The sequence below is a fragment of the Aegilops tauschii genome, chromosome 1 (genome assembly GCF_002575655.3).
Source record: "Aegilops tauschii subsp. strangulata cultivar AL8/78 chromosome 1, Aet v6.0, whole genome shotgun sequence".
NCBI lineage: Eukaryota > Viridiplantae > Streptophyta > Magnoliopsida > Poales > Poaceae > Aegilops > Aegilops tauschii.
In genome coordinates, this window is record NC_053035.3 from 350024263 (window position 1) to 350096351 (window position 72089).

The 72089-nt window shown below is 46.1% G+C and overlaps 2 protein-coding genes and 1 long non-coding RNA gene across 4 annotated transcripts; 2 read left to right on the forward strand and 1 right to left on the reverse strand.

The window, feature by feature from the left end:
- Positions 1-29784: 29784 nt before the first annotated feature.
- Positions 29785-34236, forward strand: LOC109767854 (protein PALE CRESS, chloroplastic). 2 transcript variants are annotated; one of them, XM_020326577.4, is made up of 7 exons: positions 29787-30075; positions 30153-30232; positions 31145-31339; positions 31953-32039; positions 32838-32888; positions 33048-33227; positions 33755-34236. In XM_020326577.4, exons 1-7 carry the CDS (start codon positions 29919-29921, stop codon positions 33986-33988), a joined length of 984 nt encoding a protein of 327 aa, XP_020182166.1. In that variant the 5' UTR covers positions 29787-29918; the 3' UTR covers positions 33989-34236. The 2 variants fall into 2 exon arrangements, with proteins under 2 accessions (XP_040242414.1, XP_020182166.1); XM_040386480.2 differs by lacking the exon at positions 33048-33227 and having other exon boundaries at positions 29785-30075.
- A 2383-nt stretch (positions 34237-36619) lies between these two features.
- On the reverse strand, positions 36620-39118 carry LOC120962708 (uncharacterized). Its single transcript, XR_005753471.3, has 2 exons — positions 38910-39118; positions 36620-37725 (listed from the first exon to the last, which is right to left on the reverse strand). It is a non-coding gene; the product is annotated as an uncharacterized lncRNA (long non-coding RNA).
- Positions 39119-44355: 5237 nt separating this feature from the next.
- On the forward strand, positions 44356-49956 carry LOC141032042 (protein PALE CRESS, chloroplastic-like). The gene is made up of 3 exons (XM_073506231.1): positions 44356-44394; positions 49191-49277; positions 49735-49956. Exons 1-3 carry the CDS (start codon positions 44356-44358, stop codon positions 49954-49956), a joined length of 348 nt encoding a protein of 115 aa, XP_073362332.1.
- Positions 49957-72089: the final 22133 nt, after the last annotated feature.

Below are 72089 nucleotides of genomic sequence, written 5' to 3' on the forward strand. Positions count from 1 at the left end.
CGCTTCGGGGAACTCGTCTTGGATGGCGCCGACTGCCGGCCGGGCCGCCGGCTGCTGGGGAGCTGGAGGCGGCGGGCCGGGAGGCGGAGGCGGCACCATCCCTTCGCCCTTGGTGATGCGGGTGAGCCAGTGGCATTTCCGTGTCGTATGATTGGACGGCTTCGCGCCGCTGTGGAACTTGCAGGGAGCATCGAGTGCTTGTTCGTAGGAGAAAGACGGCTGCCAGGGCGGCCGGCCACCCTTCTTCTTGGGAGCGGGCCGCTCTTCGGGCTGCTCGTCTTCAATGGTGGCCACCTGCCGACTGGAGGAAGTCGGCATGGGGCCCTTGCGCTTGTGGTCGTTCTGGTAGGGGCGCCGGTTAGGGTCGCCAACCGGCGTCTTGGGAGCCAGAGCAACTACTTTCCCCGAGGCGTCCACTCGGAGCTCGGTCTTCATGGAGGAGTCGGCAGTGGCATACTTGTCGAAGGTGATTAGCAACTCATCGAGGGTAGCCGGCTCGTCGCAGAGGAGTCGGTGCTTGAGGAGGGTGCCCTCTCGGCACCCGGCAGTGAAGTACTCGATGGCCTGGACCTCGTGCACTCCCTCGCAGGAGTTGCGGAGCTTGGCCCATCGCGTGAGGTAGTCGCGGGTCGACTCGTTGGGCCCTTGGACGCAGAGGGAGAGCTGGCGAGGCTTGGGAGGCCGCTTGTAGGTGCTGGTGAAGTTGCGGACGAAAACTTCGGTGAAGTCCAGCCAGCTGTTGATGCTGTAGGGCTTGAGGCTGTTGAGCCATGTGCGCGCCGTGCCTTGCAGCATCAAGGGGACGTACTTCACGGCGACGCGCCGATTGCCGCTGGCGATGCTGACGGCTGTGGAGTAGTCGATGAGCCAATCTTCCGGCTTCACTGAGCCGTTGTACTTGGGTGTGTCTCTGGGGAGCGAGAACCCTTTGGGAAAGGGCTCGTCGCGGATGCGGGGGCCAAAGCATGGCGGGCCGACATCGTCTTCTTCTTCTAACGCCAAGGATCGAGCCAGGCGGTCGATCCTGTGGCGGGCGTCGTTCTCGCCGACTCCTTCTCGGCGGCCGAGTCGGTCGCCAAGAGTCGGATGGGTGACAGGCGGTGGAGTGAGGCGTCTTTCTCTTCGAGGCGGGGGAGGAGGCAGGTTTCCCTGGTGCTCTACAGCTCGAGGGCGGCCATCCGCGTCGCGCTCGATAGTAATGCGAGTCCGGCTGCGGCTGGCAGCCGGCTCCTTGTCTTTCTTCTGGCGCGCACCGCTCGCAGTCGGCGAGCGGGACGTCGCAGCGTGCTCCCGGCGCAGGGGATGGCTATCAGCTCGGGCGCCGGCTTCGTGCCGTTCTGCAGCCGCGTCGATCAGCTGCTGGATCCGTCTTGTCATGTAGGGGAGCTCATCGGCTCCCAGCCCATTGAGCTCCTCTGCAGCCGCCTGAGCGGCTCGCAGATTCTCGAGCGGGGTGGCGTAGACGGGGCGATCTGCGCCCAGCATGCTGGCAACGGCTGCGCCGCGCTTCTGGACGAAGCCGGCTCGGCTCGGGCCGCTAGGCGGCGGCGTCCCGAAGGCGGCGCGGTCGACTTCGCGCTGGTGGGCCTCGGTGAGGCGTCTCATCAAGGCTATCTTCTTGCCCTCCGCGATGAGGGCAAGGCGACGTGCCTCCAGGGTCTCGGCGTCGGCGTCGGCCGGGATGGGGACGGAGAGGTCGTGCATCGCCGCTTGCTGAGCGTCGCGGGCATTCTCGCCCGAGTTGGAGACGTGGCTGACGACCAGCACTTCGGTGACAGCGCTGCTGCCGCTGTCAGCTCGAGGGAGGGGGTCGTCGAAGACCACCACGTCGGAGGGGTAGGCGTCGAGCGACGCGGTGTCGGAGTCGATGAGCATCGGGTCGGTGGAGCCAACCGACTCCATGTCCGCAGCAGGCTCGCTGGAGACGTGAAGTTGGTCGAGGAGGCTGACGAGGCGGCTCTCGTGGTAGTCGGTGCCTGCGTCGGACGCAGGCTCGTCGGAGATGCGAGTCTCGCCGAGCAGATCGGCGAGGCGGCTCGCTGCGCAGGCGTCGTCGACGCCTTGCAGCGCGTCGGGGCGAACGCCATCGGGCGCAGCAGGCTGGCTGCGCTCGTGGGGAAGGAAGAGGGTTCCCGTCCAGAACAGGTCTCCGGACGACGGTGCACCTGGCCCCATGGTGGGCGCCAAATGTCGGGTGGTTGGTGCGACATATGCCAAGGGATGGCTTATCATTGTGGGAGCCAATAAAACGTCGCCGGTGCCTGGAAACGGGATGAGGCGAAGACATGCACGCCGGCGAATCTTACCCAGGTTCGGGGCTCTCCGAGGAGATAACACCCCTAGTCCTGCTCTGCGGGGTCTCCGCATGATCACTAGATCGATAAGGGGTAGCTATAATCGCTCCTAGAGCTGTTGGGATCAAGGGAGAAGAAGAACAAGGCTAGCTCTTGCTTCTCTCTATCTATGGTGTGTGTGTGTTTATGCGTGGGTGTTAACCTGGAAGCCAACTATGCTCCAAGGCCAATCCAGAAGCGAACTATGCTTGGATGCGAACCCTTTGCATGGGTGCTCCGGGGGGTTTATATAGGCCTACCCCCCGGGGGTACAATGGTAATCCGACTGGGAACGGGTCCCAGCCGTCAGTGTCTACGCTCGCCGGCTTCTCCGCCGGCTGGTGGGTCCCGCCGGCTGCCGGCTACTTGGTCGACAGGCCGGTCCCACCGCCTAGGGTCTTGTCGGCGGCTGCTTACTGTAGCCGCGCCTCTGATGATGAGGGCTTTGTCGAGGTGAGCGTGGCTACAGTGGGCCGCCTCGGGGGCCATCACTGTAGCCTCACCTCGTCTTGTCTCCTTAATGGGGCTCCTGCTTCGAGGAAGGGAGTGGCCGGCTTCTGGAGGCCGGCTATACTCCTGGCCGACTAGGAAAGGCCGGGCCGCCTTCACGCCTCTCTCTGGCTGAAGGGGCCCGCAACCCTTGGGCCGTACAGGAGTGGGTCGTGGATGACGTCGAGGCTAGCGTGGCTACAGTGCCGAGCCGCACGGGAGACGTCCCTCCCGTACGGCCTCCTATAGCCATGCCCGCATCGGGCTTCGGGGGTCGTGGGCCGCACGGTGGCCACACCCCGTCATGTCGCCGTTATGTAGGAGTGGTTGTGGTCTTGGCCGGCTTCTAGGAGTAGGCGTCCTTCTTGGCCGACTTCTTGGAGTCGGTGAGGCTGGGTCGCCTTCCGGGAGTCGGCTTTAGTGGTGGCCGGCCGGGGAAGGCGGCCCAAATGCTTGGAGTGCTTGAAGGCCCAAAGGCCTGATAAATTTTCTGAAGAGCCAGGGGTAGTCGGTTAGGCTACCCGTGGCCATTTACTCCGACAACCACGTGGCAGAGGACAGTGAGGCGGAACAACAATGGCCATCCAATTTTGTGCAGTTCCACTAAAATTGAGGAAGACATGCCCGCGTGTGGAGACACGCATCGCTGTTTCCAAAAATATAAAAAGGGTTAGCAACGACATCTCAATTGTCAATAAGAATTAATGAAAAGTACACCAACAAACAAAAGCATCATAATTATCTTGATGGGAACTAAACCAGGATACCCGAGAAAAAAAGCATTTCTTCATTTAACCAGTGATAGTACTACCACCATATGGACAATGACCGCACAACCACCATGTACTTTTTGTCGAAACAACATGTATACCTCCACCGAGGCATAAATCAGGACAACTTTTCGAGTGGCATTTCCTCTATAATAGTACTAGTAGGTGATGTTGGACCAGCCGACGAACCCTAGCTACTATGCATGGGGAGCTGGGGAGTAGTCGCATAGAAGAAAACCCGCACGCAGCGACCTGGGGAGCTGGACCAGTACAAGAAGTTATACCTCAGGTGGGCGAGATGTCGTTTAGGCGGGCGGGCGGGATCTGCCCACACGACGGCAGCGAACAAGGGCGCGGAGGATCTTCGTCCGTGCCAGCGCCGGCTCCGAGAGGACGGTGCGCATCGGCTTCCTCCGTCGCCGACGGCGACAACGTCAATGCTGCACCTCCTCACCTCCCGCAGCGGACGGGATTCGGCCGGATCTGTGACCACCGGTGAGGAGAGAGATAGAGTGGACATTGTCATCTTGTTTTGATATGGAGAGGGTGAGAGAGCGAGACGCGAGAAACTCTATCAAACAAGAGGCTATAATGGAGTAAAAAAATCCCTCCATAGCAGTGGTTTTAAATAGAATACGCGCGTTCCCGGAAAAAAGAAACGAAAACTGGCGGACAATTTTTCTAACGTACCAAGAAAGAAAACTCGATCAAAAACACGCCCCCGCTTCCAGGTCGCGAGAGTCGTCGCGCACACACACATAGACATAGACATGCATATCCGTGTTTACGTAAAATTCCATTTCCATCTCAATCTCCAATCATATTTGTCCAACTGGCACATTATTTACGTTGTTAATTATATACGCAGCAATATTAACGTACAGCATCTCTTGTTTGCGACGGTCCGGACCGCTGCCACGGCCGGTCCTGACCAACCCGAACCCTCTTCATCACCCGCGTGTGCTTCCCGCCCTAAACGGTCAGTGCCGCATTCATGCCCGGCCAGAGCGGACGCAACCTCTCACTGGCGCCGGCATTGAAGCGGCGCGCCGGCCGAGAGAGCGTCGCCCGCGCCGCTTTTGGGTGCACGCGGCTGCTCCGCATTCAAAGGTCGCAATAGCCGGCTACAACATGCATGTAAAAAGTTCTTGGGAGTCCGTGCTACAGCTAGCTGTCCTTCCCCAACTCGTCAATCTCTTCCAGTAGTGCTAGTACTCCATGGCGCGATCCATCGACAAGCAGGCGGGAAAGTTATCATATACTCGGTTTGCGGTGAGTGGCATGCCGAGCGACCGTGTGGGGTCGAGCCGTGGAGGAGGGTGAGACATGAACACGACAGACGTGATTTAAACGTTGGTTTTGCTCGATGGCGCGATCCAACGAAACGAAATGTTGGTTTCTCTCCGTTTCCATTTTTTCCCCGGAAAAACGAAAACTTTCCACTCCATTTTCATTCCTATTCCAAGGTTGCCCCGTTACAACATTCCATCAAATACAAAGGAAAACTAACACGCATGCTGATGCATCTCAATGATTCACAGATCATAGCCAATATTTACTTCACAACTAAATAAAAAAGTTGTGAGAGCGTGTACGAAAGAAAAACTACTGATGGGGTCACTACGACTTAAACCCTAAACATGATTTAATTCCTGGCCAGGTAGAACCTATCGAAGGAAAGACGGCTGGCACCCTCGGATCATACGATGCTTTTGTGCAGTTCCACTAAAATCGACCTGAGCATCCCTGATGGCAAAGATATTGAAGAAGTGTGATTAGAATAATAGTACTGGCACTAGTTCATGAGACATAAACTCATCACAAGTAGAAGCCGGTAGAAGTAGAGAAAGATCGACATGGAGATGGAGCTACGGCAGTGGAGCAAGCCGGCTCCAAAAGGAAGATGGACTACCTGGGACGTCGGGCTGTAGCTAGAAGGGCGGTTGGGACGCGGCATCGGCCCATACCGCGGTGACCCCCGATTGGGACGCACCGACTGTGGGTTTTCTCCCTCGCCGATGTCGACCGCGTCTACGCAGAACATTGTTCCCTTTCCCCAGCTGCGGGATCAGGCCTGTCGTTCTATGCTTGTGAAGAGAGCAACCTAAGAAAGCAGGCTTGTAGCTTAGGCTCCTGCTAGTGTATATATAGTGGTTTTCTTTTTCTCTCCATATCAACCATTTTATATTGCGTACGTGTCATTCAAGAGTGAAATGATGGTTGCTTCTTCCGACTAACTTACTGTGTGATTTGACTGCTCCTTATTGGCCCCTACACGTACTCCCCCTACGTGTATGCAACAGTCACACGTACACATGGACACAAAAACGTGCGCGACGCCCTAATGCATGCATGTCCGAGCACACGACGGAACACACACGGTCACGCTCAAGTGCTCGACCTATACGTGCATGCACACACATACTCAGTCATGGTGAGCTAGTGACCGTATAAACACCGGAAAATATATATATTGAGCGCAATGAGCGTATTATGAAGTCCACTGTCTGTATTTTTACAAATATACAGTGACAGACAGTGTATTTATCTCGTTTGAAATTAAGCCATATTAACCGGAGAGGAGGCAGTATGGACTAGCATTACTTTGCTGTGTCCCGTCAACTTGCCGAACGAGGAGAAGCTTGCGCGCGGTGGCTCGCAGGACAAGGAGAAACTTTTGACTAATGCAAGCTCTCCCTCGCTCAGGCGGTGGACATGCAACAGTTAATTCGGTGTCAGATTGCCAGAAGCATACACTATACTACTAGTGCTATTATTGTTCGACTTCCCGAATAGGCGAACAACCAAGCGCAAAGTTTACTAGTACTACTACTATAGTCTATAAAGGTACGTACTATACTAGTACTAGGAACCGGATGGAGGAGCGTCTGCACTCTTATTATAATTTTAAAATGTGATAAAGCAATCTTCAACACATTTGGTTCTCTTAGAGGGTTCTCGCATGTGATAATGGAAGTTGATTGCATGGAACACTCGCCACAATTCTCGCTTAATTCTGGCTCATATCCTGTTACAAATAGTAGCGCTCGGTAATATTTCCTTTTTTTTGTTATTCAGCATGTAAACAGGTCAGCAAACCTTGCGGCGCATCTTCGTGCGAACTGTGCTTGCTGCACTTTGAATGTGGCCGAGAGCTGGCTTGATGAAACACCTTGCTTCCTACTTCTTTTTTTGCGGGGTACCTCGCTTCCTAGTGACCAGTGTCTTGGTTGATCGTCCTAAGAATGCTTATATATGAATAAAGCTCTCTCATTTACCCGCAAAAAAGATTAAGCCATATTAACCGGAAAGGAGGGAGTATGGACTAGCACTACTTTTTGGTGTGTCCCGTCAACTCGCAGAACAAGGAGAAGCTTGCAGGACAAGGTGAAGCTCGCTTACGCCTTTTGACTAATGCAACCTACCCTCGGTGGACATGCATCAGTCCATTCGATGTCAGATTGTCAGAGGCATACACTGTAGTACCCAACATGCGGAGTACCATCATTGTTTGACTTCACGAAGAGGCGAAGAGCCAAGCGCAGTAGTACGAGTAGTACTACTACTAGAACCGCATGGTGAAGCGTCTGTACTCTTATTTTTTTTATCTCTGATAAAGTACACGTTTATTCCGGAGAAGGGCGGAAAACGGCAGCCCAACATGTAATGAATGATATCGATCAACCAACCATGCTCGAATATATCTTGGCCTCCGTGCGAGCCCGTCTGTGTGTTCTCGCTCCTCGTCTCTCTCAAGGAACGGCGGGTTGGCTCTTTGCCGTCAATTGAGATCGGTTTGCTCACACTCCTGTCCCACATGTCAGTGATATGCCAAGAGGAGGTGCGTTGACCGACTGGCCATACGTGTACTTGGTTTTGCACCTTCATACTACTCCTCCCTCCGTCACAGTTTACAGGGCGCGCTTCATTATGATGCATTTCTCTCAATGCATTTCCATCACCAAAGAGACTTTAGACGCGTTTGGTTTAATGCTCAATTAATTAGGGCGTGGTAACCGCAATCAAGTCCACAATTTTCTCTCCATGTACTGTACTACTACGGAGTGGAGTAAGTGCATGCATGTGTGTACCCGGGGTGGAAGCACTGCATGCATGTGTGTACGCATTATTCCCTCTAGTAATAGACGCCGTGCTATAACTACCAATATTATTTTTCAGGCCGATCGCTAGTCGCCTTGGTCCCATAGATTTTTTTTTCTTTTTTCTGAAGCGCGCTGTATAAACAGTGACGGATGGAGTAGTATGAGCGGATTCAAAGAAGAGCGTATTGATGGTTGCTTCTTCAGAGCAACTTACAGTGGGAAAGGTGGGGCTTATGATTTGACTGCTCATTACTCACTATTAATGCGGCGCAACGACCGGGCTGAGTCTCCCATGCGGTTGTGCACTTCCCCCTCGGTTCTTAAATATACTCCGGAGTATTTGTCTTTCTAGAGATTTCAACGAGTGACTACTCAAATATTTGTCTTTTTAGAGATTTCAAATGACTGGCACATATAGACATATTTTAGAGTGTAGATTCACTCATTTTGCTCAGTATGTAGTCACTTGTTGAAATCTCTAGAAAGACTAATAGAATATTTAGGAACGGAGGGAGTACACATACGAAGCAAAATGAGTGAATCTACACTCTAAAATATGCCCGTTTGAAATTTGTAAAAAGACAAATATTTAGGAACGAAGGGGTATATTTTTGTGCATGGCACATGGACCCAGATGATGAAGAGGCTTCTTGCAATGCTATCAAGCTTCCATCATTTGTTTACATAATTGACGTACTATACAAATAATTTTCCAGCGACATGAAATTGTACAATGGTGTGAGCTTTCAGCTTTTGTTTCACGTGTCTTGCCATTGATGCTCTTTCGGAAACAATAAAAAACTAACTTCCTTGCTAATGCATGTCAATTATTAGCAGATCAGAGCTAATAATTACATCACAACTTAAGACAGAGTTGTGAGAAGGTGTTAAATTAAAATTGATCCATGCTTTCATTGGCAGCAACGTCCCCCCAGCTCTGTCTAAATCAACAAGGCATGTTGGGAAAAAAAAGTAGCTGTCTGGAGCATGCAACATTCCGATCATTTTGTGCAGTTCCACTAAAATAGAGCTGAGCGTCCCTGTTCCAAAGATATTAAGTGTGATTACGATAATAGAGGACTGCTGATGAAACAATAAACACACAAGTAGAAGCCGGTCACCTTTGCAGTCTCTCTTAAGACTAACTAGTTGGAGAAGATTAGGTTCGGAGTTGGATGAGGAGGATAGAGCAAAACCAATCTCCCTTTGTGCAGTCACACTGAAATGTAGAGACGTTGCCCGTGTGACATTTTAGTACAACTGCACAAAACACTCTTAAGAAAAAAGTGATTTGTGCAGTTCACCAAAAGGTCGCAATAGCAACGAGTAGAAAGGAAACAATTACTGGCCAATAACAGTTGATGACACATGCGACGACAAAAAAGAAGCATATTCCTTGTCCTAAGGGAAGATAACAACATGGTTGTGTTTGTCTAAAACGGTGTGAGGACGAGAATGCAATATGGAAAGTACGCTGGACGAGCTACGTTTTGGGCAAAGAACTATGGAAGATCCACATGCAGCGACGTGGGAAGACAGGCAGTGGAGCAAGGCCGGAGGGGATACCTGGAGGTCGTCGGGATGTAACTAGGTGAGCGGCGGCGGGCGGAATCTGCGAGCAGGTGGCGTAGGACCTGCCGCGCTGGAGCTTGGTCAGAGAGAACGGCGTGTACCGCAGATCGGGACGTGCTGCCTCAGCGTCGTCAAACGGAGAAACGATGCACTTCCTCCCTTTCCCCCGGCGGACGGGATGCGTCCGGATCAGTGACCAACGGTGAGAGAGAGAGAGGCCACCGCACTCCCTTTCCCCCGGCGGACGGGATGCGGCCGGATCAGTGACCAACGGTGAGAGAGAGAGGCCACCGCACTCCCTTTCCCCCGGCGGACGGGATGCGGCCGGATCAGTGACCAACGATGAGAGAGAGAGAGAGGCCACCGCAGCCTTGTGTGAGATACTGTGAAGAGCGACAAACCAGGCAGGCAGGCTCCATTGTATATAGTGAGCGGACTACCTTTTTCTCCATAAAAATCGTTTTATATTCTGTGTACGTGCCATTGAGCGCTATAACTTTATTTAAAAATAACGCGGCAACGCGTCAAGTCGAACTTTGTTTCGTGCACGCGTGGTACACGACCTCCCTAGGTAAACAACCACTACAGGCGTTCAAATTAGCACGTGGGCTGCCATTTCGTAAAGAAATGAGCTCCACCGTGTACCCGCGCGGGTGTGGCTGGGCACGAAGCGTGAGTACGTGCACGGTGCACCTATTCTCTTCTTGTATATGTACACCACCTATGTGGGGTTGTGTGAGAGAGATACAAACCTAGAGAGATATTGTGTGTGGGTTCTTGAGAGTTTTTTGGGGTGGGGGGGGTCAATCAAAAAATGTAACATATGCAATGTGTGTGAAATAGAGTCCTGGATATAACATATATATAGAGGGGCCGATCCACGAGAAGAGAGTGGAGGTATCATCGGCTTGAGGTGTCCATAGAATCGAAGAGAGGGATGATGTGTGTGTGTGTGTGCGCGCGATCGATAAAGAGTGCCATCGAATTTGTGTGTGCCCACGTCAAAGATATAGAGTGGCTGGCCTACTGGAACGTGAGATGGGACATGTGCAGTTTGTCTCTGTGGCATGGATACCTACCTGCAGCGCTCGACTATCGGTGTGTGGTGGGGGAAGAGGGAGGCCCAATTAACTATAGAGGTACAATGGCTGGTATATGTGTGGAGGAGGAGAGAGGCCTACCTCATGTATTAAGGAGATCGATCTGCCTCATGTATTAAGGGAGATCGATCGGCATCCATGCATATGTGCAGGAGAGGAATAAGGTTGGGAGAGAGACAGAGCTGGAGTGTTGGAGGGGGTGGTAGTGGAGTTGCTTCTAACAAATGGTGGGATAGGCTTGCTAGACAAACGGAGGGCACGCCCGCAATATCAATAAGAGAGGAGATGGCTGCTTGTTGTCTGTGCACGTGCATGTGAGAGACGGGTCAGGAGGCATGCACGAATGATGAGGGGGGACGATGTGGCTGTGGTAAGCAGACGTAACTAAGGAAGGTCAATCGCCCTTTGTTAGAGAAAGGAGAGACATAACTTGTGAGGTACGTCGATCGATGGGGGGGTAGTTAAAGTCGATCTAGGTATATGTTGGGAGATCGATCGGTATACATGCATGTGTGTGTTAGAAGCAAATGAGGCACGAGGAGAAGGATAGAGAGAGAGGGATGCATGTAGGAGGTGGTACGAGAGGCATACTATATCGAGGGGGAGGAGTGTGCGAGTACGAGAACGATGAAAAGAGTGGTGGGAGTGAGGCATGGACGGTGACAAGAGAAGAGGGGAAGCTTGTGTTTGTGCTAGGCACACCTAGCTAGAGAGGCATATCGATCGATGTGTGCCGTAAAGAAGGAGCTGGGGGGGCTACACACACCGTGGGTGAATGACCTAAAGTGAAAAGACGAATTTGCGCGATGGAGCTAGAGAATGCTGAGGGAGGGTGAGAGGGATGCGGGCGTGTGCTTGCACAAGAGAAAGTTAGCGCTAGCTACAAAGATAATAGGGTTGTGTGGGTGTAAAAGACGAATAGAGATCATATATACTTCATTATAAAAAGCGAATTTGGATATTTGAAGAATTTATCATAGTGTTTCAAACCGACGCATGTGTGAATATATATAACGGTGATACACATGGTGTGGTTATGAGCATGTTATACTACATTTAATATATTTTATCTCTACTCTTATAAAAAACGGAGTTGTTGATGATGGTGTGCCTGCCATCCTGCATTATAGGCCGTCCGATTTATATCTGGCGGATAGCAAGGAAACTATGATGGTTGAAGTTGGCAACAATCATGATTGTTGATTCTTATTGAAATAGAGAAACGAATTCAAATTTAGTTCGAATTGCAGCGGTAGTATAGACATTTGGAATGCACTAAAATGTTGGTATGAGTAGGTTACATGCATTATACAGCAAGCGAAAAAATTTAATCGGACATAACATGGACTCATACTCCCTCCTTCCATCTATATAGGGCGTAATGAGATTTTTAAGACCGCCTTTGACTATTGACAAGATTAATAGTACATGACATGCACAATGTGAAAATTATATCATTGAAAGAACCTTTCACAGACGAATTTAACACTGTGCTTTGTGTAAGTTGCATGTCATATATCATTGCTCTAATATTTGGTCAAAGTTAGCATCGAAAAACGCATTAGGCCCTATATAGATGGAAGGAGGGAGTAGCTTTGAATAGCATTTGTATAGTAAAACGGGGCAAGACTCTCTCTTTGTGTGGTGTGAATAGTTTTATTCTTTTCGTTTTCTTTTTGGTTGAGGGAAGTGTGAATTGATTTGGTACGTACAAGTACAATATTACTACACGTTAGGCTTGTCCCTAAAATTCAACCCGCGTCTTGTTATATCCCAAAAATTCAGATATCGTGCTCCCAAAACTGGCGCCTTCACAACCCGCGCCTTGCTATCCCGAAATTACAACGCGTGCGAAAATTCCCTCCAGCTGCCAAATCTGGACACGCGAAATCCCCCTTCTAACCCTGAGCCGAAAGGGCCGCTAGTTCAAATCGGTGGGGGGTACTTTTGTAACACACCCTACATTTTGGACAAGCGCGTCCCTAAGTCATGCTTCACCCCCTCCCATCGCCCCCTTTTCGCCATTCGAAATCCCAGGCCGCCATAACCTCTCCGCTCCAGCCGCGAAACCCCACCCTCCTCCGTCCGCCACGTCACCGCTGCCCAGCCGGAGCCTCTTCCCCGACGACGTCGTCCACCGCAACTGCTCGACGTCCCTCGTCCACCTCCCCAGATGAGGATCCGTCGTCCATCTCGCCGTCCCGCCGGTTCAGCCGCCCCGTCCTCCACCTCCAAGGAGCTGCTCTGACGATCGCCTCGTCTATCGCGGCTGCTCCATCCCCACAGCGCCGCCTTAACCTGCTCCACCGGAACCGCAACATCCTCACCGACTCCTCGGACGAAGCCGAGGCCTACTCGGCGCCACCAAAGAGGTTGTACACTCATCGCATCGCACCTTTTCCTTAACTCGACCTCCCGGCGCCGACGGTGCTCCATCCCGCACCCCCATGGAGCGGCTACCTTGAAGCCGGCGCCGCGGGCGACATCTCCACGGCGGCTATCCCCCAGTGTGAGGCCCCTTCGGCGGCGGCGTCCATACCAGCCAGATCTGCTGCTGCTGCTCCGGCTCTCGCTCGCTCGCGCTGCTGCTACTGCTCCGGCTCTCGCTCGATCGCTCGCTCGCCCAGCTGCTGCTGCTGCCCTCCCCCTCGCTCGTGCTGCTGCTCTGCTCCGATTAAGCCACACTTCAGTCGACTGAATCGACTTTTGGTCAGTCGATTTTCAGGGGTTGGGGGGCTCACCGGAGTTAAGGAAGAACCACCCGCAGCGGGGATGGGGGCTCACCGGAGAGGTACCCCACTATCTATCTTAGGGTTCAGGGTGGGGGCGGGGGGCCTAGAGGGCTGGTCGGGGCGGCGGTGGCGAGTTGTTTCGGGGCGGCGAGGCGGCGCTGGGGCCGGCGGTTCGGCCGGTGGTGGCTGGCGGCTCAGGGGGGTGCAGGTTGAAGATGAACTGCAGGCCCTCCCTAAACTACATGTCAAGTGCCTCTCTGCGACCATTGCATTCAGTTTCGACAGTAGCATTCAGATTCCACAGTAAATTTCAGTTTCGACAGTTAAGTTCAGAGTCAACAGTTTTTACCTCATCTGTTGTAGTCAGATGGTTTTTGGTGATGTTAATTTTACATCCATTTTACATCATCTATTGGAGATGCTATTAAAATCCCACTTGGGATTGATGATGTCTATCTTATGCTGCTTCAACCTTAACGTCTTACGGCTCACCGGAGCTGCTCCAACGACAGAACGATCCATCACAACAGAGCAGTGCCCTAGCCGCCGTCTACAGATTCCTCAGATCTTCCTCCACACCTCCGACAGCCACCTCTGCCTCAACTGCTTCAGCGACCAACCCAATGATGCTGAGGTCGACACGGCTACGGCAAAGAGGTTGTACACTTGTTGCAGCACTTATTACTATACATTCACGTCAATCCATTAGGGCTATTTTGGTTCAACGGAAAAACGTCGATCCACTGGTTGTTGCCATCACTCTAAATTTTTGCATGCTCTCCTTACATAATCTCACCATATTTTTTTCGTATGCATGTCAGATATTGTACACAGTCATGCTGAACATGTAGAGAAAAAGATAAGAGTTTTGCGCGGCAATACAATGTCATGCAGACATCGCTCCATGGTGGGTTCAATGGCAAACCCTCCCCACCCATCTCCAGATTGTAATCCAGAGGAAGATATCTGTTCTGAGGTGGATTCAGACGCCGCTGACCACTCCTATTTACCCCCAAGGTGTTTGCTCTACCTTGGCATGATGATGTTAGTCATATCATGCATATGTTGCCTTGCAGTGCCTACTTTTGACATCATATATGTCATCTGCTTAGTTTAGACATGTTCTGTAATGCCACCTGTTTAGTTTCTATATCATATATGGGAATTATGTAGTCTCATGTCTTTTAGCCAGCCATAATATATGTGAAATGTGCAATGCCATCCTGTTTAACCAGGCATCATATATTTGAATGATATCTTGCCCATCCTTTTCTTCATTACATTTCCATTTGTCGACAATGTTTGTACATTAAACTACTCTTCCTGTGAATCAGCCATTTGGGTGGGAGATGGAAAAATCTGGAGTGAAAACAAGGCCTTCAGAGCAGACAGTGCTACCTGTCGAAGCAGATCTCTTGTTGGGTCCCGATAGCTCCTCAGAGATGGATTCAGAGACAGATGACCAGTCCTATTCCCCCACTGAGGTGTATGCTCTAACTTGGCACGGTTATACTGCTCATATCATGCATACGGTGTCTTGCATTGCATAGTTTAGACATCATATACACAATATTCAACACCATGTTCTTAGTTCAGACATCATATCGAATGCCCTTTGTTTAGCATATAAATCACATATGTGAATTAAATGATGCGATCCTAATTACTTAGATAACATGGAGGTGAATTATGTCATGCGATCATGTTTAGTTATTCATCATATCTTTGAATTATGTTATGCTATGCTATCCAGTTTAGATAGACATCATATATGTGAAATTATGTCATGCTATCCGTTTTAGTTAAACAATATACATGTCAACTATTTCATGCCCTCTTTTTTCCACACTATCTATTGCATCTGTCTCTCATACAATGTCTGTACATTCAACTATGTTTCCTGTTTATCAGCCATTTGAATTGGAGCGGGTGATGCCAGTATCTAGCGGACTAAAAACACGGTCTTCAAATAAAACAGTGCTACCTCTTGGTGGAGATAGCACCCCGGTTGTACATGCACAAGAACCAGCCCTACCACACATAACCCAAACTCTTGCAGATTGTACCCCTACTGCGATGGACAGAGAACCAGCTTCACCCAATCTAACCCCAACCCCAACCGATAGTAACCCAGCTCCTATTGACACAGCACCATCTCCACCATAGAGCTCCCAAACAAGAGCAGTTAGTAAGGCAGCTCTAGTGCCCAAAGGGCCAGTACTATCACGGCGAACCCCAACTCCATCAGTTAGTACACCTATTCCTGTGGAGGAAGCACAACCAGCTAGTCGTAGTTTAGCATCTATCGCATTTGATGTTGTTAAATCATATGTGCGTATCTTCCCATCTTGGAAATATTATACTGAAGATGAAGGAAAATGCCAGTTGCAGGTGTTTGTCCAGGAGTTATGTGTAAGTAATGTTATTCATGGCAATTACTTTGCTTCGTCCCATACATCCTACCTCCATGATGGTTATAATACAGCAAATTTTCCCATTTTTCTCTATAGAGAAGGACCGATTTGGAAACTCAGGATGAGGTAACCTGTGCTAATACCTCTGCTATCTTCAAGAATGCTTGGTGGCAGTATCGGAATTACCTGAAGAAAACGTACTTCACCGGCAAAGAAACTCATCAAATTCCCTTACGTTCTCCTGAGACACATTTACTGGACGATGACTGGGAACGCCTTGTTCTGTACTGGTCCCGAACCAAGAATGTGGTAAGGTCTATGAGCTCATTTTCTATTTTTAAGTATTATATTCTTGCGTCTTACTGTACTCTGTTCATGTAGAACAAGTGCCAAAACCTGAAGAACAACTGTTCTAATTTAAGATTCCATTGCTATCATAGTTCAAAAAAGCGCTAGGCGTTAATTGTGCGTTTTGCCACCGCCTTGCGCTTTACTGACGAAAGCGCATGCTTATGCGCAGTTATGCACAGATTATGCGTAGTTATGCACAATGCGTTTTGCCAACGCCTAGAGCCTAGGCGCGCTTAAACGCTTGCTTAGGCGCGCCTTTTTTAACTATGATTGCTTTGCTCTTGTATCACTGTATTTACTCATACAAACTTATTTTTAAATTGAAGGATCCAATCGAAACTCCAATGGCACAGCAGGTATGTTCACGCATGTTTCTTTAACAGGTTTGCTCTTATCAATAGCTCTGTTGATTTCAATTTCAATTGTGTATACAGTTGACTTTCATAGCATGCACATTACTAGCATCACAACAGAGCCAATAGTGTTGTTGTACATGTAGACCCGTGGTACCCATCTGAAATCTTGTTGTGCCGTGTAGTTTCCCACGCTTTGTATTCTTTCACTGCTGCTTTGTCTTGAACTGATATGATTTGAACTGTGTCTCTATTTTGATTTGGCAAGACAATGCAGTGACCATAGGACATAGATATATGTTTGTTTGATGCTTTTATTATGTACTAGTACTTGGCAATAGAAGACTTGGTAGTTTAATCATGTCCACCTTACTAATGAACTGGTTCACCGAAATGAGTTTCATATACTAGTACATGCTAAACTTGTTATGTGTCTGCTTGTTTCTTCTTTTAGAATGCTGACAGAATATTGGGGAAGAGTGCCTTATTAAGCAATGGTAAAGGAAGTAATGCAGATAAGGTTCAGGATAGTGACACATCCTTGTTGGTCTCCAACAAAGCTGATAAAACAGCTAAGGAAGACTATCTTGAAGACAGCGAGACAACCCCAAAGTCCTGTCTTGGTTTAGTGTTCGAGTTACTGGCCACTACCGCTTGCACAAGCTATTCAAACTCACTGTCTGAATCAGTTCGGTTTCTTGAGTCTCAACTACAAGCTGAAAGACATCGATCAGCTGTGCTGCGACAAGAAGCGGAAGGACTGCGGAAGTCCCTGGAGCATTCAGATGCATACTTTTTGGTGCAACAGCAAGCGTTGGAGGATTTTAGCGCCAAACAGGACAAAGCTAATCAGCTTGCTAAGCTTATTGCCAGCATGGTGGATACCCAGGATAACGTTTCTTGAGCTCTTCTGAAGTTGTTTCAGTTATGCTCTTGTTTTGCTACCGCGTTTATTTGCACTGGTGGCCAATTTTGACGGCCGGTGTATGTAATGTCCTGCTTTGTTCCCTATATTTGCACTGGTGGCGAACTTTGATGCCCAGTGGATGTAATATGTGTAATAGCGGTAATAGGCTAGCGTTAATTGCTTGCTTATTTATTTCCTTATTGTCTTGTTTAGTTGTTTGCTTGTAGTCACTACAGTTCTTTTTCTGTTTTTTTCTAGTGGCCACAATAGCCTATTTTTGGTAACTAGGCCAAAATAATCATGGCAACACACGGACTGTTGTAACCATGGGCCTCCTGCAGGACATATGATCCATGGGCCTTCGTCCGGCCGTAGGATCCATGGGCCTTCTATACGGGCCTTAGGGTCCATGGGCCTTCTACGGGCCGTAGGGTCCATGGGCCTTCTACGGGCCGTACGATCCATGGGCCTTCTACAGGCCGTACTATCCATGGGCCTCATACGGGCCGTAGGATCCATGGGCCTTCTACGGGGCGTATCATCATTTTGCCAATCATGGGTCGTACTATTCGTGGACCATAACGGGCCGTTAATAGGCCGTATTTGATAACTCTATGAAAACAGCCCAACGGGTTTTTTTTACATGAAAACGGCCCAACGTATTAACGGTCCGCAAACGGGCCGACTGTAACGACAGGCTGAATTTGGCCCACAAGCAGAAAATGACAGTAACGTGCCGTATGTAACCGAATGCTGCAAATGAGCCCAAGAATCAATGGGCCCTGAGAAGGCCGAAAGATAACTTGGGTTGGAAACGGCCCAATGGAATAACGCGCCGTTAATGGGTATAAAGTGATACACTGTTCATTACGGGCCAGTTTCACCACGGGCCGTTAATGGGCCAAGAGTTACAAAGGTCCTCATATGGGCCGAAAGAAGTCATGGGCCACACATGGGCCGGAAGTTAAAACGGGCTGAATCATATTGGACGGCCCAGATGACGCTACTGGGCCTAATTCGGATAGGGCGTAACGGGCCCTAGGTTAGCGGGCTGTAAATGGGCTATATGCGAACAGGCCGTTAACAGGCTTTCCGTGGGCCGGCCCGCCACCTTTTTACCAAGTCAAACGGGCCGGCCTTTTCACAGGAATGGGCCTCTGTTGGGCCGTGCCACGTGTCGCCGTATCATAGGCGCCTTCGGTCCAATGAGCGGATGACATCTGTCCCAACGGTGAGCCGACACGTGTTTCCTCCAGCCAATGATGATTTTACACGTGGAAAATCCCCATTGGTCGGGGCTGTTAATGGGTTATCGGATCCAAAACCCGACCCGATAGCTTAACGGCGTTCCGTTACGGTGGATGCCATGTGTCGGTCACCCTTGACGAAAGCACTTCTGTGACGCACGATTTATCGTCATGGAAGTGGACACTTCCGTGATGATAATTTTGGTAATGTCATGGAACACTTCTACGACAGCACAGGTATGACTATCTTGATTCTGTCATAAATTTTTCATGGATGTACATGCATGACAAAAAACGCGACCTACTGTGACAAACATGTATCATCACGGAAGTGTATTTTTTTGTAGTGAATGCCTGTGCGCCCTGTTGCGGTTGAGCACTCGATGACCCTTGATTGAGCCCTTGAAATTGATAGCATGCTCCTCCGCATGATCCGCGTCTTCAAGGATCGCCTGCATCATCGCTATCTCATTGGAGTACTCCTCCTCGTTTGACGAGTTGTCGGACGACTCAACATATTGCTTGTATATGTACTCCAAATCGGAATCCATTGCTAGAAAGAAGAAGGGACAACTATTTTCAACCCCGGCGATTCATCGAACAGTTGCCGAGCATGGTGAGAATAGTAGTAGAGGATGGTATCTGGCGGGACAATCAGAGGAGAAGGGTTGAACGGAGACGGAGGAGAAGCGGCGGGGAGCCCTGCTGGAGCGCTGGAGGTGACAGAGACGTAGAGTTTTGGCAGGGGGTGTGGCGTGGTGGCCGGGGTGATGGAGCGGCGGCGAATACAAGAGAGAAATAAGGAAGGAGAGAAAATGAGGAGGATGGAGTTGCGGGGTTCGGGAAGGGTTTTGGATGGGCCGGGGTGTCGGATTCATACATTTCACGTGTCCGCACTCCTGCAAACCTCTCCTACTTTTGTCTCCGATTTGCGGGAGAAATCGTGTCCGGACAGCCCCGCAGACCGATACAGGACTGCATTGGATGACTCCCACGGTCTGAACAGCGTGGCCGGACGGTTTGTGAACCCGCCTTGAAGATGCCATAGTGGCCATGTTTAGAACAAGTTACCCTAATCCTTAACAGATCTAAGTACTTCTGTCTTACCTTCATTCCAAAATAGATTATAGTCTAACTGGCATGTGCCGCACTCTTTAGCTGGCTTGCCACACTTTTCTAACTACATAATCCACATATCACAAGTTCATTTTTTTCCTTTTTTGCCAAATCTTGCCACATTTAGTGGCCATACTTTCTGTGGTCACAATTTTTCTAAAGTTAGTGGCGGCAAAGCTAGTCCTGAACCAAACATGACTATAGTTTAGTTCATTATATTACCACTCTGGTTTTCTTTTCTTGGTCTCGTCAACTAGCGCTCGTACGACTCAGATGAGCAAAACAGAGAGAAAGTATATGACTTAGTTTTTGTCTACGTAAGAGGAAATAACATTATCTCTGTCCCGAATTAGTTGTCTTAGATTTGTCTAGACACGTATCTAGACAAATGTAAGACAATTAATTCGGGATGAAGGAGTACTAGAACAAGGACTAGATAGTAAATCACTTGCCAATTTTCCATCCTCCAATACGATCCAGATAAAGGACATAATCTAATTTTACATGAAAGACTCTTTGTCATGAGAATTTAGGCATCAACAAAGTCTAATAGATCGATTCAGAACAAGTTTTACTCCATCGCCGCACCTACACGCCTTCTCAGTGCAAGTATAATTGCACATCGATCAACAAATGGCTACCAGCTAGGAAAACTATGCCCTTTGTCATGAACACTTCAGACCACTGGAACACTATGAGATTTCCTTTTTTAATATTATAGACATATTATTGGAGGGCATCTCCAACGCCGACCCTCAAACCTCCCGCATCCATCCAGGCCGAGCATTTCTAACCCCGCAAGCCATCTAATGGCATCCCCCATCGGTCCACGAACCAGTCTGAACGCCGTTTTCCCGCATACCGAAACCAAAGCAGGGGACTTTGCGGGAGTCAAGACTCCAGCCACGTAGGACACCGATATCCCAGATCCACCCAAAACTAAGGCGGAGCCACGCATTTGGAGCTGGCCACACATTTTTCGTGGCAAAACTCCCCTTCTCAACCATTTCCCCTTCTCAACCATTTCCCCTTCCAACCGGCTGCTCTCCACCCCAATTCCAGCCTTTTTCGTTGCCATCGCCGCAGGGACCTGTATGAAAAGCTACGGGAGACGACAATGCTAGAGGATCCGGCGATCGAGCTCTCCTAAAAGATCAACTCCGCGCCATGAATAAACCGCACACTCAAAGTGAAGGCAAAGGCGGCGCCGCTCAAGAAGCAGAGGGCCGACAGAGGCGGAGGTGGTGGTCGTGACGGTGGACGTGCAGGTGGCGGGCGTGGTGCAGTGTGGAGCCTGGGATGCGGGGCCCCGCTGCTGTCATTGTTCGTGCAGACGCCTCCTTGGCCGTAGCAATACAAGGCTTTCTACTTCTACACCACCAAGCAGCTTGGTAGGCAGTCCCCAGCATCCGTCGCCGGGCACGTGCCTTACTACCTCGATGTCAACGCGGCGCCGCCGCCTTTCTCGGAGGATCTGAAGATGTTGACCTTGAAGATGGAGGATTTTGGATGACGTTGCAACGATGATCGTGCGAGCCATCCATCTTAAGATGTTGAAGCGCATGAAGGATCATTTGAAGAGGGCAAAGAAGGAGGCGACCGAGAAGGTGGCGCTGGCAGAGTGAGCATGGAGGATCAGATTGCCAGTTCGGCAGAAAAAAATCTATTTTTTGCATGAACTGCCGGACTGTTATTCTTTTGCTATCGAGCATGTAAAAACTATGCATGCTTGCCTGTTTTTTGGTTGTGATCGGGTGCTATGTGACCGAGCGCATTTTGAATTTAAATTTGATTGGACCTGGGCGGTCATTTAGGGGACAACTTTGAATGGCCGGATCCAGCATCACTATCCATGGACTGGTCCCCATCGGCCAGCGGACGGATACATGTTCGGTTTAGGGGTCAGATTTGGAAATGCCCTTACCCACTCTCTGCATCATCGATGCACAACCAAATCGACATGAGTAAATACGAGTTTATTTGCGGAGAAACTTGAATGCTTAATTAATTAGCCAACTATGTGATTTGTGCTGCTAACCGACCATTTTCATTTTGTATTGAACAACCGATCGAAATATGAGATTAAATTAGCATGAGTTAAACACTATTATCACCTCCAAAAATACATTTTGAGGACACCAATACATTAGATCAAGAAGTGGAGTATATAAAGTTAATGTTTTTTTTGTTTCTTCTTAATTTAACTAAAAAACTGTTCCGGCGCTTCTGTTAAAACACTAGGCACATTTTGGAACACACTCTTCACTATGTTAATATTGTGAGGTAAGTTTGCCCACAATGACCCACATCCTTTAGGGATTGTTCGGGGGATCAGAGTGGATTGGAGAGGATTAAATCCTCTACAAATCAATTTCCCCCTCAGTCCCCTCCAAGCCTGTTTAATCCTCTCCAAGATAGGTTTAGCGAACAAGGCCTTAAGAAACACCATCATGTATGCAGGTATTTAACTCTAAAGTTTGTGAAGAATCGTAATTTAAAGTAGAAGGCAATGTGTATTACCTTGGTTATAACTTATTTCTACCTATAAACCTTGATGGGCTACCCGCCCATAGAAGCCATCTGCGCGTGCAAGAGACTGCTGCCTCTTTAATCGAATTACTGTGTTTGGATTTACCTTTGTGTCGGTTGCTCGGTCCTCCATTGTTGATGCACTCGCGCATCCGAGTTGACAGTGTATGACTGGTGGGTGCTTTCTTGTGTGGGGCCATGCACCAGTGGGTGTGTTCTGCATGCGCGCGGTGAGCGTTTAGTTGGTCATTGCCTGCCTCCTGTTCTACGGGGGGATGCATTCACGGGGATTGGCTCGGGTGAATGCTTGTGTGCGTGCCAATTTGCTCGTTTCTGCATCATTAAGAGTGAGTTGGGGGTGGCAATTCATCGCTTTACTCGCCTGTGCCTATACTCTCCTTTGAAGGTGGTCCCGGTTCCATCTGGGCGCATGATGCATCGTGATGGGCGTGGGAGGGGGTGCATCCATGTGGATTTGCTCGGTTGACAGTCCTGTGGGGATTGGCTCGTCTGGGCTTAGGAGTGGAGTCATCCTGCTCCACTCTCTTTGTCTAGTACCCTGCTTTGGTGGTGGTCCTGGTTGATGTTTGGGCCCATGGTGCATCCTGCTGGGTGTGGAGAGGTGTCGTTTGGCAGCTTTGCCCATTGGGTAAACTGACGCTCCTCGCAAGCCAGGGTTGCGACCGTTCAGTAAAAGGGACTGCCGTGGCAGGTGGCCTTTCCATGTATCTAGGTACTTACCTTTTGTTGTTTTGTCCTTGCTCTTGGGCCCTTCATGGTGTGGTCTCGCCTGTCGATTTAGGAGGGCTGAATGCGTGGGTTCTTTGGGACTTACAACGCCTAGGTAGCTGGCTTTGTCAGGAGTGCACAGTGGCATGTTCGCTGAATCATCGCGTGTGGATGGGTGCTTGGCTTATCCTCCACCCGTCGTGTAAGCCCTTCTGTGCCTATCATTGGGCCCATTTTGTGTGCGGTCCATTTGATAGGGGGTGAGGCTTCTGCCTGCCTTGATTCATTTCACTATGCGTCGATGCGCTCTCCCCTTTTCTTCCTCCTACAGACCCGCCTTGCCAGTCCTTGCCCACTCACTCATCGCTCCTCACCGCCCTCCCAGCCTCGTTTGTATCTCCATCCTCCTCATTCCACGCTTTGATCTTTGTCATTGTGGTCGTGTCCTCACCTTCCGCTTATGCTTTGGCTTACGATTTCCCCTGCTTTGGACATTCCTCTCCGCCTTGTGCTTTTCTCCATTTTGCTGTTTAGCCCCCTCTTCCGTCCCTTCTTTGTGCATGGTTAATCACTCTCTTGTTCATCCTTCAGCTCACTGCTTGGGGAGGTATGTTCTTCCTTGGTCGTTGTATATAAAAGCAGATGTGAACTTGCATCCCACGTTAGGCAAGAAAAATGAAGACTAGTATGTCCACCCCTCCTTCTTGTCCTACTCCTATCTCTCGGGCCGTAAGATGCATCCCAAATCACCACAAGGATTCTTCCTCTATGTAGAAACATATTGTGTAGCTCCGGGTATGTGTCTTATGTTTGTGTTGGCAAGAGTTTGTTGTCTCTGGTTGTTAGTAGATATTATATTTTCTTAGGACTTGGATGCATCGAGAATCCAACAAAAACTGGATTGAAGGGAGTTATATAAAAGCAAAGGAAATTCATTCCATGAAATAATTTGATCCATGGAATAGGTTGAAGATGGTTGGTTAATACATTAATTATACTAGCTCTAAAGATACGAAAGCTACTACAGAGTCTTTGCCGGTGGATGTGGATCGATTCTCTGTTTAGTGAGTTTTCCCTTGTTAGCTGATGATTTCCCCAAGGGTCTTAACTACCACTGTTTAGTTTCAGTTTGCATATAACTATTATATGTGAATAACCTGTCCTCTCGTTCTCCCCACCATGTTTTCACACAAAGTTGTCAATAGAAAAGCCTAGAAGAATAATTGTTTTATATGATTTGGGATCCCTGTGTGTTGCATATATTCCACCGCTCTGATTTTCTTGGTCTGACCAACTATAGCTCATACAAATATGAGATGGAAGGTGAACTTGAGTTGTTGTGCACATAAAAAAAATAAGGTACTATATTGAAGGGCTACAAATAGATCACTTATCATCCTCTAATACTGTCAAGATATAGTAATACACATAAAATCTTCACTTGATATGAGTGAAGGGTTCAAAATGAAATACATATTCCAGTTACTCTTGCATTAGAATTTTGCATCGACTGAGTCTAATTGATGGGTTTAGAACAAGCTCTAATCCATCGCCGCACATACACTCCTACCCTTCTCAGTGCAAGTATAACTTCACATCTATTAACAGATGTCTACTAGCTAAGAAAACTATGCACTCTGTCAGAGTTAAAACTTTAGACCCTGGATCACCAGGAGCAAACTTTTGAGGTAATATTTTTTTATTACCTGATGCAGAAATAAATCACCATCGGTAAATACAAGCTTGTTTGTAGAGACAAGTGATCAATGTGAGCTCCATGTGGTGCTGCCAACCGAATGTTGATCATGTTAATTGATGCATGCACAACCGATCAATACCCAAGATCAAATTAGAATTAGTTAATAATATCATCACCTCCAAAGTGTGTTTTGATGATAAAAAAATACATTTGATCAGGAACCAGTGCACATGGAAATAGAAGGTTTTCGATTTCATCTCAGTTTGGACTATAAGAAAATGTTGGAACACAATTTGGACAGAGATTTTTGTAAAACTCTTACACACGAAGAACCAAACATGTGATTTGAATGGCACTATAACATCGTAGTTTCACCTTTTTCTCGTAATTTGACTTCCGATATGTGGTCTTGCCTAAAATGTAAGATTTGGCTACACTCTTACTTGTGTTCTTCTGGTTCCTACCAATCTAACAACCAGTTTATGAAATTCATGTCTTCTAACACACATGTTTACACATTTATATCATATTCATGTACTTCCATTTTTCTAACATCTTTTAAATGCATGATCAAACAGGACCAAAGGACAAAGCTCTCTCTGGTCCTTGGTGTACACACACACATGGCTCGGGGGTGCGCACACACATGCACACACAAGAGCGCGTGTACATAGGAACATATGCACTCACACAATGTACCTTTCTCTTAAAATGATGAAATGCAGATGTACACTTGCATCAAAGTTAGGCAAGAAGCATAAGGAGTAGTCTCTCCATCTTGTCTTCCTTCTGTGCTCCCATCTCGTGGGCCTTAAGACACACCCAGCACCACCACAAGGATTCTTCCTTGATGTAGAAACATATATGTAGAACATGATGTGTGTCTTATGTTTGTGTTGGCATGAGTTTGTTGTCTCCCGTTGTTAGTAGATATGTTCTTAGGACTTGGATGCATTGGGAATCCAACAATAACAGCAACATTAGTTCAATCAACTAATAAGATAAAGTTATCAATAGGAAAGCCCCAAAGAATAGTTGTTTACCATTAGGGATGAAGCCAACCTCCTTTGCATGTAGTTCCCTAGCTCAGCTTTTCTTGGTCGGGTCAACCTGATCTAAAGGTCCCACAACGTACGAGCAAAATAAAGATGGACGGTGAAAGTGAGATTTTGTGTACATCAAGTGATAATGGTACTATAGTAAAAGGTTACAAATTAGATAACTTGCAGTCCACTAATACCATAATATATAGTAATACACATACTACAAAAAAAGATATAGTACTACTCATAAAATATTCACTGACATGAGCGAAAGGTTCAATGTGAAGGAAACTCTCTAGTTTTGCATGAACGACTCTTTTATTGTGTGAATCAACCGAATCTAGTGGTTGGATTTATAAAAGTTTCTACTCTTTCACCGCACCCAGGTACCTAGCCTTTGTAGTGCAAGTATACATGCACATGGATAGCTACTATATAGGAAACTATGCCCTCTGCTAGAGTTAAGACTTTAGAAAGTTGTTTCTTTGTAGGCAAACTTTTGAGATAATGAAAACTTGATTATCCTCTTAAATCCTCTTACTCTACTTCATCAATGCACAAACTAAACAACATGAGTAAATACAAGCTTGTTTGTAGAGACACTTGAATGCTTTATTAATTAATCAACTTTGCACTCCATGTTATGCTATGCTGATCATGTTCATGTTGTACAAACAACTGATGTATATTTAAGCTTAAATTGGAATGGGTTAAAAACCACCTGCAAAGTGTTCTGAGGACACACTAATATATTTGATCAAGGATTAGATAATATGGTAATCAAATGATTTTCTTGTTTTATCCTAGTTTGAATGAAAAAATGTTGTAGTACCACGTAGAAAGAGATTTTGTGGATCTCTTAGGCATGAAGAGGTACACATGTGATTTAAATGCCATAATAACATCATAATTCTAGTTTTATGTGTAATTTAACTTTGGTTTGACTGTGTTCTTCGACTTGTAAAAGATTTGTCTTTGCTCTTACCTGTGTTCTTTTTCTTCCCGCCGATCAAACAACCAATTACAAAATTGAAGTTTTGTTACCCTCGGTATTACATTTATATTGTATCCATGTATTTTACCTTTTTATGTTTTAAAAATCGCATGAATCTGTACAAAAACATACACATGCCAACACGCAACACCCACCACACACACACACACACACCCCCCTATACACATACCCAATGCAACATTGAACGCTAACCTATGCACTAAAAAGCCTCCTACAAACATGTCTACCGAATCAAGGTATACATTTGCTAGTAAGCCATTCTAGCCTCTTGGCGCCAAGGTCAGTTGACTCTTGTACTATGACTTGTGCAATAAAACTCACGACCACATCCAACTGATACACAAGACACCACTTGATTGAACTATTTTTCTTTGTAAAAATATATCTTTCTTACATAATCAAATAAGACAAAAAATCTTCGTAGCTCCCATAAAAATAAGCTAGCGAAGATACTTTTCAAACCCTATATTGTAGAAGTTCTTTTACAATACACTCAAACTGATGTGGACCGAGCAGTAAATATGACCAAACATGAGTGGTATATGGATTTTAGGGGCAAAACCAAAAGACATTGATGACAAATCCCACAAATAAAGGGCACACCATGTCATTTTTTCAAGTATGACATGATCTATTTTAACTTAAAAAGAAGTAAGAACAAAAGCTGAAGTTCAAAAAATTGATTTCTTGCACATACAGACATGTGCACATATGCATGCTAATAACAACATCCTAGCATCACATGATCTACAAAAAATTGTAGATAAATCATTCACATAAGTATTGGCAATTGATGTAGAATCAAAGAGATGAGACTAGCTGATGCAACAAGAAGATTACACAACATAGCACTAGTGTAAGTGCATCTAGTGCCCCCGTTTGGGGGTTTTGGATGATTAATGACAATAGAGTTAAGGGAGTAATGTTTTTGTGAGTATAGATAGGTGGAAGTCCATGACCATTTGGTTTAGCCGTGGGCTATGACCCTTAAAAATGCTATGAGAACATTGGAAGTATTCGGAATTCCCATTGAAGAATTGGAAGCTATTGTGTAAACGTTATTTTTACTATTGTTTATTCCCACTTGAGTCATAGGGCAAACGATACTATTAATGAGGTATAAGTCAAAGCAATATTGGAGTCTTTGTGTGTGCTCAATCGAACCTAATTCTTAAGTGGGTGAAGACTAGAAATCTCCTTCCCAAGAGAGCTTTTTAGCTTAAGTATCAAAATTTAGTCTTAGGGGCACTTGGGTTAAATTCCTCGCTGAGGAGTTGGATGACTTGCTCTGCAAACCAGTCAACATGGGCTAGTGATTCGAAATTCTGACAGTTGCCATGTGTTGGTCCCAAAATGGGCGCGTCCCTTCCACCTTCACATCCACCCCTTGGGTTGCTTGTTTGTTTTAAATAGCCACCCTATCCCAACCATCTACAGTCGGCTACTCCATGTTATTTAAAAAGTGTTATCTCAGCAACCCTTCCTCCCACAGATTTGAGAGAAGTCCAAGTGAGGGAAACAGAGAGCCTGATGTGCTGAAGTGATGGAGCATCATGGAAGAATCTAATCAAGCCTAATTTGGACTAGTTACTTTTTAGGACTGTGCGTCCTCTAGACGGTTAGGAATCTTTTAGAGCATCCAAAGTGTAGAACTGCCGAAGAATAGATTTGTATCGACCTCGAGATTTCCGCAAGATCTACCACAGCTGATTGCCGAGTTCTAAGGAACTTAGCTCAAGGAGAGCAAGGCGAAGACTTGTGTCTCTTCTGAGCTTTGACTCGGCTTCTCCAACCAGACGTAGAACTGTGCCGGCGGTTTGAACTGGGGGTAAATACATCGCTATATCTTCGCTGAGTAACGGGTTCTAATTCCTCACTTTTCTTTCTATAATCTACTGAGCTTCAAAGAATTTCCCCTTCCTCATTCTCTGTGATTGTAGTGAAGACTCCAGAGTTCCTTTTATTCTGTTTCGCTGCTTAGATTTTCAATGAAGTGTTGTACTCTGTTCACTTTGAGAAGACTTTGACCCTGGTTAACTTGTTAGATTCACTCACAACACCTTAGCATATTTCTCTTTAGTTACTGTGATTAAGATGTTTTCCAATGTGTTGTTTACTTCGTAATTTTTTTGCATGCCCATCCGTTATCTAGTTCTTCTACTAGATTTATTAGAATTGGTATACTGCTTTGATGTTGTTCTTCAGTTTACCGAAGTTTTTCATTTTTCTAAAGAATTTGTTAAAATTTATGTTCGCCCCGTCGGGTCGATAGCTTTGATACCGCAACTAGCCCACATGACTCGCAGCTAAAGAACGACAAAACTATGCAGTGATCACAACGGTGGGGCAATTTTGGTCTTAGCAAATGAGCCCCAAAGACTAGAGTGACCCGCTATTTTTTGACTAAAACACATCTAAAAAAAATTCAATTTATAAAAGGAAAGAAATAAGCGAATGTAAACATATCATAATGCCCTGGAAAATCAATGGTTGGATGGGACTTATACTTCCCCGGAGAATAAAATGTTCTATAAAAAGCCTTGGCGAAGACCCAAAAATGTATATACGATATTATATGAGGGGAAATAATATTGAATGCAAATATATATCCGACACACTAAAGAGGAAATAGTATTATATGCTAAATGTACAGTCACGAAGCATCAATTAAGTCATCCAGATAATCTGTCTTGTCCGGACATACAAAAAGAGCTAAACATGATGTTTGATCTTCCGTCAATATTTTCCGTACACTCGTTTGTTATGCATGTATACAATCGATTGATATGCTTTTCATTGCTATTTTGTGGATACACATGTGCAACACTCACTTTCACCCTTGATGCCCTACGCACGCTGGGGTGAATATCCCGAATTTGGCCATCAAGCACATTGGGAACGAACACATTGGCGTGAACATCCTCAGCATCACCCAGCATGTGATGCACAATAAGTGTAATGCCACTTTATTTTTAATTTATAGATTTAGGACACTTATAATTGGCGAACATTCGTCAAAGAGGATGACATTTGTGAATATTTGCATGACAGTTTTAGTTGAAAGTGGCAGGCATCTCTTTGAAAAGATAATTTTCGTTTAAACTGCCATCTTTGATCTCGTTTTACAATTAAAATTGCAAGTAAAGATGGTTTGCTTGCCACCCGCTACGGCAAACGTTCGTTGGCTATTATTATTACCACCGATCTATACAGCTATTATTGTCAAAGACATTGTCACTGTACAACATATACTCTATATACGGTTTCAAAAATCGCTCATGAGTCGTGACAAGCACTGTGGCAGCCAACTGCGAGCATCACTGCATCCTCTGTCGGCTCGGGTTTCATCCGCAAAATCCCCCCAAAACCCCGACCGCACGCTCGCTCACCGGCGAAGCTCGTGACTCCTCCGTGCGATGGCCGCCGCCGCGCCCGCGCTTCCCACCTTCCTCCGGCCGCGGCCGCGGCCGCCCCCGCCTTTCCCCTCCTCCACGCCGCCTCTCCACCGACGCCGCCCCCCTCCGTCTCGTCTGCACCCTGCCCGTCCCGCCGTGCCCCTCTCCCCCGTCTCAGGTGCGAGACCTCGAATAATCTCGGCCCCGCCTCTTTTTACGAAACTCGCTTCAGCTTTTCTCGACCTCCCGCTGCAGCTGTGGAGAAGACGAAGGGTGCCGCTGCGGCAGCCGACGAGGTCCAGCTGGAGGGGATGCCTTCCGAGTTCTACGACGAGGTATCGCGAGTAGTTCTCAGAGGCATTTCGTCGTGCAGGTTCCGGGCAAGCGTGAGCTTCGCACACGGAGCGCGTACTTGTGTTTATAAACTCCGCCCCTTTGGGTGGGTCGATGGGATTTGGTCCTTTTATATGTATACACAGCTATACTGACCTTTTGCTTGGGACATTAGTTATATCTGCAATTCCACAATAAAATTTCTTCCATGTCCTGCAATTAGCCAATCCTGTTATTAATCCCATTTGCAAGGTCCTGGACTAGCACATCTGTGTTTTGGGTAGTGGGCAGCGGTGCTTTGTACCGCGCAATAATAGTTTTAACAAGTCCTACAATTTCTGGCTGTTCATTTGGAACAACTAGAATGACGAATCGGCATCATTAGGCTACTAGATTTGTCGATGGTCCTTCCGTATCATTTTCTTATCATACTTTTTTTTCCTATTCTTTAGCTTATATAGAATCATCACGAGGGGCTTCACCCACACATGACTCAGCCTACTCTGAGCTGACATGGAATTGTGACATGCTATTTGTATCGGAGCCACACATCTCTATTCACCCCAAATTGATGAGTTGAACACACGAATACCCTTGCTACATTGCTGCAAAACTGTCGTGAGAGCATAATTTATGTTGTTTGTTTTCTTCTGTTACTTCGCCTACCTTCGAAAATTGGTATTATCTCTCCTAACATCTTGCAATGAGCATACATCTCCATCTGATTCAAATATTCAACCATCATCGCTGTTAATCTCAGTTCATTGTCTAGACTTATATGAGTTGTGTGTGGGGGTGGGGGGGATTATACTTATGTGAGTTGAGCTGTCACATCCATGGTTTTACTATTTTACTTAACTTCAGCAGCAAAAAGAATTCTGTAACTTGTGCACCATCTGTACTTCCACTTGCAGGAGTGGCAAGCCAATCAGCGGGAGAGGACTAAGGAATGGCATGCATATCGTCAGAAAGAGGAAGCCGAGGAGGAAGCAAAATCAAGTGAATACCGAGAGATTGGGATGCGTATGAAAGCATACCCACAGGAAGAAGTTTGTAAAGCTAGGGTTTTAGTTTCAAGTTTCATAAGAGCTGGTGAAGATGTTGAGAAGGTATCTCAATGCTTCATTTGGACTCTTACAAATTTAAACCGTACTGCTATGCCTTGTTTCTCTCCCTTCCTTTTTTCTGGACCAAGAATTAAGGGAACTACACAAAATACATGAACAGATGGGAAAATTGTGATCCAACAGAGCAAATTCATGATTTATGGATCTTAACCAAGTGTTACAGGTTTAGACACTACTTTATAACTGGTAAGTCTGGAAGGAAAATGCATTTACACGAGTTATTTGAATCCAAAAGGACGAACTACCCACTCTTGAGTCTGGACTTTTGGTCAAGTTCAGTGACCTAGAAAATATTTTGATGTTAGGAGTGATCGTAATGTAGCTGTATCTAATAACATATTGAGGATTAACTACTGCTACTCACACCTGTGTCTGTGACGCTCTAGCACATGCATCCAGCGGCATGCTCCATCCAAGTTTAATTTCATATTTGTTTATATGGAAATTCGAACACCGTTAAAACAAAATCATGGAAAAGGAAGTTCAAAGTTATGTTTCCTAAATTTATTAAATTAAGTATATGTGCCGAAGCCAACTGTCGAAAACTTATTTTATGAAATATTTGATTTAATTTGCATTGTACATCTATATGCAGGTAATTGAGAAGGCTGCTGAAAGAGGAGAGCTTACCGAGCTTGTTCTCATGGTCATTTGGAATCGACTTGATGTTGCTCGGCGTGATGTATGTAAAAGCTCTGTTCTAACTTCTAAGTCATGTTACCTATAGGTCCTATGGATTGTTTATTTTTATGTACAGTTCAAGTCCTATCAGTTAGAATAGAACTTCAAGCTTGTAGCCTTCTACTGTGTGATACAGGGTCCTATTGTATGTTGGTAATTGAACTTTTGTTATCAAAAGTATTCGTTGCTTGATGCTTTGTTAGTTCACTACTTCCATGCCGCAGGTAAAGAAAAAACTATATACTCCTGATCCAAATTAATTGTCGCAGCTTTAGTACAACTTTGTACTAAGGTTTCACTAAAGCTGCAACAATTAATATGGATCAGAGGGAGTACAAATATCTTAAAAGGAACTACCCATAAACAAACCCATCGAAGGTGCATGTAGAACCATTTGATTGAGTAAAAGTTGATTTGAGATTGCATAATACTAAAGCGTGCAGTCATTCTTCTTTAAAGAATTTTGCAAGAAATTGAAACACCTGAGGGAGCTCCCAGAATCTTAGTATCTCATATATAGTTTTGTCCTTGTTTTTGTCTCTTTGTGTTAATCTGTTTAGCATTATGTCGGCATTGATTTGAATTGCTAGAGCATGACCATTGCATTTACATCTCATTGTAAGACACGGTTTCCTTCGTTTCATGGTCTTTATCTTCCTTTCTCGATTGTTCAACGTTTGATCTTTATTTATTTATTTTGACTTGTCCTCATTGCAAAAATGTATCTGAGAAGTTCCCTTGATTGTAAATTGCAAAGTTGGTATATATTTGTTTATCTGACCTTCTATTCTACCTGCAGGATGAGAAAGATGCCATCAGAAGCCTTGATCTCTTGTACAGAAGGGTAGAGGTAAGTGGAATATCTGTTCTGTATCTTATCTAGATGAGTTTCATTAAGCATTATCATTAGAGGTTTCTGCCCACAAGTGTTGATTATTTAAATTTCTCCTGTTTTTAAGGGTCTCATTAATTTGCAACTGGCTAATCAGAAACTGAAACCTGAATGCAGACTGAGATTTTAAGAAGTGAAGCAACTCCCGCCATGAGATTACTTGATGAACTTCTGAATATTCATGATGGCTCTGACGATGACAAATGGCTAAAGGCATGTAGAAAGCACATGATTGAAAATTTTCCAAGAGAGGACCCATTCACCATGGTCTTTCCTCCTGGATTCGACATGGAAAAAGTATGCTAGTTGAACGCAAGTCCCCCTTTTCTTGATGAAACTGGCAGTATTTTAATTGACAATACTCGGGTGTGAGAATTTATGAAAGAGAAAATAAAGAAAAACGCGCCTTACTTACATAGCACCCTCTTTCGGACAGTCCTCCTAGTCAGTCACTCAGGCGTGTTTAAAAATAATGGAATCTTGTAACATATGAGCCATCCTATTAATGCCAGTTAGCATAACTGTGCCAAGCTGTTATACATCTAATAAACCATTGACACCTAAAAATGCATGTTCCCTTAAAGTAAATTTTACAAAAAAGAACATAAAGTATTGCAGGGGAAGGATATTATTATCACATATCTCATGGTAAATTGACTCCAGAGATAACCAGTTGTCCTGTTATCAGTTCATACTTTTAAACTTACCATTCCCTAATTGGATTCTGAATTTCTGGTTCAAATTACTTCTCTATATCATCATGGTTCTTAGATGCTACAGAAAAATTCTGAAATTTTACTTCTCCGTATTGTTTTTCTTTTCAGCATGATGGGCAGATCAAGCTGCCTCCCCAGGACGATGATGTGCTTCTGAGAGTTGACTTTGTGAGGGAAGTCGATGAGCTGCTGAAAGAAGTTGAAGCTGAGCAAGAAAAGAGTAAGCTGCACACTGGATACGACCCGGAGTCTGTTGCGACCATGTTGAAACAGCAAGAGAAGCTGCGGACTATACGTCAAGTGGAAGCTCTCTTGGAGTTGGCAGCCACCCTGAAATGGTGAGGACTGAACAGTATCGTTTACTCTCTTCTGCGTAGACCCTAGAAGGCATCGACTTGCCTGGATGGTTCCACTAGCTGTTTCTTTGTGGTTTCTGCTAGTTAGAGCTTAGAAACTGTTAACTATTCAGAGTAGAGACATGCCATTCCTCTTCCGCAAAAAAGAAATATGTATACATTATATGCGTGGAGAACTGGAGATACGTAGTGATGTACATTTGCACCATTGATAGTGGGTTCCTTGCAACTGGATATATTTGCACTGGTGGCTGCCGCACTCATGGCGGCAAAGGTAGGAGGGTATTCCGGTGCTTGTAACGCGAGCTAGTACAAGCCAGCAAGCTCTGTGTCTGTATGACCAGAAAAAAGGGCAAATTGCTGGCCTTCTAAAGTTCTCAATTGGCTTTATAATTTGTAAATCTGATCTTCAAACTGAAAAATGAGGAGTCGTCGTGGGAAAAACACTGAGTAAGGCACTGCACATTGCAAGAGCTTGTAAAAGTAATTGCAGTTTTGCATCCTTTTGGAAATCTCATAAGCTAGGACGCTGTGCATCCATTAAGCATGGTCTGTGCTCCATGTGCTTACTGCACCTGATCGTGCAATGCTTGAGTTGCTCACATGCACACCATTCTCCTGGCATTGCAAGTTAAAAGGCAACACAGTGAGGTTGCTGGCGAGCAATACTGAGTTTACCGAAGGAATGCAATAGCTCCCACCGCTGAGTCTAACTAGCTAGACCAAGGTTCGGGAGATATGAGCGACAGTAGATCTAGGCAGCCGGTGATCGTCTATTTAGGCTTGGGATACATCTGGAATACGAGTCTGCCAAATTCTGAAGCTGTTACTTTCTCATGGCTGCCCTGTCAATTTACGTTGTTGCAACTTGCAATGCCGCTGGATCTTCGTATATGCGCGAAACCAAGTCGGCTCGATTATTCTCTAGGCTCGCCACTGGTAGTCTGGTACTTGCATTTTTGTTGTTAGCGCCTTAGCGGTATCAGCATGATTTTGGTATCCTTCTCTGCTACTAGTCTTGCTCTTCTCAGATGTTGCAGACAAGGTGCAAACAACGTCAGTTTTACATCTCTTAGGGTCATCAACATGGCTGTTCCATGGAAGTTGCTTCACCACTGCAAAGATCCGTAGAGGGCAATAGTATTGAGAGCCGCTCAACTGTGAGACCTAGAATAGCAACTCTCATACGAAAACTCACCGGAGAAGAGGATGGCTAGATGCAGTCACTGCACCACTATGAGTCCAATGAGACGAGCCGCACTCATAAATTAAACCTGAGTTCTCTTCCTTAGAAAATTGGAGAGCGCATATACCGCATTAACTTGCAAAAAAAAATACCCCCCCCCCCCCCCCCCCCAACAAACAGTATCATAAATACATAAATCTATATATTTAATAGAAGAGTTTTGTTACATAATTGAAATCAATGAGAGCCTATATAAATAGTGTGGCAGCCCATATTGAGCATGAAATCAACGGTTAAACGTCCAGTTACATGGATGCCACTCAATTCATTCATGAAAGCTTGGGCATCATTGTTCATTTGCTCACTACAAAGGTAAAGGAAGAACTTAGCAATCAATATCGAACAATGCATCACTATACTAATCAAATGCAAACAATAAAACGAAAAGAGGATTTTATTTTGCCATTCGAGCATTTACTCGAGCATGTAGCAGCGTCTGAGTCCATCTCGTCCTCATCCACCAGCGGTGGAGGGGTTGCCTGTGTGGCAACAAGAGGTGGGGTAGCACTCACGGGAACCGCGGCAGGTCGAGGGGGAAGCGAACAGGCGGCCGCATTCTTGTTTTTCTTCGCCAGCGCCGCCGTGTTGACCACTGCCTTTTTCGTCACCCAATATTCCCTTTTGCTAGTCTACTTCACCACAATCGGTATGGTGGCCACGTCGAAGGGACTGTCGCCGACCATCGTTGATGCTTTGTTGTCGATGAGGTTCCTCCCCTGCTGCCGCCTTTTCGGTGATTGCACCGCCGAATTCATGGCCGCCGGTGGTCTCTGGCGCCGGTGTCCAAGGGTGCGGCGTGGGGACGGTACCCATTCGGCCTGTCGTCGGGGGAAGGGGACGCCTGGCGACGGTGTCGTGGTGGGCGGGAAGCGTCGAGGTGAGCGGGAGAGCATGGGAGTTTTAGTCTGCCGAGCGGCGTGGACTAAATTTGAGAGAAGGGGGAGAGGCAAGTTTAGGGGGTCAAAAACTAAATTAAGAAAAGTTTTGGGTTTAGGGGATATGCTAGTTTGCTCTCTTTGGTCCTAATATCACTTTTGCCCCTCGAATTTCAGTTTTAGGGAATCTGATAGAGATGCCCTAACCCGATGTCTTCTTGTAACGTAGTGATTGCCTACTTGTTTACTCTCACGCAAGATATAAAATGGTAAGAAAATGATGTGTGTGTTTTGGGGGGGGGGGGGGGGGGGGGGGTGTTAAATGTACAGACCAAGCAGCATACTTGCTTTCAGAAACAACGCAGTGCTGATGTAGTAAGTACACCACATGTGATAATGACATGACATGTTTGAAACTTGAAAGATGAAACAAATTAGGTATAAGACCTTATTGCTTTTGAAGAGAGAAGATACAAGTAATAATGCAACTTGAAGAGATAGTAACGATTTTGGGCCACTTCTTCTATAAAAGGGACACATCGACTAAGAGAGGATACCGATCAAAGAGATCAAAGAACGAGAGTAGTGAGAATAATCAGCAAAACCAACAGAATGGGGTGGTGAAATGTTGGGTCACTGCTTGTTCCTCTAGCTGATAATCTCTAGCTTGATACCAGGCTTTGGAGGCATTTGGAATTGGCAGATGCTAGGCGTAAGCCGGATGATAACAACAACTTATCAGCCGCCTTGCTAATCGTCCGATCATACACATCATAACCGTTCGCTTGGTGTCTCACGGATTGCACTTCCAGTCAGCATTTTCCCTCTCGCGCAACACAAGAGTCAGGCACCATCATGCATCGCCCATGGTAGCGCTCCAAGCACATCTTCCAGCTAGGCAGTAGCGGCTGGGACACCACCGGAGCTGCGATGCAACGGCTGTCGGAGTTGTGATACAACGAGCGTCGACGCCGCCGGAGCTGCGATGCAGCGGCCATCGACGCCGCCGGAGCTGTGATGCAGCGGGCACCGGAGCTGCGATGCAGCAGCCGTCGACGCCGTCGGAACTGCAATGCAGCGGCCATGACGTCGCCGGAGCTGCGATGCAGCGGCCGTCGGAGCTGCACTGCTGAGCTGCGATGCAGCGGCCGTCAACGCCGTCTGACCTGCAGTGCAGAGGCCACGACGCTGCCGGAGCTACGATGCAACGGCCGTCGGAGCTGCGATGCAGCTGTCGTCGACGCCGCCGGACCTGCAGTGCAGCGGCCACGAGGCCGCCGGAGCTGCGATGCAGCGACCGCCGGAGTTGCGATGCAGAGGGCGTCAATGCTGGGTTTGCGGCAGCTTGATTCGGCACGCTCGTCGGCACCTGGGGGCTGTTGGAACTTGGAACACAAGGGCGTCACTAGTGGTCGTTGTCTGCCCCATGGAGCAGCTCATGCGGGGTAGCAGCAGCCTAGCCACTACCTAGCAATAATCACTTAAGACTGCCATCATATCCTTATTCAGACTTTTCTCAGCAATTGTACGTGTATGCGTCTTGTTGAAAACTGTTTTGAGAATAATCCATCAGTAGAGTCTTCATCATCCATCGTTGAGGCTCTGCGAGGAGAAAACACAAACCACAACAAAAATAAAAACGTTGTAGTAACTATGCAACAAGAGTAGTAGACCAACTAGATAGAAAACACACTATCTCTACATTGCCACTACTTGCTGAAACACAAATTGCTAGATAAAAAACCATCACCTCTACATCTGCATATTACCAACAAAACAAATAAAACACATCACCCCTGGATATAAACCCCCACCTCTACATTTGCATATTACCGATAAAACAAAAGAACACATCATCCCTGAATATAATACCCTACTGCATGTATGTCATCGATTAGCCACTGCCCACTGATAACAAAAAATAAGAAAAAACACACTGTCTAGCAGTAAACATGCAAAGAGGTAAACCTGCTGATGAAACAAAGTTACTAATGAATCGTTATCACATTATGTAGCACACCATGCATGTAGTCGCAAGCCTCATTTTTTGACAAAGGGGGTCCTAGAAAAATGAACAAAAAAACCACTAGAGTCTGTGTTGCACTGAAACACCATCACTCTCACTTGCGTAGAATCAAGTCCATGACTAGAAAACAGAAAACAAAAAGCACATCCCAGTCTGGACAACAAAACATTCCTGCTGTTGTGTGCAAACTGCAAATCGCTGCTCTGAAATGAACACAAAACTACTAGAGTCTATGCTACATATGAAGCACCACTCCCAGTTGCGTAGAATCAAGCCCACTACTAGAAAAAAGAGAACAAAAAGGTACATCCCAATCTGGACAACAAACATTCCTGCTGCTGCTTACAATTAGTGCTCTGAAAATTAAATAAAGAACACTAGATTCTGTGCTACAAATGAAGCAGCACTCCCAGTCTGAACTCTGAAGAACATTCCTGTTGTTGTGAAACAGCAGATCAGATCACCTCTCACAGTGGATTTGCTGCGTTGGCTGTGGATTCGCTAATGTAAAACAAAGCAAATTCGTCACACACACACGATCTATCCAGCAACCACCCCCTGACCTTATCGTCCCTGACCTAAAGGCTCCCAACGAGCCCCTCCGCCCCACAATCATCTCGCTGTCAAGTCCCCTCCGCCCCTAGAGCGCCGGTCCTCGATCTCCCACGTACCACTGTGAATTTGGAGGGGGTCGTTGGGAGCCTTTATCCTGTACTGAGACCTATCATTTCGGTTTGATTTGGGGGCGGGTGTGGAATACCTGTGCGGCGGAGCGTCGTCGTCGATGCTGTCAGTTGTCGCCGTGCGCGCCTCCACTTCCCGTCGCCGTCGCTTCGCCGCTCCGGATGCCGTCACGTCGCCTCTCGCGTCAGCTGCTGCCTGGGTGGCGCCCGGATCTGAGTCCTCTGCTTCGCTATCCGCGAGACACCACGCGATTGGAACAAGCCCGTGTTGCCAGCGAGAGTATCCAGGCGGGCACGTGAGAGAATCCAGCGCCGCACGATCAAACCCGATCGGACGGCTCGCGGGGAGGCTTGCGGCAGCCAGAAATCAATCGGTCTAAATAAAGAGTTCTCCTTTGGAATTTAGCTATCCTGTGAGCGTTTCCTCCGACTATGCATGGCGTCGGTGGTATGTGGAAAATGAAACCATACTACCCCGCTCATGATTTTCCATCTGGATAAAAGGTTACAATTCTATGGTACTGCTACATGGCGTCTAATTAAGAAACACGGGCGGCCATGCGTGGCGAAGCGCTCTATCACATTAGTACTGTTCAGTTACTCACTTGGTCAGGAAATATTTGCCATTGACTTCAGCAATGGGATGGTAGAAAATTATGCTAGTTGTTAGGGTGATGTAATGTCAACCTAGAGTTTTCAAGGAATTGACGGGTCACATGTTTGGCCTTTGGGGTTTATGGTCTTTGCGGCTGGTTGTACATTGTAACCAATGAAAAAATAGCGTGCTATATGACAAAATAGCATGGGCCTTAAATATGCTATTAGCATATGCTATATCGCGCCATAGCGTGCTATTAGCAAGACATTGTACATCAATTTATTTAGCAAGACATTTCTCAGAATGATATAGCGCTATTTTTTTCACTGACTGTAACATTACTTTTGTTGTACATGTCCGCTTATTTAGGATCGCACGACGTCATGGTCTGCGTGCCTATTTGTAGGGCATCCCGTGCTCCTCTTTGGCTCTTTCCATGTATAAGACTCTGTACTCTGTAACAGTTTCATTAGCAAGGCAAGAGATAGAGTATTCTCTCCCGCTATAGCTATATTTCAGTGGGCTGAAAAAAAACATTTAGGGTCAGTCGATTTTGTTTTTTCAAATTGTGCACACACACGTATACTACCTTGCATGCAGCCAGTCAGTGGTGAATCTAGTAGGACATTGGAGGGTAGGCTTAAAACACAAATTTCCTAAGTCTAACTAGCAAATGTATTGCAATTATTGCATGTAAACCACCAGAATATACTTGTCAAATGGTATGTTTAGCTTAAATAGGATTTTGGAGGGTAGGCTTAAGCCTATTGAAGCCTCCCTAGTGGAATCGCCACTGCAGCCAGTGCGTGCAACATGGGTGACACACGGCCGATGGCACTAATTGGGGAGTTAGTGGAGAGTAATTGAGATCAATCTAACAAGCTCGTTTTAGTTTGAATTAAAAGTTAATTGTATGAATTTCCTCTGTCATGTCAACGTACAAGTCCGAATGTGTTTTCTATGTGTCTTCTTTGTTGTTTTTCATTCAGTTTTTCTTTGTTTGTGTGTGCGTGTGTGCCTGTGTGGGTGTGTGTCCGTGTGTGGGTGTGTGCGCATGCGTGCGTGTTGAGGGAGATGACCCCATCGATGTAAATGCAATTTATTTTTGACATATTGAGAGACGATTAATCTTCAGCATTGATGTTCTGTTATGAACATAGAGTATAACATGAATGTCTTAATGCAAATTATTTAATTAGTGTGTAAATTATTTTGAGATCTTAGATGTATACCAATGCCACAGATTAATTCTTTCTTAGACAACTATTTTTTTGTTTAGTTTATTATTTATTTCTTTATTCTTAAAGTGTAATGCCAATGCCACTAATTCATTTTTCCTTAGAAAACTTTATTATTTTGATTTTATTTCATTATGTTTCTTCCTTAAGGTAATACTAATGCTACTAATTCATTCCTTACTAGAGAACTTTAGTTTTGTGAAAAATCCAATTATATGCTTATTCTTTCATATTATAAAAAAGCATAATTTATGTGTAAATAGTGTGCAATATTTTTTCAATTTTTTCATCTTTTTCATTATTTTTATTTTATTTTATTTTTAAGGGTAATACTAATGACACTAATTCATTTCATCTTACATAACATTTTTTGCAAAAGTTCCATTTTTACATGCCTATTCTTGCATATTATGAAAAGATGCAAATTATGTGTAAATTATGTGCAAATTTAGTTATTATTTCTTTTGAGTTTCTTTTGCGTTTTATTTCTACTTGGAAGGTAATACCAATGTCACTAATTCATTCTTACTTAGTAAACTTTATTATTTGGATTTTGTTTGAGTTTTTCTTTCATTTCTTTCTTCATTAAGGGTAATACCAATGCTAGTAATTCATTACTTGTTCCGAAACTTTTTTTTAGAGAAAATTTCACTAGTACATGCTTATTCTACTGTATTATAAAAGAGTGCAATTTCTGTGTAAACTGTGTGCAAAAGTTGACATTTATTATTATTTTATCTCCTTTTTCCTTTAAGGGCAATACCAATGACACCTTCCAAAATGGGTAATACTAACGGCACTTATTTATTTTATTAAAAAAAATCTTTGCAAAAAAATCCACTATTACATGCTTATTATTGCATTTATTAAAATGCGCAATTTTGGTGTAAACTGTGTGCAATTTTCGTCATTATTTGTTTTAGTTATTTCATTTTTTTTCATATTTAAGGGTAGTACCAATGCCACTATTTCATTCTTAGAAAACATTTTTTTCCCAAAATTCCACTAGTATATAATTATTTCTACATGAAAAAAATGAATTGTCTATGTAAATTGTGTGCAAATCTTGTCATTATTTGTTTACATTTTTATCTTCTTAAAGTGTAATACTAACGACTTTAATGTATTTTTTTTCTGAAAACTTCATTATTTTGATTTTTTTTAATTTTATTTTTCTTCTTCTTTATGGGTAATACTAATGGCACCAATTCATTCCATCTTAGAGAACTTTGATTTCACAAAAAACCCTCTGTTATATGCTTGTTCTTACATATTGTAAATAATTGTAATTGATGTGTAAATTGTGTGCAAATTATGTCATTATTTGTTTTATTTTGTTTTTTCTAAACGGATAAACCAATCCAATTCATGCATTCTTCTTTAGCAAAATTAATTATTTTTATTTGATTTTAGTTTGTATTTCGTTTTATTTCTTCTTTTAAGGTAATATCAATGCCAATAAGTCATCGTCCTTCCGCTCCATAATTATTGTCGTGGTTTTACTTCAAATTTGAATTAAAACCATAACAGTAATTATGGAACAGAGGGAGTACTTCTTAGAAAACATTTTTTGCAAATTTTTTAATGTTATATACTTAATCTTATATATTATAAAAAACCACAATTTCAAGCACGTACTTTTTTAGGGGTACACGTACGCATGTACTTTTTTAGGGGTACACGTACGCATGTACTAGAAGGTGATTGTGGTACAATCTCACCTGGAAGCATGTACTAGCAATCAAGTACGCAACTACGGTTGATTGTTTGGACAGTTATATGAAGTCTATTCGAGATGCTAAAAGGTTCAGTACAGAGGAAATAATTAAAGGTAAAATGCCGGTTGCTGATTGGGCTTTGCCTGAAGTGAGACCTGCCCCTAGTCCTAAACCTTGGCCTCCTCCGTCTACTGAGTATGTTGCTCTATCAGTTGGTGGTTCTTTCTCAGTGGAATCTGACGCAACGGCGGCAGAAATGATTCTTAGACGACATGACGGTTCACTTATTTTTGCAGCATATCGGTTTATTTTCAATTGTAACGATTCTCTGAAAGCTGAGATTCATGCAATCATGCAAGGGATGACGCTAGCTATACAACATTCCACTCTTCCGGTCATCGTTCAATCTGACTCAAGTGAGGCGTTGTTATGTCTATCACGGAACGGACTTCTTCGTTCTGCCTATGGTCATCTTGTGGCTGAAATTAAGGAGTTGATGAGACATAGGGAGTTTATTCCTCATAAGTTGAATAGGGATCAAAACAGAGTTGCCGATCGTTTGACAAATTATAGTCGTATAGAGTGTACCACGGCTGTGTGAATGCATGTAGGACCACCATGTATTGAAGATCTTTTACCTCTCAACTGTAACTCTCTCAATATGGAATAAAACTTCTTTTCCCTCGCAAAAAAGAGTACGTACATAATATGAGCTCATAACATGCACCAATCACTGTTGGATTTAATCATGTCTTGTTCAGTCTGGCTCAGCTCATCTCATCTTACACATGCGTAGGACAACTCGTCATAGCACCGCTTGCTTATGAAACAATATATGAGATTAAAGAATTCAGCGACTCAACTTTACTATTAATTGGTGAAAGGAGAAGCATGCACCGGCCGGTCCACAACTACTCAAGGGAAGCCTCGCTAGTACACAGATCGACTCAAACAAACTGTGGTCAGTCGACTGACCAAAATATTGTCTTCAGTCGACTGTCCTCTAGCCGCTCCAATTCTCTCCAACTTGGTATCGGTCACCGGGAAGCCACCATGGCCGAGCCTTTCTCCTCCTCCGCTGCCACCAGCGCCGCTACGTCACCCGGTCTCGCTCTCCTCCACGGCGCCTGCCGCCGAGACCTCCTCTGCCACCTTCGCGGCCTCCTCGCCACCCTTCATCTTCCGTACTAATCCGTCTCTCCTCAGCGGCAGCTCCGCCTCGTCCGGATCACAGTTTGCTCCTCTCTTCTCCTTGGCCACCCTCACGCCTCCGCCGGCTCCTCGCCACCCAATCTTTAATGATCATATGACCAATCACATCAAATTCCTGTTGAACCCTGCCGATCACAACTACCACAAGTGTTGCAGCATTGTGTCAGCAATAATTTGAATTGCTAGAGCATGACCATTGCATTTGCATCTCACATTGTAAAACACACAGTTTCCTTCGCTTCATGGTCTTTATCTTCCCTTATCTTGATTGTCCAATGTTTGATCTTTATGTTTTTTGGACTTCTCATTGCAGAAATGTTTCGGAGAAATTCCCTTGATTGTAAACTGCAGAGTTGGTATACATTTATTTATTTGGCCTTCTATTCTACCTGCAGGATGAGAAGGATACCATCACAAGCCTTGATCTCTTGTACATAAGGGTAGAGGTAAGTGGAAAATCTATTCTAATCTGTATCTTATCTAGATGAGTTTAATTAAGCATCATTATTTAAAAGTTTCTGCCCACAAGTGTTGATTATTTAAATTTCTCCTGTTTTTAACAGTATCATTAGTTTGTAACTGGCTAATCAGAAAAGGAAACTGAATGCAGACTGAGATTTTAAAAAGTGAAGCCACTCCTGCCATGAGATTACTCGATGAATTTCTGAATATTCATGATGGCTATGATGATGACAAATGACTAAAGGCATGTATAAAGCACATGACTGAAATTTTTCCGAGAGAGGACCCATTCACCATGGTCTTTCCTGCTGGGTTTGAGTTCGACATGGAGAAAGTATGCTAGTTGAATGCAAGGCCCCTTATCTTGATGAAACTGGGAGTATTTGAATTGACGGTACTCGGGTGTGAGAATTTATGAAATAGAACAAAAAAAACAGCTTCTTACTTACATGGTACCCTTTTCTTTATAGGGCTCCTACATTCGTAGGTATCTCCTATAGTCAGTCACTCGGCCGTATGAAAAATTACTGTAATCTCTTAACGTATAGGCCATCCCATCAATGCTACACAGTAAAACTTTGCCAGGCTGTTGTAGATTTAACAAGATATTGACACCTAAAAATGCAATTTGCCTTAAAACAAATAGTACATGAAAAATAACATAAAGTATTGCAGGGCAAAGATATTATCACATGCCTCATGGTAAATTGACTCCAGAGGTAACCAGTTATCCTGTTATCTGTTCATACTTTTAAAGTGGGGTGGTGACTAATATATTATCCCCTCCGTTCCTAAATATAAGTCTTTTTAGAGATTCCACTACAAACTACATACGAATGTATATAGACATATTTTAAAGTGTAGGTTCACTCATTTTGATACGGAGGGAGTGCTTTGTAAATCTAGTCTTCAAACTGAAAGAAAATGAGAAGTACTTTGTCGTGGAAAAAAAACCTGAGTAAGGCACTGCACATGGCAAATAACTTTTTCGGTAAAAGTAGCTGGAGTTTTGCTTGTTTTCTACTAAAAGCCATAAGTTAGGACATTGTACACGCATTAGGCACGGCCTGTACTCCATGTGCTTGCTGGGCTTGATAGTGCGATGCTTGAATTGCTGCACATGCACATGAATCTCTTGGCCTTGGAAGTTATAAAAGGCAACCAATACTCAGAGAGAGCTCACACCGTTGATGCTAACTGGCTAAGCTAAGGTTCATGAAACAGCTAGTGCATCCCAGGGATCTAGGCAGCCGGTGATTGCTCCAAAGGCGTTATCTAGGCTTGGGATACATCTGGAATATGAGACTGCCAATATCATCTTCTGCTTCTGAGAGAGAAAAGACTGCCCACGTCTGAAGCTGCCGCTTTCTTGGCTGCCCTGCAATTCACGTTGTTGTGGTGCCATTTCTTTTCCGAACCGGCCTTACCCCCTTTCCATTAAAGATATAATGGAAATACATCAACCCCGAATTCAGCAGGACACGGGAAAGAAGGGGAAAGCGAGCTCGAGCACTTGCTAGGACCACTGAAACTCATGGCACACACTCGCCATCGAACTGTGCACCATGGGGGCAGAAACCTAGTCAACATGATCCAGCAAGTCTAGACGTATCACAACGTAGATCGGGCGAAAAGCTCAAAGTATCAGGAAGACAACTAAAGACCACCTTAGGGACGAAGTTCAAAAGACACAACATACAAAGTAGTCCAGTATCAAAACGACTGGTGACAAAATCTTCGTTCCTCCCCTGCAACCGCCTGACTTGCAGCATCAAAAATTCTCATCAGCAGACTGTTACCGCTAAGATGTTCAGCTCCAGCCCTTTGCAATATCGTCTTTCTTTTGAAGACATGCCCAGTAGATAAGTGAAGTGCAAACGGAAAAAAAAATCTCAAATGGGCAAAGATCTGCCCCCAGAACAACACCCACAGCACACCATACAATCCTGGCATAGGGCACTGGAAAAAAGATGCTATCAAGTTTCAACATTTTTGCAAAACGAACAGATAGGATTCCCAGGCCATTTTCTTTGTCTCATGACTCATCACTTGCCTAGTTAAGACTGCATCTTGAAACAATTACCAAAGGAATATTTAAATTTCGGTAACTTAGCCCCCCAAATCCACTTGAAGTTACATCCAACAAGAGGTTTCTACAGCCATTTGTACATGGATTTGGTGGAGTATCTGCCATTCTTATTGAGATCCCAGAGCTAAGATGTAAATCATTCACACAGACACCCACTTCATGCCATTGGGTAAGGAGATCGGAACTAAGCCTTCTGCCAAAGAAACTTTTCACATTAATCTGGTTGAACTGAGATACAATGCAATGAGGTTTGTTGCAAATATTAAACAGTTTAGGGAATTGATCACATAAAGGTGTATGACCATTAAGGGAGTCTTTCCACAGTCTAGCAATATCAGTAGCCCCAATACTAAATCAAGTGAATACCGAGAGATTGGGATGCGTACGAAAGCATACCCACATGAAGAAGTCTGTAAAGCTAGGGTTTTAGTTTGAAATTTCATAAGAGCCAGCGAAGATGTTGAAAAGCTATCTGAATGCCTCATTTTGGATTCTTATAAATCTAAACTGCACTGCTACACAAAATACATGAACAAATGATTGGAAAATTGTGACCCAACAGAGCAAAATATGATTTAGGGATTGCATTATAGAAGGGCAAGACACTACTTTATAACCAGTAAGTCTCGAAGGAAAATGCATTTATATGAGTCTTTTTAATCCAAAAAGGACAAAGCACCCACTCTTGAGTCTGGAATTTTGGTTAAGTTCAATGACCTTGAAATCATTTTGATGTTGGAAGTTTTTTTTTCTCTTCTCGAAAAGGAGGATAACCCCTAACCTCTACATCGAGTGATGCACACAACCATATATTTTTTATTATTCATCCAGCAACCGAACAACATTGACCCGGAAAAAACCTGAGGCCGTATGCTCGCGACAGTAACTCCACCAGATAACCAATACTAACGCTATGATAAAAGACAAACAAAATGAAAAATACACAACTCCTAGGCTAAGCCTTCAAGAAGGAATCAACGCATGTGCGCTAATGATGATGAGTCCAACCCAAGGTCGATCTCGGAATTTTCATCCCCAAAGCCAAGCTTCGATCCGTCACCGTCTGCAAGGGCACGACGCAGGCGCGCACCGGCATAGCCTGGTCGGAGATCTAGTGTTTCCATCAGAGCGCGCATGTTCGGCATTGAAGTCACCTCCACCATCAACACTAGTCCGGCTACCAACACCTCACTAGCCAGATACCACAAGTGGAGATTTCGGAAGACAACAGCCACCGACAACCACCACCTCCCTGTTGAACGCCACTGCTAGACCGGCCGCAGGCTACTGTGCTGCCACGAAGAACTGCCGCCGACAAACACCACCTCCCCGCTGCAAGTCGTTGTAGATCCCTCTCCAAAGGCCCGATGTCATGAAGAAACGAGGTTGCCACGACCTCAGTGTCGCTGGCGCTGGTCCCTCCAAGCGATGCAAGCTCCAGAAACGATGACCTTAAGAGTGACGACGACGTAGAAGCACCGCCATCGCTCCATGCCGACGAGATCTAAGGTTTCCCCCGGAATTGCCTCGGTGGTCCACCTAGGCCGCCGCCGCCACCAGCCGTCCATCATGCCTTGTAGTAACAAGGCGTCGTCGCGATAGTGCACCGCCTCGCCGTGGCGCCCAGCGGTCGAGCCACGCCCTATCCCAGGAGCACCTGCCCGTGCAGATCCCCACACGCGAGGGACAAAGAGGCCCCGTCGCCGCCGGCCAGCCTTCGCCCATCCCCGCCCTTTGGCGGTGGCGAGGGAGGAACGGGGGTTGGGGGGCGGCGCCGATTAGGGTTCCCCCTCCGCTGCCACGCTGGGGTGACGAGAGGACGACGCAAACTTAGGTGGCGTTTGGTTCAACGGCGAGGCTAGGTTGGCTAAGGATATCCTCAACCAGGTGGTTAAGGATAACCACTTTTCGTTGTTTGGTTGGGTGGGATTGGATTAGTTGAATATCCATGGTTTGTTGTTTGGTTGAAAGGATAAGAAGTGGCTAAGGACATGCCAAGTTTGGAAAATATACACAGCGCGCACACATAAGCAGCCACACAATCATCCATGAGTATAATAACAGATCGGGCTGCAGTTCGTAGTGCAAAAAATCAGAGAATATAATTTTATACTAGGGGAACTGGAGCATGGGAATTGAGAGGATAGAGCCACCGAGCCAGCCTCAGCCTAACCCATCAGGCACGCAAAGCTCGATTGCGTGGTGGCCGTCGTCGAGGAGTGCGAGGCTCCGGCTGGATCCGGTTCTACACCTTCACGAGCACTCAAGGGTGATGGTGCCATCGCAGATCCGCCCAAATCGCCATCGCCGCCGCCTTCACGCCGGGCACGCACACTGCACACGAGAGATGGCTGGATTGACAAGTAGAGGAAGGGCAAGGCCTGTCCGCCGCTGCGCTTCTCCGGCCGGCGCCCGCCGGCGCCGCCGCCAAGCCCGGGGAGGAGGAGGAGAGGTGGATAAACTGAGAGATGCTTTTCTTTCGGGAGAGTTGACTGGACGGACGACTCAGGATTCGCTTGCGACACGAACGTGGCTGCCCTCATCTCCGCCATATTTTGCCGGCTCTTCCCAACCAGCTTTTTGAGGAATATTCTCAGCATCTTGGCTATCCCTATCCTTTCATCCCTCTAAACCAAACGGGTGACATCCCTCAGAAAATTGGCTATCCCTGTCCAACTGAGGGATAGCCGATGAATCAAACGCCACCGTAGAGTATCTCTCTTTCGATGTTAGAAGTGATAAAAATATGGTTATCTTACCTGTGTCTAATGAACATATTGAGGATTTACTACTGCTACTCTCACCTGTCAGTGAAGCACTGGCATGTGCATCCTGCGACATGCTCCATCCATGTTTTATTTACCTTTTTGCTTATACAAAAAATTGAACAGTCAAAAAAAATCACGGGGGAAAAAGTTGGAAGATATGTTCCCTCAAATTATAAAATTAAGTAAATGTGCCGAAGACAACTTTTCAGTAACTCACTTTATGAAAGATTTGAGTTAAATCATTTAATTAATGCACTGCACATCTATATGCAGGTGATTGAGAAGGCTACTGAAAGTGGAGAGCTTACTGAACTTGTTCTCATGATCATTTGGAATCAAGTTGATGTTGCTCGGGGTCATGTATGTAAAGCTCTGTTCTGAGTCATGTTACCTATAGATCCTATGGTTTGTATACTTTTACGTGCAGTTCAAGTTCGATCTTTTAACATCTGGCAAATCTAGTATTATATATAGTGTCAAAGCTTGTAGCCTTGTACTGTGCAATTCAGGATCCTGTTATACATTTAACAAGACATTGTCACCTAAAAATGCAATTTCCCTTAAAGCAAATAGTAAAGGAAAAATATCAGAAAATATTGCAGGGCAAAGACATTATCACATCTCTCATGGTAAATTGACTCCAGAGATAACCACTTGTCCTGTTATCTGTTCATACTTGTAAACTTATCATTCCGTAATTGGATTCTGAATTTCCTACTCAGATTACTTCCTTATACCATCATGGTTCTTACATGCTATAGAACAATTCTGAAATTTTAGTTTTCCTTATCAATTTTCTTTTCAACATGATGGGCAGATCAAGCTGTCTCCCCAGGACGATGATGTTCTTCTGAGAGTTGACTTTGTGAGGGAAGTAGATGAGCTGCTGAAAGAAGTTGAAGCTGAGCAAGAAAAGAGTAAGCTGCAAACTGGATACGACCCGGAGTCTGTTGTGACCATGTTGAAACAGCAAGAGAAGCTGCGGACTATACGTCAAGTGGAAGCTCTCTTGGAGTTGGCAGCCTCCCTGAAATGGTGAGAAGACAGAGTATCATTTTGCTCTCTGTGCAGTCCCTAGAAGGCCAGAAGCCGACTTGCCTCGATGATTCCACTAGAGCAGAGCAGCACCTTCAAGCTGATTCTTTTTGGTTTCTGCTAGTTAGAAGCATAGAAACGCCCGACCCACCCCTCCCGTGTCGCCCCCGCATGCGACGGGGAGGGAACCCTAGCCCCCTCCTCCCCCGCCGCCGCCACAGGGCGCGCCCAGGCAAAGCCTGGCCGGCGCCGGCGGCGGCGGGCCTTCTCGTCCCCTCGCGTGTGGCGCCGGTGCGGGCCGCTTCCACGGGCCAGGGCGCCGCGGTTGGTGGGTCGGGGCGGCGCGGCAGGTGCCCTCCCGACGACGACGGCTGGTAGCTTCCGCGGCGCGTCGGGCTGCTGGCTAGAGGGGCGCGCTTGCTGCTCCTGCGCCCCGATATGGCGCTGGGAGCTGTGGGCGGCGCGGGCCGTGGGCGGCACGGGGTAGCGGCGCGCGACAGAGGTGGGCGCCCTCCTTCTTCCTCCTCTGCTCGTTGTCTAGGTGGAGCTTGAGAGCGTGGCTGGTGGGTGCTTGTTGCGGCATGGTCAGATTCGGCCGGACCTGGCCCTGCTTGCCGGCGGGCGGCCCGAGGTGCTGGCAGCGACCGGTCGGGTCGCTGCACGGATGTGGGCTGCCACGGCATGGTGGTGGCTCATGGCGGTGGTTTGGATCGTTTCACGGCAGCGGCCGGACATCTCCGGCGTCGGCTCGTTGGGAAGCGGCCTGTTTTGGCCTTCGATTCCTCTCCTCGTCGTTCGGACGCTACCTTCGTCGAAGGGCTGGCCCTCTCCCAGCTGCGGTCCATCTCCCGTCTCGCGCCCGGTGCTGCGGGACTGATCCCGTCTCGCGCCCAGCAGCAGGACCGAGCTCGTCTCGCGCCCGGCAGTAGGACCGACCTCGTCTCGCGCCCGGCTGCAGGACTGAGCCCGTCTCGCACCCGGTGCCACAGGACGAGGAGATGGAGGCCCGTGTCGGCCGGCCTCTTAGGTCTCGGCACTGAGGGTCGCCCAGGGATGCGAAAGACGGGACCTTTCCATTCGTCTCTTTGGGTGGAGTAGTGTGACGGCTCGGGTGAGGTGGTGTCAAGGTCTCGGATGCCAGGGCGGCGGCCCTGGAGGTGGTAGCGCGGTGCTCATGGGCAGAGCTCGTGGCTTGGTGCTGCCTGGTGATCATGGCCGTGTGGGCGGCATGGATGCCAGGGTGTGGCGTTCGGTGGTGGTGATTGTTGGCCGGGGTGAAAACCTGCTCTATCTTCGGACGGACCGGCGGCGGCGAATCGGTCCCTTCTTGAAGGCATCGTCGCGGCCTTCATTGCCTGTCGGGTTGCTCCAGGGGAAACCCTGACCATCGTGTCGGGCGGTGGCGGCGCTCCGGCGTCGTTCCTTTCCTGAAGGCGCCGCCTTGGAGCCCTCGGTTCTTTATTGTATTTATGTGCATCTAGGCCAGACATTATGCTTAGTGTTTGCATGTGTGCCCGATTTCAAGCTACACCGAAGGAATCACACCATAAGGCTGTGAAACATATTCTTCGATATCTAGCTCACACACCAACACTTGGATTATGGTACCCCAAGGGCTCGGCTTTTCATCTCATTGGATATTCTGACTCTGAATATGCTGGTGATCGTGTGGACCGCAAGTCAACATCTGGTACATGTCATTTCCTCGGACGATCTTTGGTCTGTTGGTCCTTGAAGAAATAGAACTGCGTATCATTGTCTACTGCTGAAGTTGAGTACATTGCTGCTGGTTCTTGCTGTGCTCAATTGCTGTGGATGAAGCAAACTCTCAAAGACTACGGCGTCAACGTGAAGAATGTGTCTCTCTTCTGTGACAATGAGAGTGCCATCAAGATTGCTCACAACCCAGTTCAGCACTCAAAGACAAAGCACATTCAGATTCGTCATCATTTTCTTCGCGATCATGTGTTGAAGGGCGACATTTCTATTGAGCATGTGAAGACTGAAGAACAGCTAGCCGATATCTTCACAAAGCCCTTGGATGAGAAGAGATTTAGCAAGTTGCGGTGTGAGCTAAATATCCTAGAATCTTCGAATGTTCTTTGGAAAGGACACTCATCCTAACACTTATGCAAAGTTGATGACTTAGATGTGCAACACATGAAGAAACGTTTTTCTTAAATCAATGAAGAATAACACTCTAAGTGTGAAGAAATTAATGAAGAATTTGATTCTCAGAGCCCTACGACAATTGTACGCGGTGTCTGAAATCATCATTCTTATATGGTGGGTCACGCCACCACAAAAGTTGAAAACCTTCAATTTGAGTTTTTTCCTCAGTTTTTGAAATTCCTCAGTTGTTCATGTTCTTCAACTTTGCATTGTCTTCACTGTTTCCGTCGTTTTTCTTCATTGGCTATATATATATATATATATATATATATATATATATATATATATATATGAGTTTATGTCCTCTACAGCATTCACTTATGGCTAATTCTTCAAGTTGGTTTTTCTGCTAAGTGAATGTGATCGGACCCTTCCCCCTCTATGCTATACTCAACCCAATCTATTCATAAATTCTTCATGTGCGTTCTATTTGAAACTCGTTCAAAATCTTCACTATGTCCTTGTCAGCTGAAGAATTTGCGAACGGAACTTTTAACTTATCTTATCCAAATTTTCGGCGTTGCCGCTCAAACCGTTCCGCATCCCACGAAATACTTATCTATTCACCCACGATCTCCACTTCTCAGTACGTGGGTGACACATGTCAAGTGAATGAGAAGGGTCAGGGGCACGTTCGTCCAATTTCTTCGGGCGAACAGTTTTTTAACCATGGCTATAAATACCCCCTCTCCCCTTCCTCACTTCCTTTACTCCGCTCGACCTCTCTCCAGCTCGAGCTTCTCAAACCCTAGCGCCGCCGCTACTTCATCTTCGCCGGTGAGGAAGAGCTTCACTGCTTCGACCTCGTCGCCGCCGTACTCACGCCGGCCGCGGAAATCTTCACTCCGCCGCCGCCGTAGCCGTCTTCCTCCGCCGAGTTAGGGCGTGGAAGATCTGCACAGACGAACTTCTCATCTCCACCTCACAGTTCGTCGTGTTCTTCGTTCAGAGTAATTAAAAGTTACTTTTACTGCCCTCCTTGATTCAAATGATCTCTACAAAATCTTCAAAGGTGTTTATTCTTCAAATTCTTCACACACTAAACACCTCACATGTCATTTGTTCTTGATTCGTTTCTCTAAGCAATAATTTTTCTTCAAGATTTCTCAATTGTGTGGATCTTCGATCTATACAACTCTGGAACCTAAGACAAAGAATGCTTAGTGAAATTCTTCAAGACTCATCTGGTCAAATTCCTCAAACTTGTTTTTTTTTGAAAAATCTTCTGAGAACGCATATGACCTCTTCAAATTCCTCGCAACTATACTCTGTTCACAGGTACTCATGTCTGCTGCTGAATCACTAGGTTCTCATCAACTTAACTCATTTGCAGCGTTCCTCGAAGAAAGGTTGCATACTTCTTCAGAGAATTCAATTGTTCAAATTCCTCATCTGAAGAAAATGGTTGATGGAAAGAAGCCACAGAAAGGAGGAAAGAGGCCTGAGATCAACACTGCATTTGAAATCCCTGAGGACATCTATGCTGGGTACTGCACACCCCCTGAGGAAGATAAAAATCAGCGCAAGGTGCACATTCAGAAGATAGAGAGGAGATGGGCAAGAGAGTGGAGGGAGTACAGGTATGTGACTCCCAAATACATGAAGAAATTCGCACTCAATCCTCCATGCTCAAGACCTCCGTTGGCACCTGGCCAAGAAGCTGATCTCACTAGCCTCAAGCGTGGTGAAGATTATCCTGATGAATGGGCCAAGCGCCAGGCCAAGCTGGCTAAACAAGCTAGAGAAGCAGTGAGGAAATTCAATGAAGACTCTGCTGCTGCTGCCGCTGAGGTCTCTGTGAAGCCGAAGAAATCCATGGCAAAGAAGCCTGCGCGTAAGCCAAGTGCTTCACCGTCAATGCCCCCACGACCAATTCCTCACGCTGCTCCTCCAAAGTCCTCAGCTGCTCCGACCAAATCCTCAGCACCTGTGCATCTTGCCACGTGCCAAAGGACTACAGGCATCTCTATTGCCTCAGGAGCTTCAGCTAGTTCCTCAGCTGCACCAAATTCTTCAACAGGACCCTCTTTGCTGAAGACAAAGACCACTGCTGGACGAGGCTCTCGCCCAAGTCCTCACAAGAAGCAGGTCGCCTTCCAAGTGCCGTCTGAAGAAGACGAAGCTGATGATGAAGAACTTGCTGAAATCATCAGAGATAGGCAAGTCAGGGCCGCTAGAGCCAAGGGCACAAATGTGCCTCTGCTTTTGGATCCAAAGTTGATCCTCGATTACATTGATCTCTGGCACAAGGACCCAAACACTCCTATGCGTGACTTCAAGCTGACTCCTGGCCAAAGTCATATGCTGACTGCCTTCATCCAAGAAGAGAAATGGAAATTTGAGAAGGCCAGGCAGCTCAAGAAAGCGCAGTACAGGAAGGAGAAATTCCTGAAGAACAACGTTATCTCTATGACAGCTGATGAACTTGCGAAGATCCAGTCTGAAATCAAAGTCCTCAGCGATGATTTCAATGCTTACTATGCCGATTGAAAAGGAGCCAAGGTCAGGTTTGTTAAACTGACTAAGAAGTTCACCTCCAATGTTGCAGCCCCATCGCAACAAGAAATTCCTCAGGCTGAAGCATCTGCTCAGCCAACTGAAGAACATGCCAGCACCGCTGATGACATTCAGATTGCTGAAGAAAATGTGAGTTCCAGGGCTGATGACTGCATTCCAGCCGCTGATGAAATTGCCAGGGCATCCACTAGTGGTGCGCTTGAAGAAAATGAAGAGGTCAGGGCAACTGCATTAGTTGTGCCTGAAGAAAATCAACCACATTCCTCTGCTCCTCCTGCGCCTACCCCAACTCCAATTCTTCCATCTGCATCAGATGTGAAGAAGACCAAGGCTGCAGAGCGTGTAGCAGTGAAGAAAAGGAAAGCATCAGCTCCTTCAGATTCTTCAGCACCGAAGAAGATGAAGAAATTGACAAGCTCATTTGCTAATCCAATTGATGCTGTTCCTGTTTCCTCCATGCCATCAAAGGAAATCGTCCCTTTTGATGAAGAATATGTGATCCCTAGCGGATCTGATGAAGAAAATCCTTCTGCTGCTTCGTCAGAGCAGATGGATGAAGAAATTGAAGTGGATAAAATCCCTTCAACCCCCACAGTTTCCTCGCCTATGCCTCAGTTTACTGCTGAAGAGGCCGGCGTTGAAGAAATGGAAGATGAAGATGTGGACATTGGCTGTACCACACCTGTGCTGAATGATGACTTTTGGGAAAGTCAGCACCCCAACTCTCCACTCTTCACACCATTGCAATAAATTCCTCAGTCCCCAGCAACTACAGTTCAAATGGGATCTGATGAAGCTCATGAAGAAATTCCAGCCACTACTGCTGAAGAAAATGAAAATGAAGAATTGAAGACCCAGGCTGCCACTGAAGAGGAACCAGAAATTCCTCAGCCTGAAGAACCTGAGATTGCGATTCCTGAGGTTGTAATGCAACTGACTGACACTCCTCTGCCCAAGCCAAATGATCCTTTCTCAAGGAAGCAAAAATGCAAGGCTAATGATTTCTTCGGCGAGCCCGTATTCTTCACTGATTACAGCCCCTATGACTTTGCTCGCATTAGGAAGAGGCGTTTCTGGACTGCCAGCCAGGCAAATTTTTATTCCTCAGTGCTGTTCAACAAAGACAAAGTCTTCGATCATGAGCACATTCCTCACGTGGATATGGAATCTCTGCCATGCTTCGTGCCAGTCCTTAGTGTTCTTTACGACGTTGGGATGTTAAATTTCTGCACTGATATATGTGATTGGAATGAAGAGCTCATTCTTCAATTTTATGCAACTCTGCACATCACCGGAGACTCTGAAGATGTGAATTCATGGGTGCTGGACTGGATGTCTGAAAATACTCACTACAAGGCACCAGCTACTGAATTGCTTCGTGCTTTGCCTCTCAGTCCTCCCCTTGAAGCTGCTCATTGCGTCTACAGTGAACCTGAGCTTACAGATCACTATATGCAAGTGCTGATGAGCCTTTGAAGCCAGGTCAGGCCCCAAGAACTAAATTCCTTGTGAAGGAATTGTTATATGTGCCTCGGACTGTCTATCGCATTCTAACGAAGACATTGAGTCCTATCAAGGGCCACGACTCGAATGAAGAAGAAGTCATTGGCATCATGAAGAATCTGCTTTTCAATATCATTCATGGCATTCCCGTCAACTTCCATGATTTCTTCATGAGGACTCTGGCCAATGTAGCAATGTCACCGTTTGAGTTGAAGCCTTATGCTCCGTGGATTATGAGATTCATCAGAACAAGGTCTTCACTCAACTACAAAGCTGATACACTGAACCATTGCAGCTACTTGCCCCTGATTGAAGTCCTCAAACGGACATTTTCTTCAGCTGATGAAAAGGGCAAGGCTACTGCTATTATTGATGAAGGTATTCGTCCATTGGATGGTCAATTTCGCAAGACTGCATCCTACTCCACCAATGATGACTCCGCCACCCATGACTCTGCCGCCAACGCAACCAAGCCAAATCCTCAAGGCACAGCTCCCAGGGTGATGACTGACCGTGAGCTTCTCCTCAGTCTTCACCAGAAGGTTGATCGAAATCACAAATGGGTCAAGCGTCAGTTTGGTTCAATTCTTCACAACATGACTGCTACCCACAATGCACTGAAGAAAAACCATTACTACCTTCATGAAACCCTCAACCGCACCTGGGCTGTTCTGTCGCACATTTATAGCGCAGAAGATCTGAAGAAAATGGGTATCAAGGAGGACTTTGACTGGTCTGCACCTCCACCGAAGAAATACAAGAAGGTCAAGGTTCCTTCCTTGGTGGCCAGCTCCTATTCTTCATCGTGTGACACCGACGAGCATGAAGACTTGGACGACACTGCGGCAGGCCCTACATCAACAAACGACCCCAACAACGCTGGCGCTCCTTCATCAACTTGATATTCTTCAGGGGCGTTAGTCCTCGTTTTCGAACCTTTTGGTCATTCGATGACAAAGGGGGAGAAATTTGAGTTAGTCTTCAAGCGGGTCTATCTATATGGGCGTTTTTTTTCTAAGTTACAACTCTCGTTCTTCTGATGACTTTGTTGGATCAAGTTGTAAACTTAAACTCTATGGTGGCCTGATACTTTTGCTGTTTCTTCTGCATGCTTATTCCTCGTTAATGTTATTGCACGCATGCTGAATTACATCAGTCACCATATTTCATCATGCATTTCAAATTCTTCATATATTATGTCAAATGCGTGTATGAATTACAAGATATAGGGGGAGATCTCCATGATTTTACTCTTCAAGTGTGCATTGTTCAAAAGCAAATTCCTCACTATGCACATCTTCAGGGGGAGTTCTTCTATATCTTGTAATCAAATTCCTCAATATCAGTATTTACACTTCATATGTTTATCCCCGTTGAAAACTTAACCTATATTGTCATCAATCACCAAAAAGGGGGAGATTGTAAGTGCATCCAGTGCCCCTTAGTGATTTTGGTGTATTGAAGACTTATAGGTTAAGGGACTAATGTGTTTATGAGTGTACACAGGTCTATAAGTCTATGAGGAGTTTGATATTTACAGAGAAAGTCGACCCTAAAAATGAAGTTCTTCGACTGAAGACTTTGGATTTCTGAAGACTTTGAAAGTGAAGAAATTGGTGTGACCTTGAAGACTTGGTATTCATTTGAGGAACATGAAGCGTGAAGACTTTTGTTTTCGTAGTTTCATTTTCCCTTTCTTGAGTCATAGGAAACACCGTACTATTAAAGGGGGTCGAGGAAATACTAAGGAAAAATTTCCATGTGATGCTCAACTCAAAATCCTACACCTACCAATCCCTTCGAGTGAAGCCATTGGAAATCTCATACAGTTCAGTCATATTCTTCAGTGACAGAGACGAAGTTCTTCTGGTCTCTGAGGAATTTGTTTTGACTGAGGAGTTAGGAATTCGCCAGTGCAGATTGCCTACACAGTGAGGAACATGATAGCCCTGAGGAATTTGATACTCAAATTTCCGATCGTTGCGGTGCTATGCGCAAGCTGTCCCAAAATATCTACCCACCTAACGGTCATATCATTGAAGGGCATTTATGTCTTATCATGTCGGGCTACTCCCTAGGCTATAAATAGCCGCCCCCTAGAACCACTAGCTGGCTGGCTGCTCCGAGAGAAACTGACACTTGTCATTTGAGAGCATCCCATCCTCCGAGGACTTTGAGCGAAAATCATCAAGTGAGGAAAAATCCAAACCCAAACACCTACAAACCCAAAGTGATTGAGCATCACTGAAGAGATTGATCCTGCGTGGATCCGACGCTTTTTACCTTTGAAGGCTGTGCTTCTTCCAGACGGTTAGGCGTCATGGTCTAGAGCATCCAAGAGGAATTGTGGATCGCCGAGTGGCCGAGTTTGTGAAGGTTCGGAAGTCACCTGAAGACTTACCACGAGTGATTGGGCGAGGTCTGTATGACCTTAGCTCAAGGAGAATACAGTGAGGACTAGGTGTCCTGGACTGTGTGTTCAGGACTGGGTGTCCGGGACTGTGTGTCCACAGGTTTAAATACGTAGCCGCTCCAACCAGATGTACAACTGAGACAGCAGTTGGAACTGGTCTACCAAATCATTGTCTTCATCGAGCTTACTGGTTCTATTTCCTCAACTCTTTCATTTTCTCATTACTGTGTTGTGCTTGTCATATCTGTGTTTGAAGACTTTGACTGAAGACTTTCTCAAATTTCCTCAGTTCAATTTCTTCAGTCTGTTTGTCTTCATCTTGTGTTATCCTATGTTTACGCTTTCTGTACTCTATACTTGTCTTCATTTCATCTTGATGACCATGCTTGTATTCTGTTATGTTTACTTCTGAGTACTTATTCCGCTGCAAGTAGTTCTTCGCTAAGGAATTTCCTCACCCGCAAATTCCTCAATGAAGAATTCATAAAAATCGCCTATTCACCCCCCTCTAGTCGATATAACGCACTTTCATGATCCAATGCAGTAAACTTGGCCTCTTGTATTAAATCGGCCCATAAATATGTCTATACTAGTATATGTTATTTTCTACCCATGAAAATGACCATGCGATATGCATGAAATGTGTAGTGAAATCGTTCTTGTAGAAACCTCTAAATATTTGCTTAAACCCCTAACTACAATAACTTGTTTCCATGTATACAAGTTTTACCTGTTGGAGTAATGACTACAGTCTAAGAAGACTATCTTTTTCAGAACCCAACCAAATCAGATATATTCGCAAAGAAAATAAAATCAGATATGCATGACACTAGTGCAAGTGTGATTTTTTTGTGCCTTGTGATCCGAAGTTTGAATTGTCTTACGTATTTGCTCGATTACGAGTTTTGAATAAACAGTGATTGAAGCCAGCGCACCCTATACGCACAAAATAATTTACTAATTGCAAAACAAATTAGAAAACTCTGAAACTTTTGTGGAAGGGAAATGCATATGTACCTACACAAGCTAAATTCTAAATCCGAAATATAATTCGGCTGCCGACAAAAGGCTTATATTTTTCAAATTTCAAATATATATATTATTCTGAAATCCCATTACCTTGTGGTTGCTCAAAGATTTAAAGTTTCCAAACCTCATAAATATAAATCTTGGTCAGCTTTTCGGAAGCAACCCCCTTGCATACATCTTTTTTTATGGAACTCCACAGAGAATCTAGAATAAAAAGCAAGATTTGATCACCACGCTTATATCCTTGGCTTATAAAAATGTACCAATGTATGGAAGTTAAGCAGGAAATAGAAAAGTGACCACCTTGCCTTTGTCACGTATCTTGCTCCCATCTCTCCCAAAGCTTAAGCCCCCACCAAAACCGTTACCCGAGTATAGCTCAGAATGTGTATCTCTATGTTTGTTGGTAAGAGTCTATTTATCGTCCTTGGTTCTTATGATTAGAAGGTCTCAGGAATCGGCTAATCACAAGAAGTTTGGTTCAATGATTTACAACTATAACTGTCACAAATCCCAACAATAATTTTACCTCTAAGAGGAACTAAGTAACCTAGTGAAAGTCGTAAGTCCAGATTCGATCGAACCTTTAGTTTGTTCACTGATTAAGCCCCATGATCTCTACTCCAGTCGTTGCTGGTGTTCGACATCCCATTGCTGGTCCCAGCACTTCTCCACGATTCAGTCACCCATTACCCCTCCCAAAATAGAGTGGTGTAGGATGTAATATCCTTGCTCGGCGCGGGCTTGTAGGCTGAGAGCACGGCTTCTTCCGCCATGATACCGAAATCAAGACCATTGCTCAACGGATTAAGTCCCAATCAACACCATAGTTGTAATGCAGTTACAGAGGTGGTTAGGGTGAGATCTTAGTTTGGAATCGATAACTAGTTGTGAGTAGTCTGATCAAGTTATCAAACTGTTATGCAACTCTTGCATTACTGCTTGGTAACCTCTGACCTCCAAAAATATTGTCGAGAACACCAAAGTGAGATAAGTTTTCAACCAGATAACAACGTGTGAACAATATGATAACTCATATAATATCGGATGGTAACTTCACAGCTCGGGAAATGTCGTTCAAAGACTGCTAGACGTACGACAGTCGGAAGCATAGTGTTTCCGCTTTGTAAATAGCTCTCGGTAACACACATATTGCATCATGATAACTTTTAACTCAAAAAATTCATCAGAAAGTACTCATGTGGAGTATAGTTTCGACGATCTTGTTGCGACGAATTTAGGAATAAGAACCAATTATAATTCAGATTTTTGTTTGATAGACAAGACATTTTAAACTTTTTAAATAGAAAGAAATTTAGTGGCATCATCATTTATCTATATAGTTGTATGCATGCATACTTGTGAACGCAATGAGGTAGAGAAAAGCACCCAATTGAGGCGTTCAGTAGTTACTAGAACTACTAAGTACATATTGTTCAGTATGTGGTGAGTTCTTCAAGAATTTGTGAATTTTATATTGTCAAAAGTATTTTTCATGACAGATCTAATGAGTACTGAGCATGATTGGTTTGTGTCAAAAATTGGCATGTCATGTTTGGCATTGTGTCAAATGTTGATTACTAATTGGTTGTTTACCAAGTTGTCTTGACAAATTTGGTAGCAAACCGATGCTCACCATTCTCAAATTACAATTCAAATATATGTTGATATAATATTATATAAATGAAGATAGAAAATGACATGGTCACAATCACATGAATTAACTCATTCCAAATATAGCTGATTTACGGCGTCTCTAATACATTGCCATAGTTCTACTCAAATTCTGCTCAAACAGGGATATGCCAATCATCACAAAAAGTTCAAACAGTGTCATGGCGTCATCATTAACATGAGACGGAAACAACTTACACGCGCCGTCCCAGCAATACGTGGTGCCATCTGCTTTGTCGATCGCGTAGATGATGCCATTGTGTTCAATAGCATCACAGAAGTGTGTATCAGCTTTGACGATGATCCACTGCGAGCTGAGTTGTCTCCAGCTAAAGAAGGCACCAGCGTAAAGATAGGCGAGTCCGCGGTCGAACAAGGCAATTAGCTTGAAGTCTGCATAATTTGCATGTCGTGTGGGCACTTGGCAGATTACAATCTTCTGCAAAACAAGGTCCATCCAACTGACGTGGTAATCTAGATGACTTGGACCGCGATGGTAAAACTCTATATAATCCAACGGAGGAAGGATAATCTCATGGGAGGTCTGGAAGTTCACGAGCACCAACTTTTTACCGTCTTCTTTGAAGGCAACCATCTAGTGGGAGTTCATGCCGACCCAGTACATACCTGCCAAGAAGTTTCGGGCGATGGTGATCAGATCGAAGTCAAGGGAAATGATGTACGGCGACCCACTACATACTTGCAAAGAAGTTTCGACTAATGGAGATCGGATTGAAGTCGAGGGGCATCATGTACGCCTCCGTATCATGGTGAGCCAATCTCGCAAGACCAGATAGCAGCAAGCAGGGTGTCTTGAAAAGCTTAGGCCTCGCTTCGACGATGGCCGTGTGCATGTCCCTCGAGCATGCAGCCAGCCGCAGGGCGCTCAACATATCCATACACGAACAACAGAGGTCGAGGATGTCACTGGGGAGATTGCTCCAATCGTGGCTCATATGGATGCTGCGCGGTTCGCGTTCGGCCATGGTGGAGTTTGGAAGGTGGGGGTTTTGGGGGGCTTGATTTACGGGGGAGAAGGCTATCGGTGCTGGAGCGGCTAGCGAGGGAATAGTGGTATTGGGGGAGGCGAGCGAGGCGACGGTACACGGGGGCACAGTGAGATGGAGACGGAGATGGAGATGGAGATGGAGTGGTGCTATGGGAGGGGAGAGGGAGATGAGGCGAGGCATGCTAATGTGCTGTACAGCGGCGGTGATAGACTGCACAGTGCGCAGGGTGAGGCTGACTTTGGTAACCCGAACACGCCGCCTGGACTAGTGTCAGGCGCAGGGTGTTGTCACTTCACTGTGAGGACCGGATGAATAGTATTTTAACCATCAAGTGTACCACAGCTGTACTACTACTACTACTACTAGTAGTAGTAGTAGTAGTAGTAGTAGTAGTAGTAGTAGTAGTAGTAGTAGTAGGAACATGAGTACTCCAGTACTGTATAGCGGAAATAGGTCTCCCGTGCTAGCATGCCTGTTCACTTCATCCTCCAGGTATCATCCATATTGCGAGCAGAACCAAATTCTCGTGCATGCGGAAGCGCGAAGATGGGCCTTTTATTTTTTGATGAGGATAACCGTGTATTCCTCAACCAGAGAATGTTGTGTCTCCCACGCACGCGCCAATATCCATCTGAACCAGCTACGACACATTTTTTTATCTCTTTGCATAGGTCCCGCCTATCAGGAAGGATGGGCACGTACACGAACAGGTACGACTCCTCAGTCTACCCGCATAGCCTTTTTGTTTAGTCTACCTAACCGTCTAATCAACTGCCTGCACGCCACTTCTCCCATTTACTTCTCCATCGGGAACCAATTTTCCTCGGCTTCTTCACCTCCCCTTCGTCTTCATTTGCATCCAAACCCCACTGCGTTCACATTGTTTTAACCTCTTTAAATAATCATCTACTACTTCAGTTAGACTAGCCATCTAATCCTAATTCTCCAAACCATAGCCCTCCGTTCCAGCGGTTCCAAATGGCGAAAGAGATCGAGATGCAGGTTTTTAGCGTCCAACATGTCCTTGTCGAAGGCTCGTTGAGCATAGTTGCCATCGTCACTGTCCACCCAAGGGTTGTTTGGAAGTGGATCAACAATGTATCCAACTCCCTTGAAAAGGTAGAGACGAGGGTCATCGGTCTCGACGCAGAGTACACGGAGCGTGACACTGGGAAGATCCAACGCGCTGCCGTCCTTCAGCTGTGCCTCGAAGATGATGTTTTGGTGTACCACATCATGCACGCGCCCTCCATATCAGGTGAGCTTCACGATTTCTTGTCTCGGGAGGACATATACTTCTGTGGGGCAGCCATCGAAGGGGATAAATAGAAGCTGGAGCCGTACAACCTTGATTTGAAAAGCATCACTAACCTACAAACCAGAATCAAAATTCTTGTAGAAGATTGTGATAAACAGACACCATCCCTATTCGACGTAGCAAATTTTATGCTTGGTACAAATCTCCAGAAGGGTGACGAGACGGTGGCATTAAGGTCGTCTGGATGGGAGAATTACGCCTTGACGTACGAGCGGATAAAATATGTTGCCCTCGATGCCCGTGTGAGTTTCGAGATAGCTGCAAGGTCCAAAGAGCTTGTTGCGAAGCCATCTCCCACAGAAAATGAGAACAAGAAGAAGAAGAAGAAGAAGAAGATAAGGCTGCACCAGCAGCAGGGCATTATGGATGGATGGACTATTTCCTCTCTTGTAAAAAAATTATTCCCTCTCGGTGTATATTGATATAGATGGACTATTTTGATGATGTGCATGTCCTTGGAACAAGTAGTAGCGTGGGTCCGCTTGCCTATAAGGAACTATTTATCCGCCTAGCTTTCTCTACTACTCCTTCCAGTGATCGGTATGCAATGCATGTGTCCGTAGACATGACAGCTTGTCCATGGAAGTTCAACTACGGCGACCATCACGTTTCATCCACTACCACTCGCGATTCCCACGACGCCGCTCCAACCCACAGCACCACGTCCCCCAACGTGCGCCTCAACCCTCTCGGCCGCACCGCCCCTCTGCCTTTGTGTGCATGACATGTGGGCCACCTTAAATGCGGCGAGCATCAAGTTTCTACCACAGCCACACGCGATTCCCACAACGCCGCACGGACCCATGACACCACACGTCCCCCGACCTGCAGCTCACCCTTCTCGGCCCCACTGCCCCTCTGCCTTCGGGAGCATTACATGTGGACCAGCCACCTATCGGTTCCACATGTTATTGACTCAAAGGCAGGTGTAGTAAGGCGCTGAAGCTCAGTCCCGAGGGCCCTGAGAGGGAAATGTAACTCCTGCGCCAGGCTGGTGCTACCGCTGTACGAACTCGTGCCAAACTCGAGATTTATTTCTTTACTATACATGCACGCAACAATTTAATGGACATTGTAATCTCAACATGTGATGGGGAGCTCTAAATTTGAATTTGAAACTTATAAAACGAAAAGATTCAAAACAAATAAACTGGGAGAGAGGGAGTATATCATAGGATGTGTCCCATACGAAACAAGTCCCCTAGTTTGTCACCGCGAACATGCGGTTAGAAAGGAGCACAACATCTTCGTACTCGTACGACAACAAATCGGCCGTAGACAGCATGGTCCACCTTTGACCGCCATGTGCAAGGTTCGTGCTATCTTATTCAATCTCACCGTGGTTCCATCATACCAACTCACGCGGTGGCCGGTTGCATGGCTGATCCCAATGTTGGACAAAGGTTCTAAGGGAACGGTGTCACCGTTGTAAATGTTGTGCAAATTGATGTTGGTACCCTCCCGTACATATGCAAGCCAATCTCCACTTGCACCGAGCCTAACCTGTGAAACAACGGGCAGGGGGAGAATTAGGAAATGGACACGGAAGTAGTCTTTAGAATGCATTTACTACGTGATCAAACTCATCTTACCTGCTCATCGGAGGAAATCCGAGTGCCCCTCAACGTCAGCATCTCAAGGGGCGTCAACTTGCAACTACGGCCACACTGCGCTGGAGAGACCCCCAAGGAAACATCCTCGTGCGTTCCATGGAACATCAAGATGCATTTGTATGAGTAGTTTATCTTGTGAGAGAAAAGGATGAACGAGGGAAGGCCTCTAGAGATAGAGATAGACACTACTACTACCAATGTGCTGGCCCGTGCGTTGCAATGGATCCAAAGTAGTAGAATAATACTTGTTCACGTGCTTGAAATATAAACACTCTAGTTTTGATATACATGTGTCAGCAGACATGACAGCTTGTCCATGGAAGTTGAACCACGGCGACCATCACGTTTCTTGTTTCTACCCCTGCCACACCCACACGCGATTCCCACAACGCCGCTCCAACCCTACCTGTAAGCACGACGTCCCCCGACGTGGACATGGATCCCCTGACGTGGCTATCACTGCCTTACCCTGCCTTTCCTTCGCTGACAGGTGGGACCCACACTTGGGGGTCCCACATGTCAGTGACAGAATGGTAGGATTGTTCACGTCAGGGGTTCCTCATCCCCCCGACGTGTGCCTCATCCCTCTCGACCCCACCGCTCCTCTGCCTTTGTGTGCATGACATGCGGGCCAGCTGAACTGCGGTGACCATCAACTTTCTACCACAGCCACACCCGATTGGACCTGCTCCGCTGCTGTGCTCCGATCCGTACTCCCGCACCATCAAATTTTCATCCAGCGGCTGTGACACATTTCGTCTCGGGCATCAATCCTCAGATGGAGTACTTCTGTACTACAGGTAGTACCCGCCGGTGTGGCCATCTACGCCTCGTAACGCCCCGACGCCCAGCTGTGGCACCCTCGCCACGACCACGCCACCACCGGCCGGTTCATCTCGAATGAGTGAGTCGCGAACCACGCCACCACCATGAGAATGACATGTGGGCCAGCCGCATTTAAGGTATGCATGTCATTGACTCATAGGCCGGGCACTAAGCCACTGAAGTTCGGTCCCGTGGGCCCCAAGAGGGAAATGTAACTCATGCGGCAGGCCTTGTGGTGCTCCCGCAGTACGAGCTTGTGCCAAACCCGGAATTTGTTTCTTACTACTACCAACTACTAGTAAGGTACACGTGCATTGCACGCATGAGATTCTGGTGGTTTGTGCATTATGCTTCTACATGTGGAGTCTTCTAGATTCTACATGTGGCAAAATCTGGTGGAATGTAGATGATATCCAACGGCCAGTAGTGCTCGGATTTGCCATCTTTGTACCGTTGGATTGGCTTCATCCAACGACCAACTTTCAAAGTTATTCACAAACTATATAGGGGTATAGATGTTTGGTTTGCAGCCTAAGGTTGCCACGCCTAAGCTTAGGCGTGCCACAAGTGTGTTTGGTTGCGTTCTCGTCTCAGCATAGTTGTTCCCTCTTCATGCATGCTCAACTCAACACCCCTCTTCATGTATGCTCTCTTCATGCATTCTTCTAGTGTATTTGTGCTAAGCTAGTGTGGACTCATGCACCCTCCATACACTCTACCAAGCACCCAAAAGTGGGTCGAGAAGGGAACTCTTGGGATCATGCACCCTTCATACACCCTACCAAACACACCAGGCATGTGTTTGGTTCATTGCTACACTTGTGGCTTGCCACACTTTTCTAGCTACATGGTCCACATGTCATAGACTCAACTTCTTGCCAAATCTTGCCACACTTGTGGTGGCCATTTTGTTAGCCACATATTTTGTGGCAGACACACTTTGCCTAAGCTTAGTTGTGGCAAAGTTAGTCATGAATGAAGTTCAATCATGGAGTCTTCTAGATTCTACATGTGGCAGAATCTGGTGGAATGTAGATGATATCCAACGGCCAGTAGTGCTCGGATTTGCCATCTTTGTACCGTCGGATTGGCTTCATCCAACGACCAACTTTCAAAGTTATTCACACACTATATAGGGGGTATAGATATAGATGTGCCGGCCCGTTGCAATGGATCCAAAGTATATCTATTTAGTGGAGTGCACTCTAAACACATTATCTATTTATTTTTCTCTAACCTTTCATAGCCATGCAACCAAGCCACATAAGCTTCATGGGTGCCCCCCCACATCATATTATCCATACTACGTTGACTGAAAAAAAGATAAATCACCCAAAACAAGATCTTCCCGTTTTTTGTTCCTACGATGATGTGTCGTGCACGTACCTACTAGTTGTGTAGTGGTAGTACTAGTTGTATAGTACAAACTTGGTACTAGTAGGAGTAGAGTAGTACGGAATGCTCCTACTCTATTAATGAGCCCCATCTGACACCAAATTTCTTGGCTTCCGTGCTACAGCTAGATCTTCCCCTCGTTTCTGTTTTCCAACCCGGCGGCGGGCGGGGTGTGGTTTGCCAATAGTCGGTTTGCTCAACGGCGGTCCCACATGAAAGTGAAAATGCTAGGCAACACGCCTTCCCTAAGCTATGAGTCGCGTCGGACGGGCCGTGGAGTACTCCCGATTCCCGGGCATGGGGGGGAGGGGGGGGAGGGAGTGTGATGTGAACGCGGCAGGCCTTTTCCTTTTACTAGCAATGTGCCCGTGCGTTGCGACGGATCCAAAGTAGTATAATAGTAGTACTTGTTCACAAACTTGAAAGAAATCACTCTTGTTTTGATATACTCCTAATATATTACTCCCTCCGTTCCTAAATATTTGTCTTTTTAGAGATTTCAAATGGACTATCACATACGGATTATATAGACATATTTTGAAGTGTAGATTCACTCATTTTGCTCCGTATGTAGTCACTTATTGAAATCTCTAGAAAGACAAATATTTAGGAATGAAGGGAGTACTTTTCACTCAAAATATATTTCTCATGCTGTTTTGATGAGGTGAGGGAGGGATGTGGTTGCTTTCAAGATAATAAGGGGTTTTTTTGCAAATTGGAGCAGAGAAGTGGGCTATTGTTGCAAAAATGCCACAACTTACCTCACAGCCGTTAGTTGCAGATCTAATGGTCAAAAACGACGGATGGCAGACACACCACCATCACCAACTAAGTCTTTTATAGGAGTAGGAGTAGAGAAACATGTATAAATTGTAAAATTTTGGTTCTACTCCTTGGCACGATCGATAGATAGAAACAACGATCGTCGGTTTGGTCACACGCGGTCCGACATGTTCTAGTGTTTCTAGCAAGATTCCCGTGCGTTGCACGAAGTTGATGGAAAAGGTAAGCACAACTTATAAATTGACGGATGGAGTACTAGTTATAGTGATGCATATAATTAAGCAAATGGATCGCACATGTCAGTATTGACTGGGACGAGAATGCAACAACACAATAAGAATTAAGGCCACGATGATGATGCGATCGCAGTGGTGGTTACAAAAGGCAAGAAGAAAGATGCATCCATCAACGTACGACCTCCTCCTCCTCAACTTAGTGCGCCGGGCCACCGATCGGCGGCTAAGGAGTGGCGGATTTTGTGGCGAGGTCGAGATGCTTCTCAGCAAAGGCATCCAAGGCTTCTAGCCGGTTGAGGAAGGCCAACGTCGTAGCGTCCTCACTGGCCTTGTAGATACCTATGTACATGATTTGCTCGTACATGTGGATGTGTAGGTCGACGAATTCTTGCAGGGCGAGGCGCCTCGCGGCAAGCGCGACCTCCAGGTGGACATTCTTCGTGGCGTCGGTGGGCAGTCGCAGGGCCACCAGTGCTTGAAAGAGGTTCCGGCCATGGAGGCCGATTAGGGTGGCAGGCAATGAGGAGCCCGGGCACGCGGGCTGGAGGAGTACGGCGATGTCGTCCGCGAGCTTCTTGAGGACGGTGAACTTGTTGGTGGTGGCAACGATCATCTGGTCCAACTGAGAGTCATAGTTGGCGTCGACGGCGGCCATCCACCAGCCGGTCTCCAACACCGTCTGGAGACGATCCTCGGCGCCATGCCGCAGGCCGATGTCGTGGACCATCTGGCACAGCCGCTGGCCGCTCGCGCGCATCGCCGCCATGGGTCTGGAGTGAGCTCTTTTGTGCTTAGTGTAGGTGCTTAGGCAAATGCTTAGGTGCGTACGATGTGGTAGATGCATTGGAATGGAGGGGCGCCTTTATATGAGGGCAAACTGCGTTGTATTCACATCGTGCAGCCTCTTTTCCCGGTCCTCCTCCCATTACTTCCCTCATGCATTAATTGAAGGAGGATGCATTGGCCGTTCAACATTTCGGGAACCGATACTCCCTCCCTCGTCTGCATTAAAGCCATATTAGGAACTATGCCGCCCGCTGTCAAATCGAATAGTACTGCGCCGCCCGCTGCACGCCCGGCTGAACACGCCTCCTCGCCTCCATTAAACCCGCATGCAAACCGAGAAACCTACTCCGGCCACACGTCCGTTCATGAGCGGGCCGGAATTAAACGCAACATCGGCCGAGCTCCTCCCGTCTGCCCTCAGTTTAAGCCAGGCCAGACGCCGGCTAAGCTCATACCATCCGCCCTCTATTTACACGAGGCCAGACAGACAATGGGCAAGAATCGCACCCCTCCGCCGCTCCCCCATCTCCTCCTTCACCATTTTCTCCACTCTTCCGATGGCTTCCGAGGAGCCGTTCTCCGGCATATTACCCGGCTGGGTGGCCCGCCGAGCCCTCCGGTTACGGGCGAGGCCGCTCGGTGCTTCACCAACCTCGCTTGACCCGACGGAGCCAGTTGCCGCCCCAAGCAGGCACGTGGTTCAGCAACTCGCCGCTCCAGTTCAGCTCGATGAGGAGTGGCGAGTTGCTCCACGCCGGCACGGCGGCGAGCACACCGGTACGGGCGTCGTCGCTGCCACATCGTACCGCGCCACCAGTGTCTACGGTGCCGCGCCTCCCGTACCTGCGGCAGCGCCATGTAGGCAGAGACAGAAACCGGGTGCGTGGAGAGCTGATACGTCTCCAACGTATCTACTTTTCCAAACACTTTTGCCCTTGTTTTGGACTCTAACTTGCATGATTTGAATGGAACTAACCCGGACTGACGCTGTTTTCAGCAGAATTGCCATGGTGTTATTTTTGTGCAGAAACAAAAGTTCTTGGAATGAACTGAAACTTCACGGAGATTATTTTTGGAAATAATAAAAAATACTGGCGAAAGAATCAAGGCCAGGGGGCCCACACCCTGTCTACGAGGGTGGGAGGCGCACCTGCCCCCCTGGGCGCGCCCCCTGCCTCGTGGGCCCCCTGGTGCTCCACCAACCTCAACTCCAACTCTATATATTCACGTTCGGGGAGAAAAAATCAGAGAGAAGGATTCATCGCGTTTTACGATACGGAGCCACCGCCAAGCCCTAATCTTTCTCGGGAGGGCTGATCTGGAGTCCGTTCGGGGCTCCGGAGTGGGGAATCCGTCGCCGTCGTCATCATCAACCATCCTCCATCACCAATTTCATGATGCTCACCGCCGTGCGTGAGTAATTCCATCGTAGGCTTGCTAGACGGTGATGGGTTGGATGAGATTTATCATGTAATCGAGTTAGTTTTGTTAGGGTTTGATCCCTAGTATCCACTATGTTCTGAGATTGATGTTGCTATGACTTTGCTATGCTTAATGCTTGTCACTAGGGCCCGAGTGCCATGATTTCAGATCTGAACCTATTATGTTTTCATGAATATATGTGAGTTCTTGATCCTATCTTGCAAGTCTATAGTCACCTACTATGTGTTATGATCCGGCAACCCCGAAGTGACAATAATCGAGACCACTCCCGGTGATGAACGTAGTTTGAGGAGTTCATGTATTCACTATGTGTTAATGCTTTAGTCCGGTACTCTATTAAAAGGAGGTCTTAATATCCCTTAGTTTCCATTAGGACCCCGCTGCCATGGGAGGGTAGGACAAAAGATGTCATGCAAGTTATTTTCCATAAGCACGTATGACTATATTCGGAATACATGCCTACATTACATTGATGAATTGGAGCTAGTTCCGTGTCACCCTATGTTATGACTGTTACGTGATGAACCGCATCCGGCATAATTCTCCATCACTGATCCAATGCCTATGAGCTTTTCACATATTGTTCTTCGCTTATTTACTTTTCCGTTGCTACTGTTACAATCACTACAAAACTACCACTGTTACTTTTGCTACCGTTACCACTACTATCATACTACTTTGCTACTAAATACTTTGCTACAGATATTAAGTTATCCAGGTGTGGTTGAATTGACAACTCAACTGCTAATACTTGAGAATATTCTTTGGCTCCCCTTGTGTCGAATCAATAAATTTGGGTTGAATACTCTACCCTCGAAAACTGTTGCGATCCCCTATACTTGTGGGTTACCAAGAGCGATGAGTCAGTGGCCAGCTTCTCCGTGTCCGCCGCTATCATCGAGGAGAAGTAGAACACGGGAGGCCGCCGCCACTTGGGTCCCATGAAGGCCACCGCCGAGGCGATGACTACGCATTCAGGTGGTTTCTTTGCTGCTTCGTCTCTTCCGAGGACCTTCATCGACCCCGCAAGTGTCTGCCGGACATGAGGAAGACAAAGGGATCCGCGGGCGGCCATTTAGATTATGTAATCCCTCTCCAGCTGGCGGGAAATATTTGTTCTAAGAATGGATAAATTGTATGTATCTATAACTAAAATAAGTCTAGATACATCCATTTCTAGGACAAGTATTTCCGGACGGAGAGAGTATTAATTATACCAAGAGAGCCGGATTGGCACCGCTTAGTTCATGTAAATGTAATGAAATCCATCATGTTTATATGAAGATCTGGCTTTTTTATACAAAATCCTTCATGCTTATATGAAATCAGTCCGTGTTTGCATGAATTTCATCTGGTTGGTTAGAGTTGTGAAAATGTATGCCGCTGGTGTTTGATGTCGTCCTCCGCGGAAGGAATGTCA

Excerpts from the sequence above, each read along its gene's own strand:
- LOC141032042 (XM_073506231.1), top strand. The coding sequence starts at position 44,356 with ATGGTCTTTCCTGCTGGGTTTGAGTTCGACATGGAGAAA. Across the intron at positions 44,395-49,190 it reads TTGAGTTCGACATGGAGAAA|GTGATTGAGAAGGCTACTGA; the intron begins GTATGCTAGTTG and ends ATCTATATGCAG. Across the intron at positions 49,278-49,734 it reads TTGATGTTGCTCGGGGTCAT|ATCAAGCTGTCTCCCCAGGA; the intron begins GTATGTAAAGCT and ends CATGATGGGCAG.
- LOC109767854 (XM_020326577.4), top strand. The coding sequence starts at position 29,919 with ATGGCCGCCGCCGCGCCCGCGCTTCCCACCTTCCTCCGGCCGCGGCCG. Across the intron at positions 30,233-31,144 it reads CTTCCGAGTTCTACGACGAG|GAGTGGCAAGCCAATCAGCG; the intron begins GTATCGCGAGTA and ends TTCCACTTGCAG. Across the intron at positions 33,228-33,754 it reads CTGGATTCGACATGGAAAAA|CATGATGGGCAGATCAAGCT; the intron begins GTATGCTAGTTG and ends TTTTCTTTTCAG.